The sequence below is a fragment of the Telopea speciosissima genome, chromosome 2 (assembly GCF_018873765.1).
Source record: "Telopea speciosissima isolate NSW1024214 ecotype Mountain lineage chromosome 2, Tspe_v1, whole genome shotgun sequence".
NCBI classification, from domain to species: Eukaryota; Viridiplantae; Streptophyta; class Magnoliopsida; order Proteales; family Proteaceae; genus Telopea; species Telopea speciosissima.
Window position 1 is genome coordinate 74,324,701 of NC_057917.1, and position 64,525 is coordinate 74,389,225.

At 38.9% G+C, this 64,525-nt stretch overlaps 3 protein-coding genes and 1 pseudogene across 5 annotated transcripts; 2 read left to right on the plus strand and 2 right to left on the minus strand.

Moving 5' to 3' along the window:
- The first annotated feature begins 5,001 nt into the window (after positions 1 to 5,001).
- LOC122652831 (integumentary mucin A.1-like) lies at positions 5,002 to 7,881 on the plus strand. Of its 3 annotated transcripts, XM_043846706.1 has the most exons (5): positions 5,002 to 5,406; positions 6,082 to 6,306; positions 6,337 to 6,765; positions 7,256 to 7,286; positions 7,369 to 7,881. In XM_043846706.1, exons 1-5 carry the CDS (start codon positions 5,346 to 5,348, stop codon positions 7,532 to 7,534), a joined length of 912 nt encoding a protein of 303 aa, XP_043702641.1. In that variant the 5' UTR covers positions 5,002 to 5,345; the 3' UTR covers positions 7,535 to 7,881. The 3 variants fall into 3 exon arrangements, with proteins under 3 accessions (XP_043702641.1, XP_043702640.1, XP_043702639.1); XM_043846705.1 differs by having other exon boundaries at positions 6,082 to 6,769; positions 7,260 to 7,286; XM_043846704.1 differs by having other exon boundaries at positions 5,008 to 5,406; positions 6,082 to 6,765.
- Positions 7,882 to 9,972: 2,091 nt separating this feature from the next.
- On the minus strand, positions 9,973 to 16,565 carry LOC122652833 (cold-regulated 413 inner membrane protein 1, chloroplastic-like). Its single transcript, XM_043846708.1, has 7 exons — positions 16,387 to 16,565; positions 16,188 to 16,301; positions 12,229 to 12,324; positions 12,053 to 12,138; positions 10,502 to 10,571; positions 10,236 to 10,412; positions 9,973 to 10,160 (listed from the first exon to the last, which is right to left on the minus strand). Exons 1-6 carry the CDS (start codon positions 16,548 to 16,550, stop codon positions 10,247 to 10,249), a joined length of 696 nt encoding a protein of 231 aa, XP_043702643.1. The 5' UTR covers positions 16,551 to 16,565; the 3' UTR covers positions 9,973 to 10,160; positions 10,236 to 10,246.
- A 7,014-nt stretch (positions 16,566 to 23,579) lies between these two features.
- Positions 23,580 to 24,467, plus strand: LOC122651100. Its single transcript, XM_043844432.1, has one exon. The coding sequence runs from the start codon at positions 23,610 to 23,612 to the stop codon at positions 24,465 to 24,467; it is 858 nt and encodes a 285-aa protein (XP_043700367.1). The 5' UTR covers positions 23,580 to 23,609.
- Positions 24,468 to 34,457: 9,990 nt separating this feature from the next.
- Positions 34,458 to 36,531, minus strand: LOC122651101 (annotated as a pseudogene).
- Positions 36,532 to 64,525: the final 27,994 nt, after the last annotated feature.

Genomic DNA, 64,525 nt, shown 5'->3' on the forward strand with positions numbered 1-64,525 from the left:
TAATACTGTAGTAGTTTTGATAGGTTTGAATAATGAATTTTAATCTCCTCCAATTCTGACACCCACCAATTCCCTCCAATCCCTCAGATAGGAGCTGAAATGACCACCCTACCCCACCTTGGGCAGTGTATTCAGACAGTGGGTAAGTGGTCATTTCAACTACTATGTGAGGGATTGGAAGGAATTGGAGGTGATAATGATCCTTGAATAATCTATTCCTATTCTACCAAAAAAAAAAGAAGAATAATCTATTATTGATTCTCCCTTAAAAAAAAACCTACTAGTGCATTATTTTACCATACATTAATGTGCCATAAGATTTAGAGGGGTCCAGTAATCCATCAATTTAATGGTGCCATGGTGAGGACCACTTGAAAATTGTCTTTTGGTTTCGGTATAGATAAGGGGGGAGGGAATCTAGACTAAATGAGGATTAGGAGGTCTAGAACTCGAAACTTTTTTAGGATTATGCTCTCTACTGCTCTAGTAGCTAGGGTTGCAACAGGGTCAGAATGGCTGGGTTTTGAAAACCCCTGACCAATCTTAAGTCCCCTTAATTGGGCTCGGCCCTAACTCATGACTGGAAAAAATTCAACCTCGACCCACCCTTAGGGTCAGGCGGGGCTAACCTTGATTAGCCCTGACCATGGGAGGGGGAAGGGAAATGTAAGGATTGGGCCAAGCTGAAGAAGAAGAAAAAGATTCTTGGAATTATCTATTACAAAAAAAGGGAAATGACCCTGCCCGACCCTTATTCAAGGTCAGGAATTCCCAACCCTTCCTGATGTCGGCAAATTTTGTGCCTCCACATCATATATTCTAAGGTAAATTATGAAACACCTCCTGAAAATGGAATGAATCTCAAGCCACCCCTTCTTATCTGAAAATACTCAGAATACTCCATGCTTTAGAGTCCTATATTACAGATTAGTACCTGCCGTTAGTTTTACGCTGATAACTTAAGAAATCAGTTAGTTAAAATTTTTTAGAACCCTAAATTACCCTTGACCTGTGTATATTTACTATTTTGCCCTTGAAATATAAAAACCCTCAAATTGATCTCTTTCCTCACAACACTTTCTTCCTCATATGACCTGCAACTCAATGGAAGACTGCATCTCAGTTCTAAGCGAATGGGTTGTCCATCATTCTCTCCATCGTCTTCATCATCTATTGCCCAGTCCTTGCTGTCGGAAATCGATCCCATAGCCCTGCACACAACAAGAACCGTCGGTGAATTTGTTGGCAAGGTTGTAAAAAAAAAAAAAAAAAAGGATGCTCCGTTTCTCCTTCCTTATCGGTGACGGAAGAACTCTTCTATAAATAGATAGCAGGTCATGGACTCACGCCACTATAGGAAAGCAAGAAAGAGTCACGCAAGGTCAGATTTAAACGTCGAGACACAGAGAATTGCGGAAGAATCTCTTCCCCACTCGCATTCTCACTCATAAATGACCGTTCTGCTATCAATTCTTAGCCCTTATAGATTTTTAATTGCTGCTTTACTCTCCGAATTCTCCTTCTTTCCTCATCTGGATTTCATTCCTTATGATTTTCTCAAGCACCACCACCACCACCGCCGCCGCCGCTGCTGTTTCGGAGAGTTAAAAGGGGAGAGAGAGAGGAGAGATGAAGAGTTGGGTTTGAAACCATACTTAGGGTAGGGATGTAAATGGATATTCTAAACTTCGATCGCGGAGAGAGAGAGATATATAGAGGAGAGATGGATTTTTTTCGAGTTGGGCTCTAATTACATATCTATTAAAAATCAAAAAAAACGTAGAAATTTGAAACAACTCTCAGTTTCAATAACTTATCCGTTTACATCCCTACTTAGGGGTTGGGTAACAAAAGGATAGGTTAAGGTTAAATATGACATTTCACTTTTTGGTTATCGAAGATAATACCGTTAGTGAAGAAGGGGACGGTTGAGTATTTTCAGATAAGAGGGAGTGACTTGAGATTCGATTCGGTTTCAGGGGTGTTTCATAATTTACCCCAAAAAATATGATTTATTACTTATTACTTAGGCAACTTTGTAGCTAAATAGTTCTAGACATGAAAAAATAACTTAATTTTGTACTCGGATCGTGTTGTCCTCCAGCCAGGGACCAGTGAAGGGCGTTTGAAACCTTTAACAAATCGGGGGAATACTAATACTGGTTTTTCTCCTCTCGGGTTCCCTGCCCGGTCAAGTTCGTAGGTTCCTCTAATAGGGAGGGCAGAAATGATACCTCACCCCCTGCCTGAACACGCTGCCCGGGTGGGGTGAGGTCGCCATTTCTGTCCCCCTATGAGAGGAACTTACAAACCTGGCCGGGTAGGGAACCTGAGAGGAGCACGATCCATTTCCTTCACTGTAGGTGAAAGAAAACTTTCTCCTTTTGTGCTCCAATTCTTCCTTGTCCCTTATTCCCTGTTTAAAGTGCACTCTACCCCAAACTAGTTTTTCAAAATGCCACAACAAGACTGAATTGAATTATGAGATTTTGAACAACTCCAAAACAAAAAGAACCATAAGTAAAACCATATATAGTTGCCCTAGCTCTGGATTATATCAAGGGTTGGTCTACTCAACATGCATTTCTTGTTCTGTATAATTTTCAAGAAAACTTAAAAAGTAGTTCCTCACAGTTGCCTTGGCTTTTCACTGATCTTGTATACAAGTAGGTCATGACTAGTAACTCTGGTGCACTTGCATAACATATGCATTGACACAAACAAATCTTATTGCGTGTCCATCAAATCTAATGAAGATTTGAAACATTCATTTTACATACCACATTACTTTGGGAAAAAGTTCCTACAATGCTGATGTATTATCGCACTCTTTTAATTTTTTTTATTTTCTTCCTCCTGTCTTGACTCCACATGGATAATACCATTCTTTGTGCACCACCATTACATTGGTGTGGCGTGAGGAGATTCCCCCACACTTGACACACATTGTCGTTGGAAAGCCTCTCCCTCTATTTTTTATTTGGGAAAAAGAACATTGTTTGGCTGTGTAGAGTACGCTAACGCCTCCCTGAGTCTATTGCTCTCCTCCCCTCCTATGAATGACATATCTGCCTCTATTATGAGAGGACAGAGATAGACACAGGGAGGCATTAGCATATGCTATATGCTACTCAGCCAGACTGTGAAAACAATCCCTTTTTATTTTCTTCCAACCAAATTCATTTTGTTGAATTATTTATTCACCCGTGTCCTCTTTTGGATAGTTCCTGTGTTAGAGTCTTGTATGATATATATATTGTTTTTCCTTTCCTCAAGGTCGGCCTTTTAGAGAGCGGTTCCACACATTTGAAAGCAAAGTAGTTCATTACGCAAATATATTATATATATATATATCCCTTTTGGGTATTAAGCAATTCTATTAGCTGGGACACATTTAAAGATACATCCTTATCCACTGAACATGAGACACGTGGCAAGTTAAGATGGCCCTATACCCATTTTAGTATTCTCATCCCGGACCCAAGAGATTCAATCATCATACATATAATAATATGAATAGCACGTATACTAGGAGTAATGGATACTTTGAATTTGAACTGTTATGAATAGTTTCAAAAAGAGAAATCATGCCTCAAACATGATTATACACTATAGAGTAGATTTGCATAAAATAATGGTCACTCTCTTATAAACAAATGCTGCATAAACTACAAAGTAACAAACATAATCTCGCTTTTGGAATTTGGATGGTGCAATGGGCAACAACCAAGAGGAAGAGTCTACTTCATCTTGACTCTAGGGTTCCAAAAGTACTCGATCAGATTCAAATGAATTATTTCAAAATCATCTGGTCCAAAAGTGATTAGAACAGTTTTTTGGATATCTTTTTCCATGGAGTGGTCCTGGGCTGGATGGAAATGGGTTAATTAGAACAAGAGGCATAGCTGCTTCAGTGTTTACTGTGGAGTGAACCTTCACTCCAGTTGCAATGTTTAATCTTAGGCTGTGTTTAGTGTGCATTCTCAGGATAGATTATGGGTCTAGAACGCATTTTAAAACTAAGTTTTTCTCGATTTTCTCCCTTCATGACCACAGATTAGCACTTGTGCTCTCACTGTGCTTTAGGCACTTATCTTGGTAAGAACAACAAAAGGGTATTGTCCAGAATGGGAAAAAAAAGAAAAGAAAAAAAAAACTAACTTCACAAATCATGAGCATCACAATCCAATCACTTCTTAGATTTTTTTTTTTTTTAATATATCCCCACATTTTTGTGAGGTTAGCAAAACCCTTGTCTAAAGTATCCTCTTGATTGGTAACCATTACTGTTCCTTGAGGTTAGTACCCTAATGGTTGCATCCTCAAGGAAGCTGTGTCCGGACAGATTCTTGCTTGAAGGGTTCAGCTTCACCACAGGTTTCCATTCTGCAGATCACCTTTTCAGCGCAAAATTGTGGGTCCCCATCCCCTTAAAACTTGAATACTGAGAGAGAAAATTGAGATTTGTAACCTTCCAGTTAATGGGTCATCCAAATATAGTGAGATGATCTTAAGCATCAAATTTGAAAACTTGATTAATAGTTACTAATGATCTAAGGATCAGATGGCTAAAATGATCTTGATAGAGGGTCCACAGAATGCTTGATGCTTGATTCTGAGATCTGACCCACCCCTGCATGAAACCAATATTCTTTTGATTTTCTTCATTTAGAAGGTTTAAGAGCGGTTGAGGATCTGAAACACCCTTTATACTGACAAGCCAACAGAAATGAAGAGAAAATCTTGATTTTCAAATGGTGATAAGAGATGGAAGAATAAAGAAAGGGAGACAAGGAAGCACATCCCATCACCCAAACTATACTTCTTTCTTCTTTCCCACCTTTGGCTTTTTGAGTTTTGAACTTTTGATTGTCCCATAAACAGTGAAAGGGTGAGAGAGAGAGAGAAGCAGAAAAAAAGAAAAGAAAAGAAAAGAAAAGGATAGGAAATACTTACTATCATCATTACCGTTATTATCATTTACTTCATCAACCCACAGACCAGACTTAAATTCCAAAATATTCTCTGCTTCGGTCTCTTTTCTCCTTCCATTCTACCTTTTTTATTCCTTTGCACCTGCACTTGCGTGCACCTTCTCCAATACATATGCCTCTTTTCTCAAGTTTCTTTTATTCCCTCCGCTCCTTCTTCTATATTTCTCTTCGACCCAAGGAAGCTCTGATTCTTCAAAATATATGAAGCTCTAATTATCCTGCTTCCAATTCTACACCATTGATATTGCTCTTATTTGAGTAATTTTGGCTCCTCTTTGTTTCAAACTAAGGAGAAAAAGCTGTGGAAGTTTGGAGAAGAAGAAGAAGAAGAAAACGAAAACGTTTGGAAGGATGGGCACAAGGGTTCGTCAGTGTCTCATTTTCTTGCTCTTGGGTATTTTCTTTTGTGCGGGTGAGTTGCAGTTTTTAATGGGCTTCTCACCTTCTGCCTTGTAGTTTGGATTTTGAATGTTTTTTTTCCATCTGGGTATTTGGTTTTCCCTTTTCTGTCTTCATTTTTATATCATGGCCCCTGTTGGTCTTAATTTTAACTCCCTCTCTCAGTTGTAAGACTAGTTTTGACAAGTTGTTTCTTCCTTTATGTTTTTTAGTTTGGATTTTATTGACTTTCTATTTGATTTCTCATTTTAAAGAAGTTTGTCTCTTGATTTTGTCTGTTCCATGGTCCTCTGGATTTTAAATTTGATTCTGGGGGTTTGTTTTGTCGTATTCCATCTTTGTTCTGTTTAGGTAGAAAACTTCAGACTTTCTGAATCATGAACCACCACTTGGACTTGGTATTAAAAAAACTAGAGAAAAACCACTCAGCTTGAATTGGGTTTGGTCCTGCCAATATTGTTTTCTTCTCTGTTGTGTTTCATTGGTGCCTTAAGACCGTCAGGACTCTGTCTTGGCAGAGTGCTTATGAAAATTCTGTATGAATTCAATTTGAATATATTGATTCCCTCTCTTGTGTTAACAGAATATGATTCTCCCACATGAATTCAATTTGAATTTATTGATTCTTTCTCTTATGTTCACAGAGAATGATTCTCACTCTGGTTTTGATTTTAACATTCAATTATAGGTTCAAGTGTTACAGAGACAACTTTGGTTGGAGCAACCAGGCACACCCTAGAATTGGACCATGAAGAATTACCATCATCCACTTCCAACACCAAAAGGGATGTCATCACACCATTAGCAACAGTTCCAGTGGTCTATCCGACTCCCATTACGACTCCTCCGACAACCACAAGTCCGGTGGTAAATCCAGACACCCCACCAGAAGCGCCAACAATTCCAAGCCCAAGTACTACCACTCCAACCATAGGGTCCCCAAGTACTACTACTCCAACCATAGGAACCCCAAGTACAACTACTCCAACCATAGGAACCCCAAGTATTACTACTCCAACCATAGGAACCCCAAGTATTACTACTCCAACCACAGGAACCCCAAGTACTACCACTCCAATCACAGGAACCCCAAGTACTACTACTCCAACCACAGGAACCCCTGCATCATCAAGTGGGAGCTGGTGTGTTGCAAGCCAAAGTGCTGCACAAACTGCCTTGCAGGTGGCTCTTGACTATGCCTGTGGGTATGGTGGTGCAGATTGTTCGGCAATTCAACAGGGAGGAGCTTGTTTCAACCCAGACACAGTTCGCGATCATGCATCTTATGCATTCAATAGCTATTACCAGAAGAACCCGGTTCCCAATAGCTGCAACTTTGGAGGAACTGCTGTTATAACTAACATTGACCCAAGTAAGCTATGCTAAAAAACAAGTACTTGATTCATGACCAGATTAAAGATAGTATGGGATGGGCATGTTAAAAGCTAAGCTGGATTGTGGGTCTCATCCTCTGGTGCTTTTTCCTGGTCTGCAACTTGTTTTATTCATGTGCAACCTTTCTTTTTTGGATCAATAATCTGACAGACTACCAGTGGGTTCATGTCTTTTCCTATATCTTTTTCCCACACCTCCAGGGAGTACTCATTTAATCATGTTTCTTGGGCTCTCTTTTGACCCTGTCCTTGTCTGTCATGTGTTTCCATGGGTTAATTTGGGTTATGCCTTCAGTGACTGTCAAATTCAGTCCAAACATATAAGCCTATGGACATATATACAAAGTGAAAGCATATTGAGCATTTTCCTGTTAGTACTTCTGCTCAAATATATGGGCATGCAGATACACAAAAGGGTATTTACATCAGTACTAATTTTGCTACTTCTTTCCCTTGCAATATTTGCAGGTAGCGGATCATGTTCGTTTACGTCAACCAGGTAATCTGTCCATTCCATCTTTACTTCCAACTTTTGTTCATGTTAAGAAGGAATGGTTCTTGATTATGGTTTGCAATTGCAGCACAAGTGCAACAATTTTGAACACTACAAACCCAACGGGATCAACAGTTTACGGAGCAGAACCTACTGGATCCACCAATTCAGCAGCCTTCGTCTTGCGTAGTTCATGGATAGTCTTCACCATGGAATGCCTGTTAGTTTCAGTTCTAGCAGTGAGATGGATCTGACAACAACTTCAACCCACAGCATGGAAATTCACTCAAGGGGAGGCTTTACAGATTGAATTAAGGAATTATATACCAAGGCCGGCCCTTAAAATCAGGCTACTACGAGTCTTCGACAGATGAATCTACCTCATGAACTTGAGAAGTATACAAGAGCAATGTATATATAAAGTGATGGGTTCTTCTACTGGTAGAAACCATGGATAGCTAGCTCCCTTCTTTGTAGTGCTAAAACAATAAATTCTTTCAGAAAAGTCCATCTGCTTTTGGACAGCTTTTGTTGTGCCTAGGCCAATTTAAAGGATTAGCTGCAGTATCAAAAGAAATCAAAGTGATAAAAAGATTGCCTTCACATTCTTAGTTTATTACTTTACTTTGCCTTTAGTCGTATCATGGCTGGAATTGCCTATCAACACATCTGATTACCCTACCGAGTGCTGAATTTGTCAGTCACATATGAGAGAGAAAAGGGAATAGGTGCATAGTAGGATTTTGCTCTTCATGGAATGAAAACACAACTCCAGAGTTGAGTATGGGAAATTACATGATTCATGTTTATAGTATGGGAGTATGAATCTCGCAGTCTCAATTATCTCAGCTTTTCTGTCATCTAGTCAGTTTGCATTCAAATTCGCAAGTGTGTTGTCCATATCATCATCTAATAATGAATTAATTTATTATTCAATTCAACAACACCACATATCAAAATGAAGTTTTTCAAATTATTTGAAACAGTCAATTTTTTCTAAAGATCGAGGACCACTGAAAGAACAAAAACGAGAAACCCCATAAATGGTGGGCCAAACAGTTTAAATCATCACCAAAATTTGACATATGATATAGATAAAGGATTCATCATCAGTCCAATATTTATAATGGTCAACCTTTTCCTTGTAATAAATTCCATTGCTTCATTAAGTTACTTTGACTAGTGCAAGCCTCAGTCATGCATAAATTGAGCTGGGTTAAGTCATAGTGCTTTACATGCATGTAGGAGTCCCTGGGCCATCTTTCAGACCAGGTAAGATGAAAACAGGCCTGCAAATTTTTGAACCCAAAATTTCAGCAACAATTTCTTCACTATCAATGGGGGTTATATAGGTGTTCACTTTCATAGCCAGATGAAGCCAAGGTGAAACTCATTTACAATGCATAGACTCTAGATAGACTCAACCATTGAATGGAATGTGCAGGCTATGGCTTGAGACATTTTGTCAAAGGTGAACCCAGCTCATGACCCGCTAATGTACCCAACTCCATAACTAGCCAAACCTTGACCTTCTAAGTTTGCAAACTTGCAGAAACTATATTATGAAAGGAAAAGTGTTATTTTACACAAGTTGTCAATCACTTATTAAAGTAAATTTCATCTAATGGCAAAAGTTTTAGGTCTTCTATTTGAAGATAGTTTGAGGTCCCTCAGCTTCAAGATAGCCTCAGGCTCAGTCGACCTCAATATAAGCACTGCAGCATCCATGCTATAAGAGAGAGGCGATACAGGTGCATATAGTGCAAGGCGAGAGAAACAACATGGCATGGACAGTACCAGTGGAACCAACTAGAAAATGGAGATTATACATTTGCAAAACATTGGGACTCAATATCTACTCGTACAAAATACAGATTCCCCCAGAACAAGGAAGAAATATTATTTCTTATGATTATGGGGAGCCCTAAAAGGACATGGACCTCATTTCATGTCACAGTATCTCAGGAAAATCCTAGTAACAAATTTCAACCAAAACTACATTTAGTTTTATAGAGTACCGAAACCTGAAATGAGTCTATTGATTGGTCAACTGATCAATCCAGTAAAATCCAAGAATTGGATGGATGAACTTGCCCAGATCTCACATCCTGATTTCAGCAATGGACAAGATGTCTAAAACAGATTTTTGTCACAGGCAGGCTCTTTATTGTTTTCATCCATACCTGATAAGACTTTGGAGAAAATTCCGGAGGAAGTTACATTGCCTTCAACTCTTTGACTTTTATCATGATTTGAATAATTACAAGCAGAGCATCAATACTGTTGGAGTATTGGACACACAAAATTCCCACCATTACCACAGTTTTGGATCGGAGTATGCACTACCAAGCACAAATCATGAAAATTGGCATGGATGCACACTTTCATATTGGAAATGGTTTACTAGCCATAACAATTCAACCATTTATAACAGGCTACACAAGAAACTTGTACAAAAGTATGCAGTGCCTGACATAGATACAGGGTGTCCAATACTACACTTCTGAAGGTTATACTGGCTTACGCAGGGAATAAAAGAGTCAAAACAATAGAAGAGCCAATATTGGTGTTCTGTAAGGAAAATTTTTTCAGGAAGTAAAGTGTTTTTGTTACATAGCTTACAGGTACACGAGAAGCAAACAGATATATTTTTTTTTTGGATGAATAGAGAAGCAAACAGATTAACTATTACGATGGTGTAATGTTTGAGGCCCATCAAAGATATTGACTAATATTTCCAAGCACACCTTATGAGAAATTGAGAATACATGCTACATCCCTCTTCAACTGTCTCTCGTTACCAGGAAATTATACATATAAACTAACCAAGATACAGAGAAGGACCAACTATACATGCAAACTAACCAAGATACAGAAATGACCTTATTTTCTCCCTCTCTTAATATGAGTTTTGATCATACACATACGTGGTACACTATGTACAACATCTGACTATCAGACTAAGGTCAGATCAAAAGCAAGCATGGGACGACAGTGATGCAAATGACTGCTATGGTGGCAATAATTGATCCTTGGTCAAACGCATTTTTCAAGCTACCTGCCCGCGAGAAATGTTGGTAAGCCAGGTATGCTGCAATCAATAAAGAACCGATTGCACCTCCTTGTGTTCCTCTGCCCATCGAAAAGACGAGAAATGTGAACAAGATTAAGTGAAAAGGAAAAAGGACCCAGTAAATACTTTCCCATACACTCCTACTCACCTTAGGTTCATTACTTGGTAAGGAGCCACAATAACAAGTAGCAATGCCATGAAAGGTAGTTCCAGTTCACCTAGAAACCGAGAAGTGTTAAGTCAATATGCTCCATTTACCTATAGATGATAGAGGAAGCAAATTATGGCAAAATCAAAATATGATTGGACACTATATATGCATTGTGCATGTCTTCTCTTCAGTTTCATCTATTTTTTCTTTCTTTCTGCCTCAGTATGTTTTAGCTGTTGTGACGAACTGACTACTGTTAAATTTTGTCCATTTAGACAGGTGTGTATTTGGTTCAGACACAGTACTCGATTGTTGACTGACAGAACTCAAAAAGTTATTCCATATGTTATAAGAAACATTTCTAAAATAATTTAGTTTATACTAGTCCTAGAAGTAAAAGTAACATACTCAGACAATCTGATAAACATGACATAAATTGAATATTTTAAGTTAAATTCATCTGAATAGAATTCTGGCATATATGAGTATGTACCCCTGCCAAATTGAATAGGAGTGTAGCTATCACATAAACAATTTATGATATGGCATAAAAAGAACAAAATGAGTGAGTTTTCAGTTCCTGAAGAGAAATAAATTGTGAATTTTCTTTTCCTAGCAGGAATATCGGCAACTCCTTGCTGCTTTGAAGGTCCCTGAGTCTACTGGGCCCATTATGTATGGGATTGAATTTGATCCTGCACCAGCATGGTACATTTGTGGCCCAACTTGGATGATGGAACTACCAAGGTGATTGATCTAAAGAATCCCACATCTGAGGATACTTTGGAATGGTCATGTCAGCCCTCTCTAGGTGGTGGAAACCCATACAATTACAAAATATGGAGTCTTCATGTGACTTCTGCTGAAAACTATATAAGACTAGCTAGTTTCAGTCACTAAAAATCACACATCACTTGCTAACACATTCTCTAACAGAATGACTTTCTTTTTAATTTCTTCTTTTGTAGGTTAACTCTAAACAGAGTAATTACTGGCAAAGAAAAAACCCCAAGGGATTTTCTTATTGACACCCCTCAAAGTGTCAAATAAATTGTAACCTCACTTTTTTGCTCTTTTCTGATGACACACAATTTTTTTTTCCAATGAGGGTAATAGACTAATAGTATCATTTCTCAAAAATTATGTAGGACAATGAAACCTTTTGATAACGACATAATGATACGTCACTTTCAAATTATTTTTGAAAACCCTTTTATACCCTTATCTTAAAGAACTTTTGGAAATAAGACAAGGGGCAATTAAAAGAAGGTGTCAAGTTCTAAATACACCTATAAAAGTGTTATTCAGATACTCCCTCATATAAAAATTGTAAAGGAATAGAAAATAACAACCATTATAATGGCAACTGAACTGTTACAGTGTCAAGTAAATAACAGCAAAGGTCTGAAAACATTATGCCTGTTATTTCAGCTGTGGATTAGCTGTTACTTGTTGCAAAGAGGCTATAGGTCAAAAAAAAAAACTAAGAAAGCAAGGTAGAGAAGATATTAGTTAAGTTTCTTTTTATAGAAATTGGTTAAGGTTAACCTGGTTTAACAGCATACGCACCAGGTATAGGGAAGAAAAGACGAACGAGAAGTGCCAAGGATGCAGTCCAAAGGCCAATGTCGCTCCTGTTAATCAAACATTGAAAATCTCATATATAAGTTTCTTACTGAACAAGTGGGGGGGGGGGGGATCAAGATGGCACTAGCATCACCTACTTGATCCATGAGACGATGCTTGAAGGTGCTTGTAGAGCCAAAAAAGGAACAAGAAATGACTTTTGAACTGCAGTGCCTTTGGAAAGCATTAGAACCCTAAGAAAGAAATTCCAATATCAGTTGGATAACCACACCCTAAAAAAATCAGAAGATATTACAAGTTCTTGAAACAACAAAGAAAGTAATCCTATTGATCCACATTCTGTTAGGAATTTATGATGTTGACTGAAGGTGCAAAACATTTGGTCAACAAGCAAGGATGGTAAGGCCTACAACTTTTTACATAGACCGGAGCCTTTTCTCCCATCCAATTTTATTCTCTTATTTACTAATAAAGTTCCCTTTAAAAGGACAGTGCCGCATATTCATCCAAGTGCAGATGCATCTAAAACCATGAAAATATTATCTCCAAATTGTCATAGTTGTAAAGTACCCTATAAAAGGACAGTGAGGCATACTCTTCTAAGTACAGAAGAATCTAAAAGCATGAAAATATTATCTCCGACTTGTCATAGTTGTAAGTTTGCTTCCCCAAAGCACAGGGTTGGGAAAAAATATTGTTTTGATTCATTTCATTATTTTCTCTGGTAGGGAAGTCAGAATTCTCTGTCCGTATGTTTGTAAAGTAAGATGGCTGACAAAGTTGATACAACAACAACATAACCTAATCCCAACTAAATGGGGTCGGCTACATGGCTGACAAGTTGACATCCCAAAAAAAATAAATTTGGACAAGATGATATGTGGCTTACAACTTCCAGATTACTGATCATAGTTGTGACTCGTTTGTTGGCTGAACAAGCCAATTCCAATATTTGATTAAACATGAATTCGAGCAGTCCATGAAATTGATTTGTTAAGGTTGGAAACTCAGTCTACTAGGTTCAAAGTACAGGTTAGCTATATTTATGAACTTAGTCTACGTAGTACATGAATTTCATTTTTTCAGTTCAGTAGTCCAATTCATGATAAAATAGGATTAATGTTGAGATGGATGTGTGGTAAAACTAGAAAAAATAAAATAAGGAATGAAAAAATTAGAGTTGATCTAGGAGTAGCTCCGATACATGATAAGCTTCAAGAAATTCATTTGAGGTGGCATGGACATGTGCAACGAGGACATCCACTTCAGAGTACATTTTTCTCCTTGCTAGACGAGCAGTATCCTGGAGGAGTGTAAAGCAACCAAAGACTGCATCCTCCACTATGGAAGCGAAAGCTATGGCGTGCCATGAGGCCGTCTCTCAGGCATTGTGTTACGGTTGTCATGGATCTCAAGGTTGTTCCGTCCATTGAAAGGCCACTACGGATCTTCTATGAAAACACCACAGCAGTAAGATTCTCGAACAGCATGTGCAGTGCGAGTTGGTGTAGACACATAGAGATAAAATATTTTGTTGTTAAAAAAGATGTTCAATGTTGACATCACTGTGGCAGTATGATTCAACAGGTTTGGTCTCCCTCAGAGGCCAGAACTTCAAATGATATTTGGTGATACATATGCATGTGGTGATAATGCAGTCGCCCTTAACACATATGAGGAGGATGATCATATGCTGATCAGGGTGCTTTTACACAACCTTTTGATGAGTTGGACGATATTGATGAAGAAGAGCAAGTAGAGAACCCCCAAGCTGAACCCAAAGACAAGATAGGACCCCAAATGCAAAGAGGAGGAGCAAGAGCTCAGAGTTCTCAATGGCTTGCAAGGTCATTGCTGAAATGTCTCAAGCAAGGACAGAGAGGATCATTAGTATATCCTCCTCCACATCACAAACAACACAAGTTGTGAATGACCATCCCTACTCTATTGGTAAATGTAAGGACAACCTATACAAACTGAGATTGGGGACAAGATGCATACGAAGGCAGCTGAAAGGATTGTGGAAGACCTGATTTGGAGAGAGGATTTCATACAATGTCCCCTTGATAAAATGGACTCTTATTTGAGAATACTTGGTTGATGATGCGTATTGTTTGGATGACTCTATTATGTGGATTGTGGATAACCTGAATTCATAGGGATGACTATTTGGATGACTGTATTTTTTTAATGTTTCATGTGGATGACTGTTTTGTGTGGGTTGTTTGAAAACCCATGTGGATGATTATCTTTGGTTTATTTATTTTCTCTTGTATTAATGTGGATGACTGTTTCTTTTTAATATTTTGATGGATGATATTTTGTTTAGTAACTTCCATTTGTATTAATGTTAAACTATGGATGTGGTGTAATAATGGCCAATATTAATATTTTGATGGATGATATTTTGTAGTAACTTTCATTAGTATTAACGTTAAAACTATAAAAGTGTTAAAGCAATGACCTTTCCCAACTAGACAATTGAATTGGAAGGATGTTGATATGGATATTGATGAGAATAGTCTTATAATTTCTACTAATTGGTTCTGAATCACTCAATAATAGAAAGCCATGTAGAGATGGTGGATTAATAGGGGCTGTAGATGTTATGAGTCATTTAGGATGGAAAAGCATGTATTCATAAACCTACGTAATCTGATGAAACAACGTGGTTGGCTTGAAGAGAGTCGTTATATCTGACTTGATGAACAACTTGGAATGTTCTCAAGTGTAATTGAAAAGAGTGATGCCAATAGATCCGTGTTACAAAGATTTCAACACTCTGGGGAACTGTAAGTCACTACTTCAGGAAAGTATTGAAGGCTTTCATGAAGCTAGCAAAAGAAATTATTTAACCACCATCATTCAACAACATTCCATTGGGGATTGTACAAAACCCAAAGTGCTACCCATATTTCAAGGTCATATAAAATGCATTTAATTGTGAACATTTTTTTTTAATTTTTTTCTTGGATTTAAATCTTTATGATTGTAGAACATATTAGGATTGTGTTAATGTCAACACCAACACACATATAAGTGCTCACGTACCAAAGGAACAACAAAGCCACTATAGAGGACAAAATCAATTACAACACAAAATGTGATGTGTGCATGCTCTTTCGACATCAAATTCACATTTATATTTGCTGAGTTTGAGGACACTGTGAATGCCTGTTGAGTCCTTGCTTCAGCATTAGCGAATCCAAATTGAGATTTCCTTAACTGCCCCAAGGTAATATGAAGACATTTTCAGATTAGACTGTCAATAGTTCTATGTTTGTTTTATCCAACATGTGTTTCCATACATTTTTTCGACAGTAATGGTAGGAAAACACTATGCAGTAGACACAGGATATCCCAATATGCCTGGCTTCTTGACAACATTCAAAAGGGAGCAGAATCATTTGCAAGATTATAGAGGTAGAGGAACAGGCTAGGACTGCAATGGAATGGTTTAATCATAGACCTTCTTCATTAAGGAATATGATTCAGAAGAGCTTTGGGGCTTTGAAAGCATGATTTCCTATTTTGAAAGCCATGCCTAGTTTTTCAATTAAACACCAGAGTCATATTGTGATTTCTTCTTGTGCAATTCACAACTACATTCGAGATCAACAACAACGGGACCTAAAATTTACAATATTTGGAAATGATGATTACATATCAGATCATCCTAATCCAACTGATGAGGGTTGAGGAGGAAGTCTCATGACATGCAATAATTCCTACTGCTAGTCAGTGAGATGGTAAAAGAACATTCCAAACGTGTTTTTGTTTCTTTTCTGATTCAGAAACACTTCTAACGCCCTGTTACCAAAGGCCTTTCACTCCTGCAGAAAATGTTCAGGGAGAAAATAAATAAAAAGAAGGGTTACCATACGGGGCTATTGTTCAGAAATGGGCACATAGTCTGTTGGGCAGAGGAAACTTCTGTTTGATAATTGTATGGAATAACAAGCACAATATAATTCTGAAAACTTTAAAAGAGAAAGGAACCTGCGGTCCATAATCTATTGCCAAGAAGAATTGACATTCCACGATCATCAGAACCACATTACCAGTTGCAGAAAGGACAGAGAGATAGGATACTTACGCGGACGCCACAGTGCAAACCCATTGAATGTTTCGAGGGATAAAAGGAGCAGAGTAACAAACGGCACCGGATCCACGCTTCTTCTTCTTCATTTGTTGATGCTTAGTAGAGAATCTGCAAGCATTACAGTTCAGGTCAGAAAACCAAATCGATCAAATTCATGTGAAGCAATTAGTTCATATATTAAGATGAATCTTACCGGAGAGGACGAAAAAGGAATTGATTTGATGGGTGAGTGGTGTTGAAGATAGAGCAGATTTTACTTTGATGGTGGGATGAAGTCAGATTGGGAGAGCGAAATGGAAATGAATCCTTGCGAAGAGAGGACGAAGGATGAGGGAGGGAGAGGGCAAAAGACAACATCTCTACTTCAGTCGTTCTTCTTCTTTTGTTACTTCCTCAGTTGCAGAGTTGCGGGTGATGGAGGGGAAATAGAATGAAGACGAGAGACAGCGCCGCCAGTGACTGAATTAACTACTATGAGTTCACCCAAAATCCCCAGCAGAAATCAACAAGTGTGGTGGGCCCGCGAGATTTGTGAGGGGACAAACCGACACACCATTGAAGGTCACACATGGCTGCTGCTGCACCGCACAACACAATACGCACAGCAACAAATAAAAATTCATCATGACTCAAAAAATCCCAGAACCCATCTGAAAGGGGCAAGAGTTCTTGGAAATATTCTTGTTCTATTCAACCATCCATCAGTACATTGGTGTTGTTGGGAGCCGCCTTTAAGCCAATGGATTACCTTTAATTGATCCCTTCGGAGGGATTGAGCTCCTCCCCAGGGAGCCTAGCCCATTCAGGGAACATCCAGTCATTGGGCTGTGTTGCACACATTCCTAAGCATGCAACCAAATGTATGCGGTACAACCCAACCCTTGGATACCCCTTGGGCACTCCCTGGCCGTTGAGTTCCCAAGAGAGGAGTCGGATCCCCTTTGGAGAGGTATGAATTCTGTCCAACCGTGGCTGGAGCTGAACCCCACTAAACAACAGCAAAAATAGGGGTGGGGTGGTCATTTCACAGGTGGGTCCCACATGGGCCCCACATGTTAAATGACCACCCCTGTTTTTGAAGTGGTTTTCGAGCCCTGGACCGTTCAGCTCTCACCACGGTTGGAGCTAGATCCTAGCAAGGGATAGTGGAGGCCTAGTCATTTTTGCTAGTGCGGTTACTGTCTCTTCAATCTCAATCATCCATCGTGAGTTGGAAGCTATTATGATTGGTTTGGAAGAGTTGATTTTGAGAGGTTATGGCCATGTGAACATCCAATCTGACTTAAGAAATGCTATTGGTTTCATCAAAGGCTTCAAGGGTGCTTCATGGCAATGTTGGTGGACTATTGACTATATATATATATTTTTAGTAGACTAGACTATATTAGGAAGGACTTAATTTCTCTCAAGTTTCCTGCCCGGTCAGGTTCGTAGGTTCTTCTCATAAGGGACTGGAAATGATGACCTCACCCCATATCCAAACACACTATCCGGTGGGGTGAGGTCGTCATTTCTGTCCTCCCTATGAGAGGAACCTATGAACCTGACCGGGCAGAGAACCTGAGAGGAGAAAGATTCTATTAGGAAGCATCTTGCAAGATGTCGAGTACTATTCTCAAGGATATTTAAGGGAATCAAACCAAGGTGGTAGATCATTTGTCTAGGACTTGGTCTTCTCTTTTTTGACTCTTTTATGAGATTTAGACATGTATTGTTAAGGATCTTAGAGAGTATAGATATGCTCGTCTCAATTGTAAATAGGCGTCTCTCATTTTGTCGTATAGTGGAGGCCCGATGGATTTTTATGGCGTTCTTTTTTTTTTTTTTTGTTCTTTATTATTATTTATAATTTTCCTTTTCTCCAAAAAAAAAACAAGAGTTCTCTATGGGAGCGTGGCCCTATGCCGCTATGCGCATGGAGCCAATGGGAGTGGGTGGCGGCATCACCAGGGCAATCATTACCACCTTTCAAAGGGATGGGGCGGGGCGGTCATTTCACTCCCCATATGTCTTCGCACCATAGAGAACATTTATCCATAATGAAAACATTGTTTTGATATATGTTTGGCATCTGCACCTAAAGACAGAGAGAGGCCAAATGACCGACCTATCCCCATAAATGCGAAAAATCTTATCCGTGTTTATTAACGCAGGAACCACGCTACAGGGCAGAGAACCCTTATCTTCTTACTGCCAATACCAGGTCCAATCCAAAAAGAAGGGATTGGTGGTGGGTTGGTTTGAATGGGAATATAATCAGTCTTAACAGAGATTGTTTCCGCCCCCCCCCCCCCCCCCCCTCCCTTTTTTGGTTTGTGCAAAAGACCCTCACAGGGGCCCAATAAATTAAGCCCCAAAAGGGGAAAACTGCAAAGCAAGATTTTGCAAGTCCTCGAAACGAGGAGCCCCAATTACCCACATGAGGTCACCAACTGCCCACTTAGAAATAGAATGGGCTAAAGCATTTTCGGGTTTATGAGCCCCAAGTCCTCATGTGTTTCTCACACTCTAATAAATAGATCTCCTTTTATGGTTTTAATCCCCCCCCCCCCCCAAAAAAAAATAAAATTAATGCCATAGACTACTCCATACTTGTGTTTGCGAGGACCATTTGGTGGGCCTTTAATGGAAGAGATGCTTTTTTCTTCCAAGTTTGCCTTTGAAAACTCTATTTAGTTGTTGGGGCCTGATTTTTTGTCTTCCAAAAATCGGTTCATTTCCTTTGGAGACAAGTTGGTTCATGCTGCTTTCCACTTCAGTGAAATGCCCTTGCACCAGCATGAAGGCCAATCATAGTACATACTGGACATATAAAAGGGTGAGATTTTCGCATTTCAGAGAGGGTGGGGCCATCATTTCGCCCCTCTATGTCTGGGTGCATGTGCCACACAGCCTAAACTTGATTTATTGTGATCAGGTTTGACTCACCTAAGTCACCAGGTTATGAAGAGTTCGAATCGAGTAAAAAAACCTGAATTTTCAACTATCAACGTAAATACTAAACATTAGAAAAATTACAAATTTTAGTGCCGTTATAACTTCCAAAGTGCCTATAAAGTTATAGGTTTTAAATTAACTTTTTTTCTATGATTACATGGTAACCACCTTTTTATACTGTTATAGTTAAGGGTGTCAAACGGTGCGATTTTGATTATACGGTGCGGTTCCAGTTCGGTGCACATTTTGCAAGGTAGAAATCAAAATCGCACCGGATAAGAATCACCCAAAATCAAAATCGTTTTATATGTGGTGCGGTTTTCGCGGTTTCTATTCGATTTTTATTATACGGCTAACAACCGGTTTACATGCGGTTTGTCATACCAGTTCACATCTGGTTTCAACTTTGTATCCTTTAATTCTATCATCCATTTCCTTGTTATGTGGGAGAAATTATATATTTCATAAACAAATTAGAATATAATTAACAAATCAGAATACCACTAACAAAACCTTATAATTAATACTCAACCTTCCACCTTTGTACCTTTTAATTCAATTAACCAATTTCATAAACAAATCAAAATATATCATCGATTTCGCAAAAGTAAAGAATAAATAATTACTATGGAACTCCACTGCAACTTTGAAACCACTCTAAGAGATGAGACCGTGAAGAAGACAAAGTGAAGTGAACGACTCAACGTTGAGGAGAGGTGGCCGACGACGTAAAGACGATTTCGCAGCCTTGTTAATTGGTGAGTATGTAACTAATTACTAAAACCTAAAGGGTAAAAGGTAAAGGTATTAGTCAATTAGGGTAAAACGTAAAAGGGAAGAGGATTAGACAGTTATGGACTCTTGGATTCTATTCGGTTCAAATCTGGCGGTTAACCGACGGTTATCCGATTTTGAACCGAACCAAACCGGATAGAGAACATGTGAAATCAGAATCGCAACATTTTTTTGCGGTTCGATCGTAAATGGTCGATTCCGGTTTCGGTGTTCGATTTCGGTTTCATTTTGACACCCTTAGTTATAGTAATATTGTGTACAATAAATGAATTTTGGTAGAGGGTTCCCTATAAGGCTGCATGGCCCCTATGTTAGCACGGAGGCCAATGGGAGCTTGCACGAAAGCATCAACAGGGGCGGGATTTCCACCTTTCATGAGGGACGAGGTGGTCCTTTTGTCCCCCTCTGTGTCTAAGCACCGGGTGAATGGGAACGCTTGCGAAAGTATCAACAGGGGTAGGATTTTCGTCTTTCATGAGGGTTGGGGTGGTCATTTCACCCCCTGTGTCTGGGCATAGGAGCTACGCCGCCTTCTGATGTCCACACTCTGGGTGCCTATGCACGAAGCTCCAACCACTGTGGGTTCTAAGGAGGGCCATATTGTATGCAAATTTACCATTGCTTCAGGAAGATGCTGTATCAAGACTCGAATCTGCGACCTAAGAGCAACCTTACCATTGCGCCGAGGTCTATCCTCTAAACATTCTCCTTTATAAAAAATATTTTTCTTCACTTTGGGTGAAAAGAGTCTAACCATTAGGTATCATCATTCCCTTTGCCTTCTATTCCACGTGCATGCTCATACAGCCGTGTATGAAAATTTTCCCTTTTTTTTTTTGGAAAAATTACATTGTCATCCCCTGAGATTTGTATTAAATACAGAATGATCCCCTTTGTTTTTAAATTATACAGCCACACCCCCTGAGTGGACGGTAAGTGAACGGTGTTAAATAATACATTTTAAATACCAACTTTGCCCTCTTCTAATATCCTGTTAATAGTCGATGGGAAATTCCAACTTTACCCTTTTACCCTTATGTACAAAACCCTCTTTCTTCTCCAGAAACTCCACTGTCCTCTCCGGCGATCTGCAAGGGAGGAACTCTCTGAAGGTGGAATATGGATTTGAGTTCCCAGATATTCCAGCCTGTTGCAGCACAGACATCTTAGCGACCCTACTGCACGGAACCCTCTTCTCCTTTCCCATAAAACCGACTACTCCTGTCAATTGACTTTTTTCATTGCAAGTTGTTAAATGATTCTGGATAATAGGTTACAGGATGTAGAACACAGTGAGAAACGATTGTATCTTGTTTTTGAATATCTGGATCTGGATTTGAAGAAGCACATGGATTCGTGTCCAGAGCTTGCTAAGAATCCGCGTTTAATAAAAGTGAGTGAGATCTTTCCCCTCTGTAGAGCGCCTTATTGCCTAGGTGTCCCTCCACCTTGGGTTGCCTTCACAACTATGGTTTGAAGAAAAAACTTACTTTTTCAAACATATTCAGCTGCCACATTGTGAGATTTGGTGTACATTTGTAAGTGGGAATTTGACATTACGACTACTCCTATCTTCTTCACTCCTCTGTTCTCACTGGCTAAACAAGAAGACTCACCACAGTGAAGAAGAGAAGATCGCTCTTTTTTTAAAGTCTATTTAGCAAACACTCGCCGGAAGGACACATGGATCCCTGTCCTTTCGTGCGACTTCTCGTCAGAAATCTTGCTCTGAAGATCCTGGTAGCCTCGAAGCCCGCTCGCTCTGGCGTTCATCCGGCTTCGTCTCCATGTTTCTGTAAGATCAGGCTCAAGAACTTCCCTCTGCAGACCTCGATTGTCCCTCTGATCTCATCCGAGACTCAGTTTCATGATGGTCAAACTCAAACCCTTGCTGCCAATTTTGACTTGAGCAAAGCAGATCTGGAGAAGCTCGCTGCCAAGTCCATTTTTGCTGCAAAGCCTTGTCTTAAGATTTCTATCTACACTGGTCGTAGAGGTACTACCTGCGGTGTTAACTCTAGGAGACTCTTGGGGAAGGTTTCAATGCCCTTGGATCGGGGAGGGGAGGGGAGGGTGGGGTGTGGTGGTGGTGGTGGTGTTGGTGTTCGGTTGCAAGGGGTAGGGGCGGGTGGGTTAGGTTGCAGCAGGTGGTGGGGCCATTGGGGTTGCAGAGAAGAAGAAGAAGAAGAAGAAGAAGAAGAAGGAGGGATGGTGATGGGGTGGGCCCCATTAAGTCTATTTCAAAGGTAAAATTAGAAAAAGAAAAAACATTGAGTAATTAGGGGTATATTAGTCATTTTAAGTCATGAATTACCAACACCGTACACTTAATGGGAATGATATAATGGAGTGGGGCTGTCTATAACACCTAATCAAACCTCAGGGGGTGTGATTGTATAATTTAGAAACACAAGAGATTGTTTTGTATTTAATACAAACCTCAGGGGGTGGCAATGTAATTTACCCTCTTTTTTTTCATTAATGCAAAATACATCTGAGGTGTCCATGTTCATGTCTTTATCAAAAAAAATCCATGTTCATGGCTTTTCCGTTCTAAACCGCCTATTTTTGCTCATAATTGAGAGTGTACAATAACGTTCACATGGCAGAATAAATGCTTTGGAGATTAGCAAAAAGAACAAGCCCTTTTGAACAATAATATTTTGACTGTTATGAAAAAAATAACATTTTTTTTTTTATAAAGAGAAATACTTGTTTGAATTTTACATTTTTTTAAAATAAAGTAAGTCATTTATTTTTTCAATGAGGGGAAATCCTATCATGATGCATGAATAATGCCTACTCATATATTTGATGATAACTTTCGAATTATTTTATAATTTTTGTATCCTTAAATTAAATAAAATTTAAAAAAAAAACAAGAAACACCTTTTATGAGGATATTAATATAATATCTCATAAAAGGTATATATATATATATATATATATATATATATATATATATATATATATATATATATATATATATATATATATAATATCTTGGCTCCTGTGCTAGCCGGACAGCATGTGCGGCTCTAGACTCAAGGTGATGTGTTTTGACCGTCTTACCTTTTTCCAAGCGTCTTATCCGAGCAGGGGCAAGGCAATCAAATATCCGAGCACGGATAAGTCATTTATTTATTCAATGAGGGGAAATCCTATCATGTTGCATGAATAATGCCTACTCATATATTTGATGATAACTTTTGAATTATTTTATAATTTTTGTATCCTTAAATTAAATAAAATTTTAAAATAAAACAAGGAACACCTTTTATGAGGATATTAATATAATATCTTATAAAAGGATATATATATATATATATATATATATCTTGTCGTCTTCGGACAGCATGTGCGGCTCTAGACTTAAGGTGATGTGTTTTGATCGTCTTACCTCTTTTCAAGCGCTTTATCCGAGCAGGGACAAGACAGTCAAAGTGCAACGCCTTGAGTCTAACACTGCACATGCAGCTCGACTGCCCGGATGTGCAGGATTTTTTTCGCTCACACATGCATAAAGAGAAATTCCTTCCGTGTCGCAAGTGTAGTGTAGCCAAACGTGGATGCACAATCCAAATACTAAATTAAAATGGGACCTCACATCATCTCAATTATTTGGGAGTTCCGAGTCCACTATCTGGCTTTCATGCTTAGATTTCTTCATCTGCAAAAGTCTACATGGAGGAGCACAACCTCCTCCAACCGTTAATCTCCACAACCACCAATGCCACCGCCGCCGCCACCACAGAAGACGATGTCACAGAATCAACCTCACCAGTCATGTACCGTGTTGCCTTGGTCATCTTCATCGGAATCTTATCCATTTGGGCAAATTATGAAGCCTCCAAAGGCTTTGAAGTAACCATCGTTAATGAAGCCGGAGATACCCCGGCAGGTCGTCGATTTGCGCTCTTCTTCATCTCCGATGACAAGGCAACCAGAATAGTCCTAAGTACGAGCCATTTCGCTGAACAAGTTCTCTACCCAAAGGCCAGCCACCCCAAGAAGCAAGTTAACCGTGTCACCTTGAGGCTCGCCGGCCGGAATTTAACACAGGCCGTGGTAGTCAACGTGAGCAACAACAACGAGTTTGATCTTCACATCAGCCCCTCGGTGATGGAAGAGATTAACCTAAAGAAGGCTATGGTCTCGGCGGTGCAACGAGGGATGGCTCGTGTATGGCTTTGGGATGGAGAGATGAGTGCCCCAACGTCCCTTATTGATGGAATAGTTGAGTACGTCGGAATCTCTGCGGGGTTTGCTTCATCGTCGGTTTCCGGCTGCCTAGACTCGCCGGAATCATCTTACGACAATAGTTGCTGGAATGATAGGGACAGTTTGGTTGTCGCAAGCTTCTTGACCTATTGTGAGCGGGTCAGGAATGGGTTCATTGGCCGGTTGAACCAAGCCATGCGTGAAGGGTGGCACGTGCGAATGATAGATGATGCGTTAGGTCTGCCAACTCAGCAGCTGTGCTCATCCTATAATTCTTCGACGATAGAGATACCAAACACAATGGGACCCACTCCAGGGTAGATACAGAGCATTTAATTTGTGGGGCTCACTAAGAGGACAGAGCTGTCCCATCCTGTCCATGGTCAAGTTACAACCTAACCACGTGGAGTAATAACACATGAGTGAGTTACTTGCACGAAAAGGTTTCATGTTTTTTTTTTTTTTTTTTTGATGGAAAATCATGTTTAATTTTTTGTTATAAACAAAATAAAATTCATTGATCAAAGCATCAAAGTTGTTTACCCAAAAAAAAGCATCAAAGTTTATCTGGTTTGATCAGTTTTATGATTAGATCATTTTTTTTGGTAAACATGAGTAGATCATATTGGATTATTGGTAATCCTATCACATAGAATATTAGGATATGGAGAAGGTATTTGTAGGAGAGATTCTCTTATCTACTCTGTCAAATAGAGGGCAGGGTGTTTATGTCATTTTGGATGAATATTTATGTCAATCTGATTGCATTGAAGGACTGAATTTGCCTCTACCCATGGTGAATGGGATCAGGATCCCATTTACCGTGGGAAGGGAGAGGGCGATAATAGGTATCAGAAAGATATTTTGGAACATATTTTATAAAAACCTAGGAGGGGTTTGTGAACCTAGGGTGGTGGGTGAACCATCCTCTATGGGTGGAGGGAAACATAGTCCTATATTCTGCAAAGCTGCAGGTCGGTGGCTACATATGGGCTGGTTCTAACATAAGTGATTGGGCCTAAATAGGGGCATGATTGGGCTGGGCCTTCTTCCTCTTATGCTGGCCTTGTACTGCATCACACACACACACACACACAAACAGAGATGTGAAAACTTGCTTTAAGTTTTGGTCCTACTTATTTTAGACTATACCATACCCCTACTATGTATTACTAGTGCTAATATTTCATTCTCATAGATGAATTGCCATTACTACTAATAAAAAGAAATGTTATGTTTTTTGTTGATCTTACAGATACTATTGACGGCTGATCTGATCTCTTAAACCAGTAATACTGGTTGTCTTATTTAATGTTTGTAGATGCATACTAGCTAGTACTTATTCTAGCAATTTTCAGAGTTTTAGGAATTTGGTCAGTAATGCTATTCAGGCTTTGTCCATGTTCCATGCCAAATGGATCCTGCTAAGTGTTTTGACTTTTGACCCTGCATCACAGAGATTGTTTTTAATTGTTTGTGGAACAATGTGCAATTGAATGAAGGAGGTCAGAGGTGTTGTAGAAGACTCAGGTCAAGGTTGTGTTGTTCAAGTATTCGAAGATGATTTTCTTGACTATTCACTATCAACATTACTTGAAGATGATTTTCTTGACTATTCACTATCAACATTACTTGAAGATGATTTTCTTGACTATTCACTATCAACATACGAATGGTGTAAGGTACACCAAGTATCCATCATAGTGCGATTAAAATTATTTATCATATACTCCATCGTCATTCTACTAATCTTAAAACATCTTGCTTCCAAGGTTAATCTCTATAGTTTTAACTTAGCGTTAATCCCTGTTTTTGTCTCATCTACCAAAATGATATCATCAGCGAACAACACCATAGGACCTCATTTGGATGAAAAATAGCAGGGCAGTCTTCTCAATGATCAACAACAACTCCAGAAGTGTTGCAGTAATTCTAATGCCCTCTCAGGTGTAGATTAAACTACATACCAGTAATATCACTATTGAAGATAGTACGGATTCAGATATTCTACGGCCTCCAGAATAGCAGCCAACATCCTGCCCTGCATTCTGGATATGCCACGTGTAAACTAGAAAATCCAACGGTTCTGTTTTAAAATATTTGAAATGCATTTATTAAAAGCGGATGAAGAGGGGCAACACAAGCTGGACCGCTCAGATAAACCAAACCCGACCAGGTCCAGCTCGGTTTGCACACTAACAAAACCCTTTCCATTTTCAAAACCCAGCTCTCTTCTTCCTCGAACGAGAGACCTCTCTTCTGTCTGCAGAACCTGAAACCCATATCTCTTCTTCCTCTTGTTTTGTGCGTAGCAGAAATCAGGTCTCTTCTTTCACTCATCCAAACCGAGCTTTTTCCTCTGGCGAACCTCGAACCTCTCTTCTTTCTCTGGCTTTCGAAGGTGGGAAAGAAAAACCCAGATCTGGATTTGAGAAAGATTTGAAACAGGGGAGCTCCAAATTGTTCTTGGTTCAAGGATTTGAGCAACTGAGCTTCTTCCACTGATGAACAATAAATTAATTCAAAATACTGTAAATGATAACAGTAATGTTACGGAAGGATCCCAACTCCTCAATCGCCATGGAAATTTTAAATTTTTGGATAGTTAAAATTAAGAATCCCTTCTTCTTCTTCTTTTCCCATCAAATTTCAAAGTCCAGGACACTCACCCTTTCATGGCTTTGCTCAATGTTCACCAGTCACCAGTCACCACCACCACTGTCATAAGTCAATCAAATCAACGCTTCCTCCCTTCCTTCATCTTAATTTATATTCAACAACTCTTCTTTCCCTCTCTCTCCCTCCTTTACATAAAATGGTGGTATCTGTGTTAATCATATATATATATATATATATAAACCCTAGTTCAAGGCTTCCAAACTATATATAACTTTTCAGCTTCATTTCTTCATCACCTCCCAAGCCTCTCCAATCCTTATTTGTTGCTTTAATTTTAATCTAATATTTTCTAGCAAGGGGATTAACAGCTAATTTAGGGAGTAGTGGGTGATAGAGGATGGATGGAGGTAGTAGCAGTGGTCGCACTCTGGAAGAAACACCAACATGAGCTGTCGCCGTGGTCTGGTTTTAAAAACCGCATGTTATATAAACCATATTAAAAACATGTTTTTGATTAATGAATGAATGTTGCAGAAGCAGAGAATAAGATCCAATTAACATGAGTCCCAAATTGCTTGAACGACAAGGGGAAGATGATTTGCAGAGAAGGATGCTTGAAATTCATGGTTCGGAGGCGAGAGGAAGCAGACCCTTTTCACGATTTGCAGAGAACGAAGCTTGAATGTGAGATGGAGAAGACGAGAAGAAGGGAGTCGATTGCAGAACCCATTTCTCCATCGTGAATCTCCACATTTTGAACCTAGGGTTTTGTTTTGTTTTGAATTCTGGTTTGGTCGGTTCGGTCCAACTGAAAGGTCGGTCTTGGTTTATCTCTTCAAATCGTATTTTAAAAACATGTTTGTAGTATTTTAAAAGCATCCGTTAGATCTGTTTAACTCCACGTGTCAAGCCCTCATGAGATGGCAGGACGATGGCTGCTACTCCTTAGGCCGTAGAAGATCTAAATCCAGATTTTACTGCCTCTCGCAACAACTGAATCACTCAAAACAAAAACAAGCTGTTCTTCAAATTCCAACTCTGATGACTATGTTCTCCCTTTCTTATATTTATAATTAAATAGATCCATTACAAATAAAACTCTCCATGCATGAGAGATTTGGACAGCAAAAGAAACTCCTAGGTAGCTATTACAGTGACAATAGATCTGCTTTCTAAAAACTGAAAAACTCAAAATAGAAACTACCTATATATCTACTATATTCTTAGCAATTACAAAAGAATGGAAACTAAATAAAGATCTTGAAAAGCTCAGCAAAACCCAAACAGCAATCTGTTCCTAAAATTCCCCACGCAATGCCAAGGCTGGGCCTTACAAATCTGATAAAATCTCATCCTTGAAGAGCTGCTAATAGATGGGTTTTAAGGGCAGAGACATGGGGCTGGACCTGGGAAAAGTGTTCAATTGGATTTCATAATTCCACCTGGTGCCTCTGTGGGAGAGAGAGAAGAATGCTCATACCTAAACAATTAACATCTTCGACTCTGTCAATACTGCTCCTAATGGAAGAACTATATCCACTCTGATCATCATAATATTTAGACCAGAGCATCACACCTCCAATTGAGAGCAGAACCTTGATACTTCTGTGTTGACAGTATCTTATGCCGTCGCTGACCACGGCACAGCCACCGGAGGATGGGTTGCAGTGACCAGCGAGGTTTATCTGAGGAGTCTGGTTGTTGCCAAAAATGTTAGAGGAAAGCTATGTTGACTAAACCATAATTGCCTGTTGCGCAAGTGTTTGTTAAGGTGCCTTCGTTTCCGCTCTGACCCCAATAAATGGCGATTCCACCAGCGAGAGAACTTGGACCAGGATCCTCTACAATCCCGGCGGGGCGACAGTGCATATCCGACAGCACAGCAGAAGCCGGTATTGTAAAAGATTTTTATCCAGAGAGCTCACCACCACTAGGGAGAGCACCATGAGCGTTAGGAATAGAAGCAGGACCGGTGTGCGACCTCGATTTGCCATAGCCACTAACAGAGTAATAGATTTAACTGAGAGTTGCTGACGAATTGAAGAAAATTTAGAAAAGGATCCCTTCTTAGAGGAGAGAGAAGACCTAGGCCTCGGCCTCGAAACAGATCCTCTACGAAGGACCATGTATTGGTGGATCAGTATGGACCCGAGCGGTCATAGCGACGCAGACCATGTGAAACATGCATTCACCGCCTTACCCCTGTCCGTAGAGGATCTGGATCCCTCGGCCTCCAGTTTTGATTATAGTGGCATGGCAATACTTTTTCCATTTCCCATGGGTTGTGCTTGACTTTGACTCATTCTGGTTATGGCAGGAATTGTGTAGTCGTTCTTCGACTCTTGACCTTGAAGCAAGGTAGGAGGAATCAGTATTTGTTCGGTAGATTTGTATCCCCCGTAGAGATCGATATTGATTTTTGGTTGATACTGTATTGGACCTTTATCCGCTGCTGTAACTGTAGCGTTGCTGTGCGCATCGTGTGGTGCAGTAGCAGCCATGTGTGCACAGTGGGGCCCGTTGCGCACACATGGCAGTTACTGCACCGCATGATGTGCACAGCAGCGGATAAAAATTCTACTGTATTGGTGGATCAGTATGGACCAAGGGTAAAAATGTTTAAAAAATATCACATTTTTTTCCCTAGTACTTAGTATTTGGAATTGGTATCTTTCTCAGTCGATTTTGGTCCGGATTAGTCCATATCAGTTTGGATTGGACAAACCTACCCTTAGCCTCTTCGATGGGTTCTCCGGTAGTGAGAGATTGAGAGAGTAGAGGAGGGTTGGATCGTCGCCGCAGTGGTTGCCGTCTCCGAGAGTTACAATAGAGAGAGTGAGTAGGTTAGAGTTGGAGGGAGAAGAGAGATGCGGGTTGGGTTGGAAAACCATGGTTAAAATTGAATTGGTTGGATTTTGAATTATCTTTATTTTTTACCATCGATTTTAAACATGCCATATGTCAACCATCTAAGAGATAAATGGAGCAAAATGGAGGATATTAGAAATGGAGTCGATACAAATCTCTATGCATGTGCATCAATGCTCTAACCAATATTGTATATCCTCCTAACTCTGAGCAAGATCAAATAATTTAGATAAGAAAAATCATGGAAATAAAAGGCTCAGATCTATCTTATGACTTTTCGGAAACGTTACAAACGCTTTTGACCCTGATAACTACCCCAAAAAAAAAAAAAACTCATTATATTTACAAGGGAATTTTGGAATCAGCCCTGGATGGGCTGGGCCTACTAAGGCCTCAACACTGCCCAAACCAGTCCCATTAGCAGTCTTGGGTTTGGAATCAGCCCTAGATGGGCTGGGCCTACTAATGCATCAACAACAAAATAATTGGATAATAACACCTTAGGGAAGAGAATAAATAGATGTTTTTTTTTTTCTTGGTGGGGGTTGGAGGGTATTATTATGAGAATAAAATGTTCTTGAGAAGTCAATTAGTTATTTCTCCACTTCACCAAGCAATACACATGAGTGGGTCCATGTTATAAAAGATTGTACATCCACTTTAATGGTCAAGTTTCAGAACTGACCAACCTATGAAAGTATATGTCTCTGTTTTATTTTTTACCCTTTTAGAATATAGCCCACTAGGGGTGACCCACTAGGAACAGACCCACGAAGGTTCAGGACAATAGACTCATAACTCCATAAGGGGTTAGGAAGGGTCTACAAAGGACCAACACTTATTTTAAAAAGGACATAATTTTGTTGCATGTAATAAGGGAGGATGGATCTTGAACTCGAGACTAACATATCTCAGGCATCATAACAACCAGCAGTCCCAACTCCCAACCATCAGTCCAAGATCGATGTCGCAAAGCTATGAAAGTATTTCAAAAGTGAATCAAAGGGATAAAATTATAAAAGTATAATTGGATTCCATTATGGTGAAAATATAATTTTTCTAATTTTAATTCAATCTTCATAAACTCTTATTTTATTTGAGGCTTAAATTTGATGGTGACAATATCTAAACTGTCTAGAGTACCAGTACACATGTATAGACAAGTTGATGCTAAATTTCCGTGGACAAATTGCTCACATTAATTTCTCTCATTCTGGTGTGTTTCAGCCAACATAAATCTCCTAGATAGAGTTAAATTAATTTGGAAATTGATGGAAAATTCAATTTTGTTTGTTTTGATATACTCATAGTAGCTAAGAGAGAACCCAAAAAAAAAAAAAAAAAAATCCATTAATTGTGGACCCTACATATGATCAATCATATAGGACCCCCAATTTTGATGTGTTAGCATCCACGCAGTTTACGGCTAATCGAACGGTGGGTCCCCATGACCCACCTTCCACATGGCTTCAAAATTATGGACCAAAATGGAGTTTTCTCCTTGGTTCCATTTGAAAATCTAATTTTGGTCCAAACATTGGAAATATGAGAATAGAAAGTTCAATTCAATCAATGTGGACAATATGTATGCATATAAATTGAGATGAGATCCTGAACTGTGACTAATTTAAAAGATTAACAGCCTATCCAATGGTTGGTTCCCAAGACACACCCTCCACGAGTTAAAAAAGGACCCCACAAGGAGGCAATGCGTGGACTCACAAGGGGCCAAATATGGTACCCAAAGACTCCACTTTTTGGAAAGCAATTAAATGTGGACTAGGTGTCGCTAAGGAGATTTGAACCATCGATCAAGCACCTGACGCAGTTCTCCCGAGGGAGTAGTGAACCACCCGGCCAACTCCTGGATCGACAGATATTTGAGTTCATATCAAGGTGTTTTACAATTTTAATGTTTACTAGGCTGACCTTTAAGATAAAATATTTTAACCATATGGTTTGACCTTTAAGATAAAGTACCTTCCCACTAAAATACAACTATATCTATTTATATGCATGAAAACTATATGAAATCAATCGATTTGAGGTTGTTACGGTGATAAATCAACTAGAATTATCTTTAAGAGATGCAGGGGTTTGGTCGGGCTAGACCAGAAAGAAGAATAAGAAGAAAAAAGAAAAAGAGGAAAAAAGAAGAAGACAGGGCCGAGCTGAGCTAGGCTAGGCTCGGCTCAGCCCAAGGCCTCAATCTTGGCCCAACCCGACCTAGCCCTGACTTGCCCTCAAGGCCAAGGTATCTCAGTCTAGACCTTGTTTGGGCTCAGGGCATGGTTGGGCCGACAAGGCCAAACTTATCCTCCTAATTGAAACTATTGAACTGAATTGAATTACTCATTTTCAAACCGAATAAAGAACCAAAAATAATATATATATAGATATATTTAATGTTTTTGTCAAAGATGATAAAATTCTATTCCTTTTTAATGCTTGAAAAAGTTTGGTGGTTTTTGTTGAAATTGTTAAAAATAGGCCCAAACCCAGTCAAAACGAATAATGAACCGAATACAAATCAAAACCAAACTGAGTCGATTCGGTTCTTATTTGTAAAATAGGCTCCTATTCAATTTTGTTTAATCATACTGGAAACCCATCTCTTTACCCCGCAAACCACCACCACCCCTTTTCACCAAAAAAAGGAAGAAAAAACCACCACCACCTTTCCCTAAAAATTTGAAACCCATTCTGTTGCATTTTCATTGTCATTTAGTTACCCCATAATAAACAAGCTCAACTACATTCGATGTCAGTTTCCAAAGCCATTTATTTTCATTTATTACTTTCAAGGTTAACGGTCATCAGTCAAAGATTGAGTTCGTCTTAAGTTAAATTAAGCAATGTTTTCATCTGACAGAGCCCACATACTTGAATGGAAACAAAGTCTACAGTTTCCTCAATAATTTTTTTATTTTTTTTTGGGGGAGTTGGGGGGGTTAGATTTTTTCAGACGACCGAGCTTCTCTTCATCCAAAATTAATTATTGCCACTATTGTCAAAAGTCCAAAACACTCTTTCCGGGTTCAATTGAGGTTTAGATCCTATGGATTAAGAGATTCATCCTTCATCGATTAGAGTAATTCTGACTAGGGGTGCAAGTTTGGTCCTGGTGGCCCAAGCCCGCCCTGAGCCCGAACAAGGCCTAGGTTAAGATACCTTAGCCATGAGGGTGGATCAGAGTTGGGAAATTCTGGCCCTGAGTCAAGGTCGGGCCGAGTTAGGGTTCAGGCCTCAAGCTGAACCCTCCTGGCCCAACCCATCCCTGTCTTCTTCTTCTTGTTCTTTCTCCTTTTATCTTTTTGGGTCATCTTCTTCATCTTCATTCTTCTTTCTTCTTTCTTCTTCGTCTTCTTCTTCTTCTTCCTAGCCTGGCCAACTCATGCATCTCCTTTCCCCCCGTCCCCATGATCAGGGCCAATCAAGGTCAGCCCAGCCCGACCCTGAGGACAGGTCAGGGTTGGATTTTTCTGGCCCTGAGTCAAGGCCGGGTCGAGCCCAAGCCTAGCTAAGGGGACTTAGGGTTGTGCTAGGATTTTAAAAGGCCTTACCCAACTCAACCCTATTACAGCCCTAATTCTGACCCACCATCTAGGAATGCTAAAAGTTGGCCCACACCGATAAATTCGATTGAACCAACCGATTGAAGCTTGAGACCGGTTCAATCAGTTACTGAATGTTTAGGGCTCAAGCATCAACTGATTAATAATCAGGCAGTCTCGGTGCAAGATAGTGGCCCAATGGTCACCTAACCGAATACTATAACAAATTGAAAACCAACTGTTTATAGCCTGATTAGAGCCCGTTTAAATCTAAGTAGCAGTTTAAGGACCCTTTGTAGTCCAATTAGTCAATTAAACCGTTTAAACCTCAATTATAGGCCGGCTATCCCAATTACCTTGAACCCGATTATGACCTAGAAAGAAACCGACAAATGAAAACGTATTCATGCCCTAGCTTACGAGATCCGATTACCTAAACGTGCAAAAATAGTGTGGGACCTTAAATTGGTGGGGACCGATTATAGACCCTTCCATTTACACCCCTATTATACTCCTTCCATAGGTGAAGAGTACACAAACAATGAAGAAAACATCTCACCTGTCTATATATATTCTCAACCAACCTCTCCTAGGCCGATTTATTTTCACATTTATTTTTACGTTACTACTACACTAATGGGCTAATATGGAAGACCACAGCCAGAAAGTTACCATCCCCCACACTCAACAAGTTGGATCAAAATTTAATTCAAAAAATCCAAAATAAAGAGAATTGGAGAAACTCTCTCTCTCTCATCATTATCTCTATTGCTTCTTCAACATCTAACGTACTTGAAGAGCATTCAATTTGATGTATAGTCCAATTGAAAGCATTTAATCTTCCATTTAATGCAATTGCAGAAACTTAGCTATCAACCCAACAACAGGTCACACATCTCAAAGAAGGATTCAGATCGCCTACGGCGCAGCTGTCCATAGCAACCTGTGCGGCGCAGACTTGGCCACGCATGCAATGACCACCTTACCCCTGCTCGGGCAAGACATTTGGGCAAGGGTAAGGCCGTCTTTATGCATGCAGCTCAGTCTGTGCCGCTCAGACTGCTACGGGCAGCACGCCATAGAGGATTTGGATCCCTCAAAGAAACATATAACATTGGAAAGGAAAACCAAAAGAAATGAAGTAGAGAATAACCAATCTCATGTCATTATCTTAGTAAATGGTATAATCCAATATTAATCTACTCACAACCTTTTAATCAAATGGTCACAAAGCAGTAGAACTTAGAAGAAGAAAAAAAAAATTACAATTTTAAGTGATAATTAGAAATGACACATAAATATATGATATGATATATTCTTCCTTCTCTCATGGCTTCTTTTTCTTTTCATGGACTATACCTTCATTCCCTGCTAACATCATATACTTGTCTTTCCTTGTTAGGGTTGTGCACTCAAACCCTAAAGCATTTGCTAGTTGTCTCTGTATATGGTTAGCCACCTCAAAGCTGGACCTACCACCAGCACATGTTAGCTCTCTGGGTACCTTCCCAAGAAACTGAACATTGTAACCAGGACAAGGATTCATCAAGAAGAAAATTGGGTCAAGGCATTTTAACCCACTTGCTGTTGTGCCATAAAACATGCTCACATGTGCATTCATTGCAACAGGAACTATTTCATCAGCTAATTCAGCAAACAAAGAACTAAATCTTAAGAGATATGGTTCTCTACATGTGGTTCCTTCAGGGCAAACCACTAGATCACCTTCACTTAGTAGTTTTTGCATTGTTTTTCCATCTTGTTCTCTATCTCTTGTCAATCTTACTGTCTTCATTGGAGCTATGAACTCAGAGACTTTGCTGAGACTGTATGTGACTGCAGTTAGAGATTTCTCTAATACTGTGCTGAGGAAAACAGGGTCTAGCAGAGTCCTATGAGTGCAAACATAAAGTATCCCTTTTCTCTTATCTGAATTTGAAGGGATACAACCTTTTACCCTTATTCTGATACCACTCCAACAAGCCAATATATGAGATATCTTGTAAGGTAGGAAGATACCCACACTTAATCTGAAGATGGCAAGTATTAACCCAAGCGGGAACCACAAGAACATGGAAAGAGTTGCAAAAGGGGTAGGTAAAAAAGCTAGTCTCCCATCATGGAACACTAGAGGTTTTGGATATCTCTCCCTTGGCATCACCGAAATTGCACTGTTTTTTGGGTCTTCCTTATTCACCACATAAGCTTCCTGTAACAAAAAATAATAATAAGGTTATTCAGAACTTAATACAAACACTTGGCAGTTGCAGTTACCAAAAGAAGGAAGTTGTTGTATAGAAAAAGTGCAGAAAAGGAAAAATTAGTGATTTTGGTGTGCTCATGCATTCAGGATGTCAAGCAGAAAATAAAAAAGAAGAAACCCTTTTTCAATTGCATCAATTAGAGGGAGGTTATGGGAGATAGAACAAACATACCTTGCAGAGAGAGATGAACAATTGGTCATGCAGACTTGAACTTCCAAGGCCAATATCGGGCTTGTTATCTCCAAAGAATTCCTTGAGAGCCTTGTGCTTCACAGGCAAACCTGACTCAGAAATGAAACCTGTGAAGTAGTTCCCAACACTGTGAAGTTCAGTTCCCACAACATCACTTACCCCCAAATAGTCCTTCAGAAACCACTCAACCATAACTCTAGGGACAGTAGTAAAAATAACCCTCCTCCCTGTTGAAGCCAACACCTCATAGGCTTGAAGGTTTAGATTCTCAAGGAAAAACTTGGGCAAGACAGCTCTTCCAACACTCTTTACATCCTTCTTTCTAAGCCCAGAGAAGGTTATGAACACCATGACCCTTAACTTAACCTCATGATCCAAAAACAACAAAATAGGACAAGAAAGAAGCAACAAGAAGGCTCTAAAAATGCTACCACCTTCAAAGGCAACCAACATGAAATAAGGGAAGAAAGACTGAGTCCTTAATAAGGTACCATGAATGTCACAAACTAAGGTCTGAGAAGCCCTACATTCCAAACTGCATTTGGTCACACTAGGGAATGGAGAAGCTTGTTGTGATGATTTGAGAGATGGGTTTCTATAGAAAAACCCATAATACTTTCTGATCTTAGTTGCTGCTAGGTAACATGGAGTGGCCAAGAACTGGTATAAAAGCCAATCTACAAGCTTGAGAAGAACCAAGTGAAAGACCATGGTTTTTAGTCTAGAAGTGAGTAAATGGTGATTGCAGGGTTTCAAGTGTTAGATGGTGAAGGCCAAGTGATGAGAAGAGAATATATAGAGAGAGGATTCATAGAGAGGGGGTATTGGAAAAGAAGTTGGGGAAGGTTGACCATTGCATTTGGTTGTCCACACCGCTGGCAGTAACTGCACAACTATCATATTTTTGCACTTTTTTTCGTTCTTCTGAACATGGTTAGGTTGGAGTATTGGTGACCGCCCTGTTGTGATTTTTAGTTTTTTTGGCAGCGTTGAAAATTGGGGTTCTTTTCAGATTTTGCAGTTAACCATAATTCTTCCGTGTTGGAGTATTTTAAATCTTCAACTTCTCAATCAAGGATTTTCTTTTCTATTTATCCTTCTTCACATAATCACTCCCTCACCGAACTCCAATAAACAAATAACATGAAAAAAAAAAAAGAAAAGTTAAGATTGGTTCAGCATTTTACCATGGCACAGTGCTACTAGAAAATAAAAATAGTAAAAAACTTACAAACACCTTATATGCATGTGTGCCTCTTTCTCTGTTACTCCAATTGCTAATGAGACTGAATGAAGTACTGCAAGAGATGCAAAAAATATAGGATGAGACCACAAATCATCTTGTTCATCAAAATAAAAAAAAAACCACAAATCATCCAGATCAGACTAATTTTTAGTTGTCCACTAATCATTTTTATAAATATTAAGCTTTCATCTTAAAGTTTCGATGTTGGATTATTATCTCAATACTTCCCTTTACGTGTGCAGGCCTCTTCTGGGCTGTCTTTGTGGGTGAAGCAGGACCCATCATCAATAGAGGTCCAACGTACCCGCTCTGATACCATATTAAGCTTTTATCTTAAAACCAATTGGTTCGAAGTGAGGTGGCCTCTTGTGGCTCTTATACTTGATAATCGGAGCACTCACAGCCAATGTGGAATTATTACCTCAATAATGAATGAGACTATCTAAATGACACCTCTATAGGTGTATTTAGAACTCGATACTTTCTTTTAATTGCTCTTGTTTTATTCTTAAGGGGAAAGTTTAGATACACGGTCGTGTAAGCATGCACGATTGTGTCCCCTCTCACAAAGATTGAAAAAGTCATAAACCTCTATCCATTAATTAATGCCTTGAAAATCCCACCCTCTCACATACACGGCTTACACAGCCGTGTATGAAAACTTCCCCCCATTCTTAAAAATTTTTTAAGGGTATAAAAGGGTTTTTAAAAATAATTTGAAAGTGTAGTCTTCATTATATCATTATTACAAGTTGTCATTATCTTGCATATTTTTCAAATACACATGTAAAATTAGAAGATTTATGTTTGTTTGAAGAAAAAAAAAATTTTACTAAAAGAGAAAAAAAAGTTACAAATTATTTGACACTAAGGAAGTAAATAAGAAAATCCCTTAATGGGTATGAATTGAGAAAACTTTCTTCAAGAAGCAATTAACTGATTTTTTATTTAGACTGCTTCTAATTGGAAGTAAGAAGAAACATGTGAACAACAAGACAGAAACAAAAGTAAAATACAAAATTTTCTAAAATTAATAACTAAATTTTACTTGAAGAAAAGTTTAACCATCACTTTTCTATAATTTTAAGCTAAAAAACATTTAAGATATATTACAAATTTTTTTTAAAAAAAATTAATTTCATTTTCCTTTGCATGCAACCAGACGAAAATAAAAATCTTAATACAATTAAAACAAACAGCTTCAGTTCCCTTAGACAATAATTGAGAGGGGTATTGCTGAAACCTAACCCACCCAGCCCTATGAGATATGCAAGAGGCTTACCGACATTAGACCCTCCATTTGTTGATTTTGTTCTAATGCATCCAATTAGGGTTTTATTGTCATTCAAACATTAGAGACCCATTTGATCTAATACATTCAAATAGGGTTTTATTGAGTAATCAATGATGAAACTGAGATCCATATAGTTGGCAATGAGAATAAATTGAAATTTTTATTATTGTTATTATTAACTTTTGGGACAAGCAACTCTGCATGAATTTATTAACAGAAATAAAACAAACTGAGTACTGGACTTGGTATCATGAGAATTTCAATCACCACTTAGGTGAGTTGGCACTTGGCACCCATAAACTGTGTGCCTTATCACCTACAATGCAAATGTATTCATGACAACATATTATTCTTGTGCCATCCCTAGAATGTTCAAGCCCCCATAGAGGGTAAAACAAAAATTCCCATTATATATAGTTCATGGGTTCTTCTAGGCATCACTATGTCTAGTGAAGCATAATTCTTCGTGTTGGACTCCCCCGTAGCGTGACAGGGAGTGTAGTGCACATCCAACGGCCCACAGTGCTTGGGCACACAGCCCAACACCCCGCCTGTGTGTTGGGTTATGTGTCCGAGCACTGTAGACCGTCGAATGGTGCGCTACAAATCCTGTCGCGCTACAGAGGACCCTAATCCATAACTCTTCACTATTTGCCACTTGGCAACACATGAGTTAGTCCCTATGATAGAGGACCTCACATACATCTCAATGACCTAATTTTAGTCTAAATTAAGCAAGAAAAGTTACTCAAACTCTAATTCAAAGTTTTAGTAAAATTATCGAAATGCCATCAAATAATGGAGATGAGTATAAAATACAAAATGACATCTTTTCTAATTTTAGTTACTTCCTCTATCCATTTTAAGCTGAAATTGTACCAATGAGATGCTTGTTTGGTTCTCTATCACGTGGACTAACCCATGTACTAGCGTGTGGCAAATAATGAAGCGTTATATATACTTCACTAGACATAGTGACGGAAAAAAAACCCTTATAGTACTATATATGTGTTTACTTGAACAACTGTTTTTTTTTTTTTTTAACTAGATTTTATTCATTTCCATGCTTCATTTTATTATTAGTTTCACTTCTGTATCTTTTATAGCATGTTCAATGAGATTATAGTATTAACCACCTAAACAATTTGTCCTTTGGTGTCAATTTATATTTATATATAACCCAACTAATGTCCAAAAATAAAAGAGGCAAACTTGAATCAGTTTTTGATTTTTATGCTAAGATAGCTGTAATGAACTAATGATCATTCATAACGAGTAAAATCCGTTATGATTGATCAAATTAGAACATGGTTAGGTACATATGATAGAGAACCTCAAAATCATTTGAATGATCAAGTTTGAGCCAAATTGTTTTTAAAATTTTTTTGTTCAAGTTCACATCTTAACTGTCTTCCATTCCTATTTAGTGAGTATCCACCTCAAGAGAGGAAAAAAAAAAAAAAAAAGTTTGTGTAATCTTCTTCAAGGAGTTTAGCTAAAGCTTCACTCAATTGACTTATTAAGAGTGTAATAAAGATCACAAAGGTGGTGGATTCATGTTGAACCAAGAGACCCATGTGGGAGAATATATTTTTTCCAAGAAAAGATGTTGATGAGAATTGAAAAGTTCTTTATATTGACATAGGACCCACATTTATCTAAGTAAAACAAAAATCCATAATTTAGAGGATCATTTCTACAATTAGGTGTAATAAAATTTATGAATCTTTACTTCTAGCTATCAGCAATACAGACAATGTAAATACTAGCAAATACGTTTCAAACTATACATGTCCTCATGCGTGTCATAGAGTAGAAGGTAGAGAAAAAAAAAAAAAAAAAAACTAGTTTGGGTAATAAATCATTTAAAAAAGGACAAAATTTTCCTCCACTCATAGAGGACGGCTCACCCACCATCCTAGGGTTCCCAAACTGTGAATGGTGAACTTGATTTCAGTCCAGAAAAATGGTTCAGAGGATCTTCGGAGGGCCGTTTTGGCCTTGAAACGAGCTCGGATGGCCTAAAAAGTGGGTACATCATTGCCGGAGGCGGTAAGTTGTGTAGAGCTTGTCGAGACCTTCGAATCGATATGTATTTCGACATATATTTAGTTTTGGTCCGACCCTGACTAGTTGGTTTTTTTGGGTTTTAAGGGCATTTTTGTACTTTCTAGGTTCGGGCTTTTCTATATATTGTTCTTTTCTCTGGAAGGGCTGAGATAAGGGTGTCAATTGGGACGGTTCCTGGTATTTGGGACGGGACGGTACCGGTACTGGTACTAAAAGTGCCAATCCCAGTACCGTCCCATTTAGTTAACGGGACCAAACCTAGATCCTAGTCCCGAGTACTAGCGGGACGGGACGGTGCCGGTTCTTAAACGGTTCTAGGCACTGTAGAAAAAGGGAGAAGAAGTTTAATTGTTTCTAACAAGGCGGGTTTATTAGTGTCGTGGAATTTTTTCACTGTCATGAAATCTAAGTTGTCTACTGCTTTTTATAAAGCAACTTAAATTATGAAATCATAGTTTTACTTCTTCAAACTCCCTAAGATCATATGTAATAAACTTCTCATTTTTTTTAAATCTAGAGAAGTCTTACAAAATGGAAGAATCCCGTTGTTTTTCCTCTTTGATTTTCCCAAACAAAACTCTATTTATCACACATATCATATGGTAGTATGGTACGAAGTACGAAGTGCAAAAAGGAAGAACCTGGTAGATGTAGTTGGTCGAGAGAGGAGGGAGGAGCACTGTAGTAGGTTCTGCGAGGATAGACTTCAAGCTACAACTGTTGACTTGTTGTTCCTCTTCGTATTCAAAAGGCAATTAGTGAAACCCTAATTGCAGGCGAAACGCTCCACCATCTGTTCTTGGATTGCATTTTCTCACGTCATATCTGGATGGAAATTCTCTACTCTTTTAATTAGAGCTGGTGTGGGTTCCCTACCATAGAACTATTATTTTCGTGGTGGCGCAGAAAGGCCAAGGTGGTCCCCCTCCCTAAGGTCTGGGGAGCTCTACTTCTAATATGCTGCATGCTAACAAATTTGGTGGGAGCGAAATAGACGTCGACACGACAACTTGAAAAGAACGCCTAATCAAGTGGTACAATTATGCTTTAGGGAGATTGGAGATTTTTTTCGGGGAAAAGGAGTGCATGTTAAAACAGTCCAGGAGTTCACATTAGCAAGAAATCTGAAGATTGCTATCTCAAGACCGCCTGCAAAAAGCATATACTGGAAGTGAGATGGAGGAAACCACCGCAAAATTGGTGGAAGCTGAATATTGATGGCTCTTCATTAGGAAATCCTGGCGCGTTGGGAGCATGAGGTATTTTTCGTGATCACTCTGGAGTGGTGTTGAGATGTTTTGCGGAGTACAAGGGGGTAGGTTCAAACTTCATGGTTGAAATGGGTGCTTTCTTTTCTGGGGTTAAGTTAGCTAGAGAGCTTAACACTGATAAACTATGGATAGAAAGTGACTCAAAAGCTGTGGTCTTGTGCATTATCTCTTGCAAGGTCCCCTGGTGCTTAATGCAGGATTGGTGGTCAATTTCTCAATTCCTTGATGACATCCAATGGTGCATTTCTCATTGCTTCAGGGAAGCAAACTCGGTTGCGGACGCCCTTGCAAATCAAGCGGCGAAATCACAAACCTCAACTTGTTGGGGTGACCCCCCTCGGTTCATTGCTCAGATTGTTCTCTAGGAAGCACTTGAACGCCCTTTTTATAGGTTCTCTTAGATGGCATGTGCTGGTTTTTGAGTTAGAATTGCTAGGGTTCTATGAGTTATTGATGGCATTGCCGAAGGTAACTTGTATGAACCCTGTGTAACTTCTTCCACCCATTGTAATTTTATTTCTCATTATAATACATACATTGCTGACCTTTAGCCAAAAAAATTAGTGAAACCCTAATAAGTCGTAATTTTTATACCCTTTCTTTTTCTTTTTTTAAATCTTATATACTCTTTCTTTTTAGACGGTACTAGTAGTTTCGGTACCATCCAGTACCTAATTGGTATTTCAGTACCGGTACCGTTGGGAATCCCGTCCCAGAACCGTCCCATCCCATTTATCATTCGGTACCAAAATCAGATACCAGTACCGTCCCATTTACTAATGGGATGGTCCGGTACCGGGTTTTAGCGGGATGGTATTGGGACGGTTCTCGGTTCCGGGTTCCGGTCCCAAATTGACACCCTTAGGCTGAGGTAGAGGATTTGTAACATTTTTAGAGATAGTGAAAACTTGTTTTATTGCTTGGACGCAGATGTAGCTTCCCATCTTGCGGGTGAACCACGTAAATCCTTTGCATTGTGCGTTGTGTGTGTTGTCTCTTCTCTGTTTCTCGTATTTCTTCTGCAAATTGTCACTTCTAGGCGTTCTTCTCTTAACATAAACCCCGCCTAGGGATTTTGGTATGTTCTAAAATACCCTCTTGATACCCATTCCGGCATCTAGTGGAGTGAAACTCAGTCCAAAAAGGACAAATACTGACTTGACAAATCTGTGTGCCCGGCCAAGATCATATGTGCCATTTTTGGATAGGGATGTGTGAACAACCAGGGATATCACAATTGTGAAATTAACAGAACCTTAAGTCAGATAACGAAATTGAACTCAAAAGACTATTTGGTATTGACTTAAAATAGACTACAAAAGGTTGATCATACTTGCTCAAGTAACAAGATTGAGTTTGGTACAAAGGGCACCCTCAGCCCTTCCATTAATCTGTAACCAACCACAAAATGTAAGTTAAGGCTTAATTGGATTGATCTGTAATTGGGGAAGCAGATGGCAGAAGTAGTAGATTCATGTTGGCCAATTATTATAATAAACTGTGGCCATATACTGATGTTTTAACTTCAGTCATCGACGCATAATATTTTCTTCTAGAACTCCGATTGATATGATTTCAATATCGTCGGATCCATCTTTCAAAATTAAGTGGTTTAGACCTAAGATTTTCAATTTTTCATGACCTTATCGCAATTTTTGAATCCCATCATTGTCGACTAATGATAGCCTTCAAAATAGAATATTTTTTCCGTAGAACTTTGATTGACCTGATTTCAATGTCATTGGATCCCTCTTTAAAATATTGGTTGTTTAGACTTAGGATTTTCAATTTTCCATAGACCCCTCACAATTTTGTAGTCTCATTAGAGTCGGCTAACGAGGGCCCTCGAAATAAAATCTTTTCACTAGGAACTCCGATTGACCTGATTTCAACGTCATCGGATCCCCTCTTCAAATTTAGGTTGTTTAAAATTTTAGGATTTTCAATTTTCCATGGTTGTGAGCCTTTGGCTGAAATAGATTAGTTTAGGGAAGGATTTAGGGTATAAGGTTTTGTTTGGTTTAAGTTGATTCTAGTTGATTTCGATTATTCATTTTTTTTCAAATACATTGTATGAAAATAAACTTATATTGTGTCCAAATTTTAATATGTATGAGTTTTTTTGAATTTTTATAATTTATATATAATTATATATGTATATGTATTTATATTATGTAATTTTTTTACAAATGTATTTATTTTTTTCATTTAATAGAAGTTTTTTTAATGTTCTTTTTATTTTTTAAATATATATATTGTTAATCGTGGCTGAATGTGTGGTCAATCAACCAATAATCCATCAACACGTATGAAATTATAAAGCATCGATTATAGAAAACCGCCACCATATGCAAAAAATTCCTGCCCCAATTTTTTCTTCTCGCTTTTCCGTTAATATATATATATATATATATATATATATATATATATATATATATATATATATATTTTGGTTAATTGGGAGCTTTTTACACATATAGTTGATAGAAGGGGGGGGATCGAACCGGGGAGGGGATAAGATACCAGCCAAGAGACTCGAACTTGAGACCTCTTGGTGAGCATGGGCATGAAGCGCACCACGGCTCACCAACTAAGCTAAGCAGTTGTTGGTAAAAAAAAATAGTTTTCCTTCTCGCTCTTGGTCGTCGCCTCTTCTTCTTTTTATTTCTATTTTAACAGAGGAAAGAAGAAGAAAGAAATTGTAAGTTTTGTTTCATTTTTTTTTTTTTTATTTCTCACCTTCTCTCTGTCTCTCTCTCACTTGTTTGCAAGGAGGGCTATATATGTAGCAGGGCAGGGGCAGGAGTGTGCGACAAGGGTGAGGCGGCCGGGCAGGGTGTGCAGCAGGGCAAGGGTTGGCGGAGATTGTAATCTCCCACGCTAATCCAATGGATGTATGAGAGAGGAATTCCTTACGATTGATATATAATGGACCCATATGATCAAGGAGGAGAGAGAAAGTGTGAGAGTGATGTAGATATTGTGGTATGGATTGTACATCCTTTTCGAGGTGATTATTTTGAGAAAAAAAGAAATACCCTTTCTACCAAATTATTGTTCCATACATGAGAAAGGGGTAAGCTTCACAAGATCAATATAGAGGAAAAAGTATGTATCACAGTAAAGGCTATTCGAAAGTTAGAGAGCTGGGAACTTGGGATTGGATAATGTGAACCTATACTTTGATTGCATTAGCAGTGGTGAAAGAGTTCAGTAGTTTTGTTGTTGGAGATTAGGGTGTTAAAGTATGATGTTTTGTACTCTGTCGCTAGCAACATGCCTTGAGGCTTGAAGGAATCGGCCCACCTTGCACGTTATCTTCATTATTGAAGCCTTGACAAACTGGTGGATCCATGTAGGGGTTGGGGGCGGCAAACCCTGAGGAAAATTTTTTAGGGCCACATGGGTATTTCAATAAAGGAAAGTAGTTTTCTATACGGGAGTGTGACCTATGTCAGCACCCCCATGTGTCTATCTCTCCCCTCCTCAAAATAAGGGGGCCGAGGTGTCTTTTCATATGGAGAGGAGAGATAGACTCATGGGAGTGTTGGAGTAGACCACACTCTCGGACAGAGAACTTTCTCCCTTCAATAAATTACTTATATAGAGTTCCACTATATATTTGTAGCAAGTGTTCTTTCTCTGCAATTAATCTGAGAGGGATATGATGGGCTGATGGCGATGTAACCCTATACTCTATTGATAGAGAAACAAATCTTATCTCACTGTGGACGTAGGCAATCTTGTCGAATCATATAAATCTTTTTGTGTATTGTGTGATTATTTGTAATTTTTATTCTATTTTGTATCATTTTAGGTTTTCATTTTCTACATAAGGCACATTTTTTTTGGACTTTAGAATGATTCGAAATCCATTTTTTTTTAAATAAGATATGTGCATTCAAAAAAAAGGAAAAAGAATCAAACCAAAAAAACTCCAAAGAGATATGCTTAACAAATTAGCTCTAGAACATAATGAAGACACTACCTATCTCTATCAATGCAGTATACCTTGAAAAAGAGTTTCATTAAATAAGAAATGATTTAGAATTTGGTGACATAATCATGTGAGGTGATACACACATTGATTTATTTTTAGATTGAAAAATTCACATCCCTTATCCTTACAATCAAACGGAAACTTTATTATTTTTATTTTTTTGGTAAAACGGAAACTTGATTAATGTCTTTTTGACCCAAATTTTTTTTTTTATTTCCTCGTTTGATCTCAAATTTTAGCAGCAGTATTCTTGTTGGGTATACTATAGAAAATAACATGTTTTTGAGGGGTTACCAAAGAAAAGAAAAGAAAAAAACCGCTTCTTTGCCGCACTTATTGAATTAACATAAAATTCTTTTAGACTGTTTGGATGACAAGAAAAAATAAAGCATACTAAGATAAGAATCATGACGAAACAATGAGTGATTTAAGTGTCTATCTCTCTCTTCAAGTTCAATTAATTTTGAATTTTTTTTCTTCTTTTCTTGGCATCCAAACATAGCCTAAAAGAATTGCATGTTCTTAGGGATGTAAACGGATCGGATTTGGTTCGGCTAGTGCTATATCTGCATCCGCATCTTCATCCAATTAGTTTCCGGACGGATTCAAATAATGTTAAACGGATACAGAATCGAATTTCGGCTATTCATTTACATCCCTACATGTTGTGTTGTTCCAACTTGTACTTTATAAGTAGCAAAAATAAGAGATTAGTCATAAGGACAAAGTTTTTCTCCATCGATAAAGCATAGAGAACGGTTCACTAACCATCATACGGGTCACAAACTCCTTTGTTCCAGAATACCTGCCCGATCCGTCCCACCCTCTCCCACCCCAGTGAATGGGATCCCATTCGTCCTAGTAATAATATCTATAGATTTATTATTATTTTGGAAGATATCCATAGATTTTAAGCAAGTGACTTCAACACAACAAAAGGCTATTGAACTGATGGAGCACAACCCACAGTTTCGAGAACTGCTCACTCACCTATACGGTTGACTTCACATTATTATGAGAGAGATCTCTCACGTATTAATGGTCTTGAAACTCACATCAGATTAAATATAGTCAACTCGAATAAAAAAAATTCAATTTCCTAAGTAAAATGTAGTAAATGAGTCAAATCATGATTCAATCAACTCACTGGTTCACCAGTCACCGATTCTAAGTTTTCAATTCCATTACTTGTTCAACAGTTTTACCATGAACAAACAATCCTGCCGTATACGGTTGACTTCACACTATTATGATCTCTCACCATATCAATGGTCTTGAAACTCACATTAAATTAAGCATAGTCAACTCGAATAAAAAAAAATTCAATTTCCTAAGTAAAATGTAGTAAATGAGTCAAATCATGGTTCAGGCAATTCACTGGTTCACTAGTCACCGGCCGGTTCTAAGTTTTCAATTCAATTAGTAGTTCAACAGTTTTACCATAAACAAAACAATCCTGCCGATGGTGATAAGATCGTATCACTTTATTTTAAATCTAAAAATGGTTTATTGGTTGGTTTGGTTCGACTGGTTGGACCAATCTCTTTATTTGTTTGACGGATGAAAAATGATGGGAAACTTGTGAGAATAGATCCCATATGTTGTGGGTTGGATTGACAAGGAAAAGAAAGAAAAGAAATAATAGAATATGCATTTTATAATGAGATGGGATTCCATGGGAAAGAAGAAAAACATAAAGGGAGAGAGATAGACTCAAAAGTAATTTTTCTATGAATAATGTCAAAATTTTGAAAATGAATGGGATGAGAAAAGAGAGGTGCCACATCATCTAGGGATGTAAACGGATCGCATACGGACCATATGTGATCGGAGTCGGATATTCCTTTGCCAAATACGGATACCTCTGAATGGATTCAGATTTGGATTCTCGATCAGTCGTTTACATCTTTGCTTTGTGTAACCCGAACCTTCTTTCCCCTAGCGGATACAATTCACTCTCAATCCATATCTCTTAGATCATGATTCACTTTTCATCATATTCTAGAACCTGTTGAATCTTAAAAAATCCTCAAATCGTTATTTACCTAATTTTTTATTATTTAGTATTCGCTTTTTTTTTCCGGATGGATTTTAATCGGAGTATTTGGATTATTTTTCGGATATCTCTAAACGAATACGGATGTCCCTAAACGGATATGGGTGTGGATTTGGATTCGGATTTCGATTATCCATTTACATCCCTAACATCATCACCAAACACGAATAAATGCATTTAAAGAGCTTGTCTGGAAAAGGTCAAAAAAGATGAAAAACTTGTACTTGTTTCCCACAAACTATCACAAATGTGTCAAACAAACAGGGCCACAAAATCAAAATGATGTAAGAATAAATTCATGGGAGAAGGTTTCCTACACTGCACGAACTGCATTCGAGTAAATGGGGGAACCCAATTAAAATCAGACAATAAGGAGAAGAGCATTTATGATGTACCACATGTCACATGAACACTGATATACGAAAGGGTGTGCAATTTCATTTTTAAACTGTCGTTGTGCACAACTTTTACCCTAAATGGATATATGTTTTTGTTCTTTCTTCTTGGTTTCTTACTTATATGATGAATACCTTATAACCTGTCACATTAGCATCAAAATGATGATATGGGTGTCAAGGTGAAACCCATGTGGAAATTAAACTTGACCCAAAAAAAGGTGGAAAGCAAGTCAACATGTCTTAAATCAAATATATAACTGGAAGTGAACAGGTTAATTGGATTCTTGACCTTAAGGAGGTTCTTCAGTTCATGCCCCCTTTGGCTGAGACTTTGAAAACTCAACAATTTTTCACCAGAAATGTTTCAACTTTTAATGTCAGTGGACTGTGCATACCCATGCAAGTTGATTAAAAATAGTTAACCTAAGAAGTTTTAGGTTTCAAGATCTGAAATGTTAATTTGTTGTTAGTTTGGCAGTTAAGACCAAATCTTTATCTAGTTGGGAGTTTGTTGACCTTTCAACAATTTCATATTTGACATTCATCATCACATGGATACAAAAAGTTATTGTGTTTTTTTATTCTGCATGTGATGTGTACAAGAGAAATTAGGTTAAGAGAAAAGTTAGGTATTGCATGTTATATATTGAGGTTATGGAGATTAAATCAGGTTAAGAGGGTGGCCTTATCATGTTAGGGTTGGTGGTAATATGCCAACCTTAATCCTACCTGAATCGGATTAGCTAATTCTATTTTTTTAAATAAATATATTAAATTAATTGCAAGCAATTAAATTATGGGCTCATGTTCTCTGTGCCGTAGCGCAAGCTGTGCCCAGACACATGGGCCTGCCACTTAGGGGGCCAAGGTGATCATTGTACCCACCCCCATGTGTCTGGGCACAACCTGCGCCCCCGACACGAGAACATTCTCCCTTAAATTATATAGTTTTGAGTATCCTTCTGTATCTGCCAACATTAGCCGATATGTATCGTATCTTTAAGGTACTAATATGATACCTAAAAGAAATTTAATATCAGTAGTTTAATACATGTAAGAAATCTCATTCTTTATATATAATCAATTGAATACACTTGTCACGTTGTATTTTATTCTTCTTTTTATACGTGAAAATATGGGCAGAAGATCTCTACACAAGCGTCTGGGCCAATGGGTGAGCACGCCTACGTATCTACCCAGGGGGCAGAGACACCATCTCATAGTGCCCTATGAGAGGGCGTAGAAAACACCACCAAGTATATAGAAATCTTTTTGCATAAAATTTTATATATTTTACAAGTTACTTATTTATGTTTTTTATGATTCAAAACTGTATTTTACAATTATCCTAACTAAGCTTTTTCATATATTTTTTGACCATTTTTATATCTTTGTTTAACTCATTTTGCATCTCTCTGACACAATACGATAATCTCTAAAATCACCTTTTTCAATACGAAACCTGATACCGATACTTTAAACATTGCCCAACACAGCAACACTCCCATACATGTTCATGTTTCTATATTGATCCATCATCCATTGTAGGAAGAATTTATATATATAAATAAATTCCGACTACCAATTTGGTTTTGGTTTGGTGACCTTTCAGGGTTGGCAATGTACGTGAGGGAACAAGGGAGTGGTTTTTCATGCATGAATTTTTTTTTGGGGGGGGGGGGGTTCAATCATGCATGCATCTAACAACAATTAATTAGGTATTAATCACTTCTAGGATAGGAAGATCTTTACCAACTTTCTGGTATGTCTTTGAATCGATGTGTGGTCTATTTAATAGCAATTTGCTTGGTCTGATTGAAGAATCTGGAAAGGTGGAAAGATCAGAAATATAGGAACCTTGTTTTGGGTTTATGGATTCAGGATCTTTATCCTCTCAATTACACTGCCCGTACTTGACGTTAAGCACATCTAACAGAGGAGGCAGAAATGACTATCCTACCCCCTACCCGAACACACTGTCTGAGGTGGGGTCCACGTGGGGCCCACCTCCCTCTATTAGATGTACTTAACGTCAAGTACGGGCAGTGTAATTGAGAGGATAAAAGTTCATGGATTCATGATGGTATTTTACCAAAAAAAAAAGGATTCACGATGGTATGGCTCTTGAGGATTGAAATCGTTTTCGGATCCGAATTGGTCCAGGCCAATTCTTATTCAAATCAAACAAACATTGGATTGGTTGGGACTCGGGATCGGCCATGGTCCATGGAATTAGCCGTAAAAAACATTTTAAAATAATAAAAAAAAATCCAAAAAAAAATTGTGTAAAAAATTGGAAACAATTGTAAAAAAAAAAAAATCAGATTAATCCAGTAACATACGTTTGATTGAGTATGAGAAAGAAAAAAACTAATTTTTTTTAGGGGAATTGAAGAATTTATAATTAAATGAACAATAAATTTATCAAATGTTGTAAAATATGACTAAAGTGTTTTTTTTTTTTGGTGAGAGAGAGGATTCTATAAGCAAGCAACATATGGGAGTGTACCAATGAGGGATGATGGAGCGGTTTCATAAATAGGGGCAAAGAGGTCATTTCATGTGAGAAGCAGATTCCTCTCCCGCCCCCCCCCTTCACACACACACACAACCACTATTGGTGTGGGAGTCCCTCTCCTTTTTTTATGGTGGGGAAGGGTTTCATGACATGTTTAAGTTATTTCTATTTGCATCTTGGGATCTTTCCTTTTTATTTTCCCTCTACTCTCTAATAAATTTCTCTCCAAAAAGCTTCATACCATATTCTTATGTAGTTGAAGGGTCATCGATCATTATCCGTTGCTGCAACTGCAGCGCTGCTGTACTCATCGTGCGGCACTGCAGGTGCCATGTGTGCATAGTGGGCCCCACATGGCACCTGCAGTGCCGCACGATGAGTACAGTAGCGTTGCAGTTACAACAGCGGATAAAAATCCAAGGGTCATTGTGGGGGTGGAGTATTTTTTGCCTATCGGGTTAGCATATTGTTCTATCTGAATAGCGCCTTGGGGATTCTTGGCATAAATAAAAAAGGGCAAAGATTCCCCACGACACTAGTGTGGACTAGGGAATCTCCACGCAACATCAATAGATGTAGGAGAGAGAAAATAATAACAAATCTCATATGAGAAGGTGATATTACATTGGTATCGTGGAAAACTCTTCAACCAAAAAAATTAGTTGGAATTTTTTGACAGAAAATTGGATGCATTTGCCAAAGAAAAAAGACTACAAGTCTCAATAGCTTCCTCCATAATATACCTTTAACCAATACAACTAGGAAAACTCCTAAAAGCATGGATTGATATGGAGAATGACATCACATTCATTGTGAGATCAGCATTATCATGTGGTAGTTTACCACAATTAATATATGCCAAGCTACTAAGCAATTTACAATCCCCCCTCATAAAAAAAAAAAAAAGGTGGAGCCTTATATGACTCCCCCCCTCGTAAAAAAAGTGGAGCCTTATATGACTAAATTGTTAGAATCGTAGGTACGATTCGGTAGAAGTGAATTGGAATCGTTGCAACCGATGGGAGAAATCATTTAAATCTCAAAACGAAACCTAAGGTTTCTATCATTACCTTAAGCTTCACAAGCGCAAAGCCTCTACATGATCTTAGCCCTTTTGCAATGAGTCCTACACACATGTATTGCTTTGCATTCCCTTGAATGTAAGCTTCTCCACAATCAACTGAATTTTTTCAAAAAATTCTAATCACAAACTGGTAGAGAAGGAGACTGGAGAAGATGGAAAACCTCAACTGAATTATGAGAGTCCATCCCAGGGTTTTCACACCATCTCTTTATATAATGCACAACCCTAATACCAAGTGATGAGATAATTATCAAATTACCCCTTAGTTTTCCTAGTGGGAATCGAAAACCAATTCATAATCGAATTCTTTTCAAATATAAATGGCATCAAGAACCCCAATGTCGCCTTGTTTCAGGCCACATATTAGCTATAAAGAGGATTGATGTGGTCAATCCTATCAATTGATGTATGGAAGAGTCTATTGATTAGAAGTATATATTTTCCAAATGGCTCCTTTTCCCAAGCTCAAGCTAGACATAGGCCTTCATGGGCTTGGAGAAGTATTTTGCATGGTAGATCCCTTCTACAAAGAGGGCTCTTGTGGATTGTTGGAGATGGTCGCTCTATTATGATTTAGGAGGTCCCATGGATTCCTATGCTCGATGGGCATCGACTTCACCTTCCTAGGCCTTCGGATTGCCCCCTCCTTTGGGTCTCGAATTTGATTGATTCACATATGCAGTGGGACCTTCCTAAATTGAGGAAATACTTCTTATCTGTTGAGATTGAGAGCATCATTCAAATTCCCATTAGTTCTGAAGGTTCTCCTGATCGTCTTTGCTGGGGTCCTCATCCTAAGGGGGTATTCTCTATTAGTTCTGCATACAGACTTGGTGCACAACTTTCTCCCTGCTCTACAAAATCTGCAAGTAGAGCGATGTCTACTCCTAAGGTGGTGTGGAAAATTATTTGGAGCTCTAAGATTCCTTCAAAAGTGAAATCCTTTCTTTGGAAGGCTTGCCTAGGTGCTATTGGGGTTTTGTCGAATCTGAAGCAAAAGCATATTGTCCAGTCTGATATCTGCCTGGGGTGTGGCATGGAGTCTGAGTCGGTTGAGCATGCTCTCCTCTACTGTCCGTTGGCCCAACAGGCATGGTTCGCTTCGAATGTCTCTATGAGGTCTGCTATTAACCCTTCATTGCTTTTTCATGATTGGATTATTAAGTGAGGGTGCCCTCCTGATTCTTCAAAGAAGGAGCAGCAGAGCTTCTTCGTCGCACATGCTATCATAGTTTGGGAAATTTGGAAACTAAGGAATTCAAGAGTCTTCAGAGATTCCATCCCCCCCTTCCATACCTGGGTGGATATGGTGGATCGAAATATTGAAGAGGTCCTCTTGGCCATGCCAATTTTTTCAGCTTATTTTTTGCCTTCGCGGTCAAGTTTGACCCTTCCTACCACCCCGCTTGAGGCTTACTCTATATTCACGGACGCAGCGACTGCCTCTAGGCCTAGGGCTATAGGGGTTGGGTGTATTATTCTTGACTAGAGGAAGAGGATTAAGCTGATTGCTTCAGATCACCTGGTGCTCATGCCAGCTGTGGTTGGTGAAGCCAGTGTTGTTCGATTGGCTCTTTCGTCGGCTCGTCAGCTCGACCTTCAACAGATCTCCATCTTCTCTGATTGCTTGGTCTTGGTCCACTACCGCTCAGACCCCCCCCCCTCCCCCCTCCCTCTAGTATCTTCTCCATTGTTTTGGATATCTTATCTTTGAGATCGGCCTTTGTTTTTTGTAGTTTTGTGCATATTGGTCGAGAGAAGAATGGACTGGCTCATGCTATCTCTAAGTGGGCCATCTCTTTCCCTCGACTTGGTCTTTGGGAAACCTCTTTTCCGGGGACCTTTTGGATATTGTAAAACTTTTATTGCCAGCTGAAATAGATATTTCGCCCTTCTCTTGAGGGGTTTCTGCACCCAAAAAAAAAAAAAAAACCACATGTGAAAGTTTAGGGCTTCAAATACTTCAATCAATCATGACCCAGCTACTATTGTACTAAAATTGGTCAATACATTTCTTATTTTCAACAACTTTTCCAACATTTACCATGATATAAAGAGAACTTTCATTTGGATTGAAACTTGACATTTAAGTTGGGAAGGCTAGGGGATGAGCATCTAGCTTAGTGGTCGACCTCCACAAAATGGGAGTGGTATAAGTCTAAGGGGTCGAACCCCGACTCCTACCCCCTATCCTTCTTAATATATAGTAGTACAAGTAAGTAGGTATAATAAGTGTGGCCTTGTGCCCCCTTGCCAACCTCTAATGGGTCCCTTATCTTGTCCCTCATTGGTCCCTCTCTGGCTTCAAGAGGTGCACCTAGCACCCCCCCCCCCCCCAAAAAAAAAAAACAAGAAAAGAAAAGAAGAAAAGAATTGGTTGTGGGCAAGATTATAAGCCCACTTGACTTGCCAAAAGTCACATAGGGAGGTGGTGATATAGGGATTAGAACATGATTATATGCCATTTTGTGACTTTTTAATTGCTAATATTCACAGTTGCAAATCTACTAAACCAAATTTCTAACCTCACAAAAACTTGATGCCCACAGCTCAAAGGGTCATGTCTACCAGTAAGTTGTTTGGATTGCAATTGTATAAGCTGAATAGGCTTCCTTGTCTTTGTGTTATGTTCAGATGGCTCAACCTAGTCAATTTCAGGAAAGGGCTCTTCAATTAAATCAGATTGAGGTTCTTGGGTAGATCAATAAGTTGAGGCTTCAATCGAAGTGCTTTGGCCTTTGATTGGGGTTGGAAGATTCGTTGAAAGGCGGAAATCCAGCCCTCCATTATGCTTTCACATGCGCTCTCATTGGCCCCCGCTCATGCGCAGAGGCCACACTCTCCCATAAAATAATATGGTTGGGCCCATAGGTAGGGCCCACTACCTAGGGTACCTTGGTCCAACATGAGTTCAGTTTTAACATTTAAAACAAATTTTATAAACAAAGGTCTAAATATGATTTTATAGCCAAAACCCAAAAATGGTTTTATCAAAAGGGTTAAAGAGAATGGGCTGGACCCAAAGCTAGATAAAATGAAAGCCCAATCTCTGGATTACTAATACAATGTAATGTTATGGGCCAAGGCCCATGACCCAATTAAAACCTACCCTTTTGAAAAATGACTTGAAACAATGGGCCAAAGCCCATGGACCTATGTTTAAAACAAACCCCTTTTAAAAACACTTCTAAGATTTAATGGGTAAAGAACAATTATGACAATTCAAAATTACAGGGCTTCCAAAGCCCATGTACATTCTCTCTTATGTCTTCCCCAATTAAAACCTAACCTTTTGAAAAATGACTTAAAATTAGGGGTGTCAATGGTCGGGTTGGGCCAGGCCTGCCTAAACCCTGACCCAACCCTGGCAGGGCCAAGAAACCCTCAACCCTGACCCGACCCTGCTAGGGTTTTCCCTAACCCGGCCCGGCCCGACCCGACCCTGATAGGGTCGGGCAGGGTCGGGTTGGTCCTGATTGACCCTGTTTTGATCCTGTCTTGACCCTGATTGATATATATATATCAAAGAATATATCTAAAAAAAACCTGAAAAATTCTTTAAAGAAGAAGAATAAGAGGGGAAGGAGAGAGAGGGAGAGATTGACAAAGAAATATTCTCCTTCCCCTATCTTTTGGGAAGATTAAACAAACTTTCAGGAATTCTCTCGAAACAAAATCCCTTGCACAAATAAAATTTTGTTTCTGGCGATTAAGAAATTGAAGGAAAGAGAATAGCGATCCGAGTTGGAACTGCTTTAGTTTTACTTTAATCCCACCCTGAAATTAAAGCAGTAACTTTTAACTGACGAATAGAACGATTTATTAACTTTCCTGATGCGCTAACACAAAATCTTTTCTTGTTTCACATGCAACAAGTGATGGAAACAAACAAAGTCCACACGTATAACTTTCTTTGTAGCTCAATCTCTATTTTCTGCTACAAATACGGAAACCTTCTGAGTAGCCAAAACCAGGATCTTTGTTTTTTAACAATATCCAGTCAAACAACGAACGAACGATCTCGGGAGGAGAAAAAAAAAAAAAACTAGAAGATCCCCGAAGGTTCAAAATTTGAATCACTAGCTTCCTTCCTTCCTTTCGTGAAACAAAATAGTTGAACACAATATCTCACTGAAATAGAGATGAAGGGAAGGATAATTTTGAAAGGGTAACAAGGGTACGACACAACAAGGCCTCTGCATTGACTGTGTTTTGTTTTCCTAGCTACATTTGAGCTTGATAATTCCAATCATAGCTTAGCTTGGTCATGAACATACCTGTGTCAAGAGAGCGCCGTAGCAGGTCAAGTGGAGGAGAAACAAGTTGCTTGATGCCTTGATCGTAGCAAGTCGAGTGGAGGAGAAACAAGCTGCTTGTGATGCCTTGAGCCCTTGATTGTAGCAGGAAAGGAGGAAGTGATGAACCAAGGATGAGAAGTAGGGGTCTTGAGCGGCGCTTTCCTCAAGAGATGGATGAAGAGTGAAAACGAAATTGGGTATTAGGGTTCACTAGTTTACCCTCAAGAGATGGGCATTTTTGTCTTTTCCTTGATAAATTGATACATTATTACAACTATACATTGCCTATAACTAATACAGGGTCGGGTCGGGCCGGGCCTGGCCAAGCCCTAGGTCTTATCCCGGACCCGACCCTACCCTGCCAGGGTCAGCCAAAATCTCAACCCTAACCCGCCCTTCGGACTGGCAGATCAGGGTCGGGTCAGGGCCGGGCTCAGGGCAGGTTCGGGCCAGTCGGGTATTATTGACACCCCTACTTAAAATAATGAGCCAATGCCCGCCGTGTACATTCACTCTTATGTCTTACAATTTCAATTCCTAAGAACACATAGTGTGACAACCATATGAATGGGGTGCACATTCTTGTCGCTATTCATGAACGTAAAACCTAAGAATAACCAAGACCCATGATATCATGCAAACTAAATTAGAACACATAAAATGAATTTGATGGACACATTTTCAATAGATCGTGACTATGAAGGGCTGTAACCATTTGAATTTTTATACACATTGTTCAACCATTGGATATACGTATGATGAGTATTCTTATAAGATGACTGATGTATAACCATTCATCATTTTAATATTCATTCTAAATCCTTAAAACTCGTTTCTACTCCCTCAAAAAAACCAATCTACATTACTCGGCTTGTAGGTTAAAGTAAAATTACTACAAAATGACTACTAGTCATGTGTTACAATTCAACATCCGATGGGTAATTGTGGTCGCACATTGTCAAATCAGTCATGTTACCGAATACACCCCTAAATGCATCGGTCTTTTGACAATTGTATCCTTTTGTCCAACAACTTTTGACATTTTTGTGCATAGACCCTTGAAAATATTCAGAACTTTAGGAGTGAAAACATACTTTAAAGTGTTTTTTAAGAAGGATAATGTTCTCTGTGCCACAGCGCAGGCTGCACCCAGGCACATGGGCCTGCCACTCAGGGGGCAGGGTGGTCATTGCGCCTACCCCCATGTGCCTGGACGCAACCTGCGCTGCAGCACTGAGAACATCACCCCTTCTTAAGATTAAAGCTACATTAATTTGGCATCTCCTAGAGCTCAATGGTGACTCAGTTTCATTGCATATTACTTAGTTATTTGGTTTCTTCTAATTTACTTGATAATTTGCTATCCGATACTTAGTTAAACATATTTTTTAGGTTTAAGCGACTATCACCTTAGTATCAAGAAGCTGCTTTAATTTTTGTAATATTTTTTAGGGTTGATATTCTTTGTGCCGCAGTGCAGCCTGCGCCCAGAGACATGGGCTACCATTTAGGGGGGTAGAGTGGTCATTTTGCCCACCCCATGTGTCTGGGTGCAGCCTGTGCCCTCGGCACAAAGAACATTTGGCTTATTTAATTTTTGTATTCTATTTCTTATCTTTTCTATTGGCTTGGTACATAATTCTTGTACACAGCATTACACCGAATCACTTTTTTTTTTTTGGTAAAACACCGAATCACTTAAAAGCAACCTAAATCCAAAGCAAGAATCGGCTCTGGCTGCTCATGCCTTGGTTCGGGAGAAAATGAAACGCTCGACTCCTGGTCCAGCTTCCAGCGACTCCGGCGACCACGAAATTGGCTCTAGTGACAGACTGCGACCTCATATTTTCTCCCGGTTAGTTCTCTTCTTATCTGTTGCGGTTATTTTCTCTGTTTTTAGCTTTCTTCTCTGTTCCGATTTTTTATTTCTTTGTTGTTGTTGTTGTTGTTCTCCTCCTTATTCTTCTTTTTGACAAGCGGCACCTTGATTGCAGTAGTTTTATTTATTTTTTGTTCTCTTATTCTTCTCCGGTTCTTCCTCTTTCTCTTCTACTTCGTCTCCCTTTCCCCCCCCCCCCCTCTCCTCTTCTCCGGTAGTCCTGTCTCAGTCCCCCCCCCCCCCCGCCTTTCTTCTGTGGTTCTTCCTCCTTATTCTTCGTCTTCTTTACCACAGAGTTGTTGAAACAACGCAAAGAGGGTTTGACTGAGGATACTCTCAAAGTTATAGAGACCATCTCCCAGGACCATGGCGATAGCAATGAAAATCTGTACTGCAACACAAGGTAAGTGTTAAGCGACGAAGAAGATTCTAACAAATCAATTTAGTTAACACGTTTGAGTTATTGGATAATCATACCCCTTCAACATGCTTATGTTCTTTTTGGTCAAATGAACCCATGTCATTGGGCAGTGATTATTGGAAACAATGACTGGTACCTGTGCAATGCCTTCTTGTTTGTTTAAGATTAAAAAATATAAGCATGCGGCATGAGCTTTTTCAGTTATGCTGTCTTTTAGTTCTATGTTGATTTTTGATGACTTGATGTAGGTTAATATCGATTTTTGATGATATAATGTATATATTGTAGCATACTAAATGAGTAAATGATGTTAGCAAAGAGGGGAAATACAAATTAACACTTGGGCACCTTGTCGCCTGAGTGCTCAGTTAGCCCTCCAACGCCTTGGTCACAATGAAACTTACGCCAAATAAAAATATTTTCTAAAGAAGCTAGGGTCTTGATGTTGTTGTCCATCACTGAGAATGTTCCCGTATTCAGGAACATTCAGCTTTCAAGATTATTGTCCACACGGTCTGAATTCTTTGTTATTGCAATTTGCTATATTCAATCAAAGTGATCCTACTGAGGAGCTATTTTATCATTTTCCAGAACTCTTTTACCATATTCTTCTATTCTTTGAACAATCCTAGATGGCAAATTATCAAGTAAATTAGAAGAAAATGTAACACAGTTGAGTCATATAAGATAAAATGGAGGGAACTTACCTAGTTCGCCAGAAAGCTCTGACATTTGGGGTGCACCCATTAGAGTAGCTTAATCTGAGAAACCAGTTGGGAGTATATCTTCACTCCTAATTGAATATGAATTTTTCGCGGAACAGAACCCCCGAAGAGGTCATGACAGTAATAGAAATAATAGAACAGTAATAGAAATAATAGAAGTAGAAGGGAGTAAAAAAAAAGTAATATAAGTAAGGAGTAAAAGGAATTAAAAAAGATAAAATAAAACTACTACGGGAAATAGTCTAAGTAGTAGTCAAAGCAGCATCCCAGAACCCTAAGTGGGAATAGCCTTAACAACCTTGGAAGCTTCGAATATCTCATAAAAACTTGAAAAATCTCCAATCAAGTGAGTGTTACAAAGTGGGAATCCATTGTATTTTAACTTGAAAGCTTCACATACCATAACCAACAACAAACAACCATTGAATAACTCAAGCACAACACTGACAGTCCAAACCTGGCGGTAAAACAGAGCAAGAAAGTTTGGTGTTGCAGAGAATGAGGGCTAGGTATTACCAACTGAGCCTATATAGGCTTGAAAATAGACCTTAGGGAGACTCAAAGGAACCTGGTTCCAACTTCCAACCTCTATAGATCTCAGATGAAGGAGAAACACTAACTCAGAACTGGTGGTACTGTAGCAGTGGCAGAAAACCTGAGTTGCAGGCCATGGGCTTCCCTCCTTTGCAACCAAGCTTGTTGAAATTGGCTTATTTCTTTAGAAATAGGCCTAGGGTTGGGTTATATACATGTTGGGCATTTATTCCCAAGGGTTTTCTATGTATTAGGCCACTTTAATGAGCCTAAACTAGAGGTATATAGGTTGCATACGGGATTAGCCCAATACTTAGTTTATTTTTATGTTTTTAATTGAACCGGTTCAAATTGGTTGCATCCAATTGGTTCAATTTAAGTGATCATGTGACTTGGTTAAGTGGTCATGTGATGTAAGTTGGGTTGGATTAGGACTCTATAAGTCCAGCCATGTTTTGAATCTATTTCCTTTAGCTAGTTTCCTAGTTAGTTTAAGTTACCTAATAGGTTAGAAATAGGGTTATGCCATTCCTTTTTTAGTGTCTCAGTCTATTTTTGAGTCTTCTATATAAGTTTGTAAGGGAGGCCAGCATTACATACGAATTTGATTAATAAAAACTCAGCTTTATGCTTGCTGCCTTTGCTCCATCGTGAGTCTGCCTTGTGAGTAATATTAAGGTTGCCTTGTGAGTAATATAAAGGTGAAGGGATTGGTGGATCTCCAATCGACTCCTTGCGTCGTGAAGTCAGGAGGGCTGCTACTTATCTTCTTGTATCTTGTAGATCGGGAGACCCTTTTGTTCATCTTCAAAGCTGCTGCCATTGAAGATCTCTTCAAATCCTGTAAGTTGTGAATCTGAACTTTGTTTAAACCTTCTTCTTCTCACTCCTACCCTAACTAGGATTCCTCCATAACTTCAAATCTGTCCATTAGTTTCAAACCAAACTTTCAACATACATCCCTTACAGCATTATTGACACTCGATTCAAGTTTCATCAAACCCTCACCACCCTAAACACCAGAATCCCCTACTCCTACTTCCATTAGGAATTGTCTCCAATAACCTTATCTTGCTGTCCAACTCATCTAACCTACTTCCATTCACTCAAACATCATAAAACCTATACCATTAGACTTCCCTACACCTGCCTATCATTACTATATTAGACAACCCTAACCTAAACCTAATTTAACCCTAATTTTGACCTAAAATTCAATTTTGCCCAAAATTGCAGAATTTCAAAACTCATCCAAACCCTAACCTTTTTATACCATAATAGCCCTCTAGACCTGCCCATTAATACCCTATAAACCCCTTTCCCAATATCCAACCCTAATCCTAGTTTTGCCCTAAATTACTAGACCCTAACCCAATCGGCCAGCCTTTGTGTGTGACCCCATTACCCTGGTTCTTAGTGGGATTACTCCTACTTAGGACTACATCAAATTGGTATCAGAGCTATGGCGGAGGGAAGCTCCAACCGAGGCCACCAAGCCTCGAAAGATCCACCTCCATTCGTTTTTAAGACCCGAGTTCGTCTACCTAATGGGAGCACAACCATATTAATTGTTGATGAGAGGTGACGTAACAACATTATTTCACAATCCGTGGTGGATATGTTGTCCTAGTCAGGAGAGATTTGCATCATGCCTGTAGGTCAAGTCTTTGTTGAATTTGAGTGTTCCTCATACTCTGACGGTGTTTGGTGTAAGCCGGTACCATCTCCAAGGAGCGTTATTGCAGTAGGTTGTAATTGGTTGGACGAGCGACAATGTTGGATTGAACCTGAAAACAACTCGTGTGTCCTACCTGATCGACACCGTCTATACCATTTGTTTACTCTAAAAGGGTTACAACCAAAGGTGACCACATCGACTGTACAACCACATGGACTGCCGAACATGTCAACTCAAACGCAAGTGGCATCGACTGTGTTTGAAGTTTCACCAATGGCGGATGTGCCAACAGAAGATTCTACTAAGGCAGTTTGTGTTGAAGAGATTCAAGAACCGATAGCTAAAGAAATTCAAGTAGACTAAGCTGCACCAGTAGTTGAGAGGCCATCAAATTGATGTGGAGGTCCAAAACACAATTGGAGACGATTCTACTGAAGATGTATACATTGAAGAGAACAAAGTAGACAAAGCTGAAACAGTAGAAGATGAAAAGTTGTTTGGGACCATTCCAAAGGAAAACAATGACCTTCAAGATGCTGTTCTTGAAGAGGTGGAGATTGTGTCTCATGCATTAGATGAGAAGGTTGCTAGCATTGAAGGCTCTATGGACGAGACATTGACAGTTGCTACTAATTCAAAGAAAGAACACATAGAGTTTGTTATGCCACCATCGTTCTTCGAAGAGTAAGCTCTACGCATTGAAGACTTTATCCCCAATGTTCCTGCCTCATCGGAATTTTGTTTGGGGATGGTCAAAGCTGCTGATCACATGCTGATTCCCCCCCATCATTGCAAAATTCGAGGACGAATTTTTTCAAGTTGGGGGAGAGTTGATGCAGGTTCATCATAGAAATTGGCTTATTTCTTTAGAAATAGGCCTAGGGTTGGGTTATATATATGTTGGGCCTTTGTTCCCAAGGGTTTTCTATGTATTAGGCCACTTTAATGAGCCTAAACTAGGGGTATATAGGTTGCATACGGGATTAGCCCAATACTTAGTTTATTTTTATGTTTTTTAGTTGAACCGGTTCAAATTGGTTGCATCCAATTGGTTCAATTTAAGTGATCATGTGACTTGGTCAAGTGGTCATGTGATGTAAGTTGGGCTGGTTTAGGACTCTATAAGTCCAGCCATGTTTTGAGTCTATTTCCTTTAGTATTCTAGTTTCTTAGTTAGTTTAAGTTACCTAATAGGTTAGGGATAGGGTTATGCCATTCCTTTTTAGTGTCTAAGTCTATTTTTGAGTCTTCTATATAAGTTTGTAAGAGAGGCCAGCATTACATACGAATTTGATTAATAAAAACTCAGCTTTATGCTTGCTGCCTTTGTTGCTGCCTTTGCTCCATTGTAAGTGTGCCTTGTGAGTAATATCAAGGTTGCCTTGTGAGTAATATCAAGGTGAAGGGATTGGTGGATCTCCAATCGACTCCTTGCATCGTGAAGATTAGGAGGGCTGCTACTTATCTCCTTGCATCTTGTAGATCGGGAGACCTCTTTGTTCATCTTCAAAGTTGCTGCCATTGAAGATCTCTTCAAATCCAGTAAGTTTGAATCTGAACTTTGTTTAAACCTTGTTCTTCTCACTCCTACCCTAATTCGGATTCCTCCATAACTTCAAATCTGTCCATTAGTTTCAAACCAAACTTTTAGCATACATCCCTTACATCATTATTGACACTCGATCCAAGTTTCATCAAACCCCCACCACCCTAAACCCTAGAATCCCCTACTCCTACCTCCATGAGGAATTGTCTCCAATAACCTTATCTTGCTGTCCAACTCATCTAACCTATTTCCATTCACTCAAACATCTAAAACCTATACCATTAGACTTCCCTACACCTGCCTATCATTACCATATAAGATAACCCTAACCTAAACCTAACTTAACCCTAATTTTGACCTAAAATTCAATTCTGCCCAAAATTGCAGAATTTCAAAACTCATCCAAACTCTAACCTTTTTATACCATAATTGCCCTCTAGACCTGCCCATTAATACCCTATAAACCCCTTTCCCAATATCCAACCCTAGTCCTAGTTTTGCCCTAAATTACTAAACCCTAACCCAATCGGCCAACCTTTGTGTGTTACCCCATTACCCTGGTTCCTAGTGGGATTACTCCTACCTAGTACCGGTAGGATGACTCTCAAACCGAAGACAGGCTCTGATACCAAGTTGGAAATGGTGTAAGGATCGATTCAAGAGAGGAGAGGAGAAGGTAGGAGGTGAGAAGAGTAGAAGAGAAGATGAGGAGGGAAGTTTCCTCTCCCCTATTTGATTTACTAACATGAAGTGAGAATTACATACACCTCCCTAGGGAGGTAAAAGGTAAAAGAGTAAAATTACAACATAAGACAATAAGATACTAAACTAGTGCCCAAACTACCCTTATTACATAAACTCTAACAACTCCAGGAGTACACGTACATCATACATTAAGTTTTCATGTAACAGGGGTACTGATTCACTATTACGGGGTACTAATAGAGAAGATGGTTGGAAGCAAAGAATTAAGATTTTAGAAAAAACATATGGCACAGTCAGCAAAGGATTCCAGTTCTCAAAATGGAATAGAAGATTCTATTTGTGTTGATAGAAATCCTTAGACTGAAATATAAAGTGGAAACTGGATAATTTGCTAATCGTAGCTGACTGAATTGATTCAAGCTAGAAGATCTGAACTAGAAATACAATGCCTAAACTCAGTGAAAACAACAGAGGGAAATAAACTCCGTCCATTGTCACTTTAAAGAATTATCAGAATATCATATAGCAACCTGGTACCCTTCCTCATGTCCCATATTTAGAAGTTCAATTGATAGATACAAAAAAATAAAGCAATATAAATGCATGCTAAGTACATCTTGGGTCCTTGTCCTCTGATGTAGTTCCATTCATGGGTTACGCCTTTTGGCCTGGTGATGTTGTTGTATACTAGTTGCTATACTCTGTATTTTCCTTCTATTAATAAATTCTCTGTTTGCTTCTCAAAAGATGTATGGTGAATAGACTTGTTAAACTAAAATTCAACATACCTAAAGCACGTAAACTACTTAGATGGGAATTAGCTAAATCAGGGGTGTTGATTCTTGTTGACCTTTAGCTTAAAAAAAAAACCATATATAAAAATAGATCGTGAGACAGCCACATTTTCTCACTAACCGGATACACTAACAAAATTGTTGACTTCAATGCCTTAGTGCTTTGCTTCTTCTTCTATGTGTTATCCTTTGCTTTGCTCGTCTTTCCATCCTTTCATTTTAAAGGTGGTGTTGATTCTAGACATTGTGTGGTTTCTTTTTTATATTTGGTTCTTTATTGGTCCAGAAATAGGGATTCATCATAGTTTAGTAGAGTTCTAGTAGTAGTTAGATTTGGATGGAAGTTATTTAAGCTGCTTTTACAT

Excerpts from the sequence above, each read along its gene's own strand:
- LOC122652831 (XM_043846705.1), top strand. The coding sequence starts at position 5,346 with ATGGGCACAAGGGTTCGTCAGTGTCTCATTTTCTTGCTCTTGGGTATT. Across the intron at positions 5,407-6,081 it reads GGGTATTTTCTTTTGTGCGG|GTTCAAGTGTTACAGAGACA; the intron begins GTGAGTTGCAGT and ends ATTCAATTATAG. Across the intron at positions 6,770-7,259 it reads ACTAACATTGACCCAAGTAA|CGGATCATGTTCGTTTACGT; the intron begins GCTATGCTAAAA and ends ATTTGCAGGTAG.
- LOC122652833 (XM_043846708.1), bottom strand. The coding sequence starts at position 16,550 with ATGTTGTCTTTTGCCCTCTCCCTCCCTCATCCTTCGTCCTCTCTTCGC. Across the intron at positions 12,325-16,187 it reads GTTTGCACTGTGGCGTCCGC|GGTTCTAATGCTTTCCAAAG; the intron begins GTAAGTATCCTA and ends TTTCTTTCTTAG. Across the intron at positions 12,139-12,228 it reads AGCATCGTCTCATGGATCAA|GAGCGACATTGGCCTTTGGA; the intron begins GTAGGTGATGCT and ends TTTGATTAACAG.
- LOC122651100 (XM_043844432.1), top strand. The coding sequence starts at position 23,610 with ATGGAGGAGCACAACCTCCTCCAACCGTTAATCTCCACAACCACCAAT.